The sequence below is a fragment of the Halichoerus grypus genome, chromosome 5, assembly GCF_964656455.1.
Source record: "Halichoerus grypus chromosome 5, mHalGry1.hap1.1, whole genome shotgun sequence".
Lineage (NCBI taxonomy): Eukaryota > Metazoa > Chordata > Mammalia > Carnivora > Phocidae > Halichoerus > Halichoerus grypus.
In genome coordinates, this window is record NC_135716.1 from 96,124,457 (window position 1) to 96,196,545 (window position 72,089).

General features: G+C 39.7%; 1 protein-coding gene and 1 pseudogene across 2 annotated transcripts; both read right to left on the minus strand.

The window, feature by feature from the left end:
* Window positions 1-12,294: 12,294 nt before the first annotated feature.
* Window positions 12,295-35,446, minus strand: CD53 (CD53 molecule). Of its 2 annotated transcripts, XM_036076400.2 has the most exons (9): window positions 35,319-35,446; window positions 30,295-30,399; window positions 20,026-20,105; window positions 17,890-18,066; window positions 16,363-16,437; window positions 15,760-15,855; window positions 15,171-15,251; window positions 14,001-14,084; window positions 12,295-13,158 (listed from the first exon to the last, which is right to left on the minus strand). In XM_036076400.2, exons 3-9 carry the CDS (start codon window positions 20,086-20,088, stop codon window positions 13,087-13,089), a joined length of 648 nt encoding a protein of 215 aa, XP_035932293.1. In that variant the 5' UTR covers window positions 20,089-20,105; window positions 30,295-30,399; window positions 35,319-35,446; the 3' UTR covers window positions 12,295-13,086. The 2 variants fall into 2 exon arrangements, with proteins under 2 accessions (XP_035932293.1, XP_035932292.1); XM_036076399.2 differs by lacking the exon at window positions 30,295-30,399 and having other exon boundaries at window positions 35,319-35,443.
* Window positions 35,447-65,601: 30,155 nt separating this feature from the next.
* LOC118525619 (olfactory receptor 11A1-like) lies at window positions 65,602-66,609 on the minus strand (annotated as a pseudogene).
* Between the last annotated feature and the right edge of the window lie 5,480 nt (window positions 66,610-72,089).

Here is a 72,089-nt window from a genome sequence, read left to right on the forward strand (position 1 = left end):
TATTATAACATATATTTTAATTTTTTTATACTTCTCAGTTTGCCATCTTCTTTTATAAGATTGTTATGTCTATTTTTATGAGTAAGATTGACCTAAAATTTTCTTCTGTAATCTTTTCTTTGTTCAGTTTTAGTATCAAAGTTACGCTAATCTCACAATTGAGTTAAGGCATGTTTTCTCTTCTACTATTCTTTTTTATAAAACTTTTTAAAAAAGATTTTATTTATTTATTTATTTATTTATTTATTTTATTTAATTTTATTTTATTATGTTATGTTAGTCACCATACAATACATCATTAGCTTTTGATGTAGTGATCCGTGATTCATTCTTTTCATATACAACCCAGTGCTCCATGCAGTACATGCCCACCTTAATACCCACTACCGGGCTAACCCATCCTCCCACCCCCCTCCCCTCTAAAACCCTCAGTTTGTTTCTCAGCATCCATAATCTCTCATGGTTCATCTCTTTCTCCGATTTCCCACCCTTCATTTTCCCCTTCCTTCTCCTAATGTCCTCCATGCTATTCCTTATGTTCCACAAATAAGTGAAACCATATGATAATTGACTTTCTCTGCTTGACTTATTTCACTTAGCATAATCTCCTCCAGTCCCATCCATGTTGATGTAAAAGTTGGGTGTTCATCCTTTCTGATGGCTGAGTAATATTCCATTGTATATATGGACCACATCTTATTTATCCATTCATCTGTTGAAGGGCATCCCGGCTCTTTCCACAGTTTGGCTATTGCAGACATTGCTGCTATGAACATTGGGGTGCATATGGCCCTTCTTTTCACTACATCTGTGTCTTTGGGGTAAATACCCAGGAGTGCAATTGCTGGGTCATAGGGTAGCTCTATTTTTAATTTTTTGAGGAACCTCCACACTGTTTTCCAAAGTGGCTGTACCAACTTGCATTCCCACCAACAGTGTAAGAGGGTTCCCCTTTCTCCACAATCTCTCCAACATTTGTTGTTTCTTGCCTTGTCAATTTTTGCCATTCTAACTGGTACAAAGCGGTATCTCAATGTGATTTTGATTTGAATTTCCCTGATGGCTAATGATGATGAACATTTTTTCATGTGTCTGTTAGCCATTTGTATGTCTTCTTCAGAGAAGTGTCTGTTCATGTCTTCTGCCCATTTTTTGACTTGATCATTTGTTTTTTGGGTGTTGAGTTTGAGAAGTTCTTTATAGATCTTGGAAATCATTGCTTTGTCTGAAGTGTCATTTGCAAATATCTTCTCCCATTCTGTGGGTTGCCTCTTAGTTCTGTTGACTTGTTTCCTTTGCTGTGCAGAAGCCTTTTATCTTAATGAAGTCCCAAAACTTCATTTTGCTTTTGTTTCACTAGCCTTTGGAGATGTGTTTTGAAAGAAGTTGCTGTGGCCGATGTCAAAGAGGGTACTGCCTATGTTCTCCTCTAGGATTTTGATGGATTCCTGTCTCACATTGAGGTCTTTTATCCATTTTGAGTTTATCTTTGTGTATGGTGTTAGAGAATGGTCTAGTTTCATTCTTCTGCATGTGGCTGTCCAATTTTCCCAGCACCATTTATTGAAGAGATTGTCTTTTCCATTGCATATTTTTTCCTGCTTTGTCGAAGATTATTTGACCACAGAGTTGAGGCTCATATATGGGCTCTCTATTCTGTTCCATTGGTCTATATGTCTGTTTTTGTGCCAATACCATGCTGTCTTGGTGATCACTGCTTTGTAATATAGCTTGAAACCTGGCAACGTGATGCCCCCAGCTTTGTTTTTCTTTTTCAACATTTCCTTGGTGATTCGGGGTCTTTTCTGATTGCATACAAATTTTAGGATTGTTTGTTCCAGCACTTTGAAAAATGTCATTGGAACTTTGATCGGGATGGCATTGAAGGTATAGATTGCTCTGGGTAGCATAGACATTTTAACAATGTTTATTCTTCTGATCCATGAGCATGGACTGTTTTTCCATCTTTTTGTGTCTTCTTCAATTTCTTTCATGAGTGTTCTGTAGTTCCTAGAGTATAGATCCTTTATCTCTTTGGTTAGGTTTATTCCGAGGTATCTTATGGTTTTTGGTGCTATTGTAAATGGAATCGTTTCTCTAATTTCTCTTCCTACAGTTGAATTGTTAGTGTATAAGAAAGCAGCTGATTTCTGTGCATTGATTTTGTATCCTGCCACATTACTGAATTGCTGTATGAATTCTCGTAATTTGGGGTGGAGTTTTTTGGATTTTCCACATAAAGTAAGAATATGTGACCACTAAGCCTGCCCTGCAAGAAGTATTAAGGGGGGTTCTATAAAAGGAGAAAGACCCCAAGAGTGATATACAACAGAAATTTACAGGGACAATTTATAAAAACAAGATCTTCATAGGCAACATGATGACAATTAATTCATATCTTTCAATAATCACTCTCAATGTGAAAGGCCTAAATGCTCCCGTAAAATGGCACAGGGTTGCAGATTGGATAAAAAGACAGGACCCATCCAGATGTTGTCTACAAGAGACTCATTTTGAACCTAAAGATACATCCAGACTGAAAGTGAAGGGATGGAGATCCATCTTCCATGTCAGCGGACCTCAAAAGAAAGCTGGGATAGCAATTCTTATATCAGACAAGTTAGATTTTGAACTAAAGACTGTAATTAGGGACACAGAAGGACACTATATCACTCTTAAAGGGTCTATCCAACAAGAAGTTCTAACAATTGTAAATATCTATGCCCTCAACATGGGAGCAGCCATCTACATAAGCCAACTGTTAACCAAAATAAAGAGTCATATTGATAACAATACGTTAATTGTCGGACACCTCAATACTCCACTCTCAGCAATGGACAGATCATCTAAGCAGAAAATCAACAAAGAAACAAGAGCTTTGAATGACACACTGGACCAGATGGACCTCATAGATATATACAGAACATTCCACCCTAAAACAACAGAATACTCATTCTTCTCAAGCGCACATGGAACTTTCTCCAGAATAGACCACATACTGGGTCACAAATCAGGTCTCAATCGATACCAAAAGATTGAGATTATTCCCTGCATATTCTCAGACCATAATGCTTTAAAACTGGAACTCAATCACAAGAAAAAATTTGGCAGAAATTCAAACACTTGGAAGCTAAAGACCACTCTGCTCAAGAATGTTTGGGTCAACCAGGAAATCAAAGAAGAGCTTAAACAATTCATGGAAACCCATGAGACTGCAAACTCATAGCTCCAAAACCTATGGGCTACTGCAAAGGCAGTCCTAAGGGGGAAATACATAGGCATCCAAGCCTCACTCAAAAAAATAGAAAAATCCCGAATTCACCAACTAACTCTACACCTTAAAGAACTAGAGAAAAAGCAACAAATGATGCCTAAGCCATGCATTAGAAGAGAAATAATTAAGATTAGAGGAGAGATCAGTGAATTAGAAACCAGAAACACAGGAGATCAGATCAACAAAACTAGAAGCTGGTTCTTTGAAAGAATTAATAAGATCGATAAACCACTGGCCAGACTTATCCAAAAGAAAAGAGAAAGGACCCAAATTAATAAAATTATGAATGAAAGGGGAGAGATCATGACTAACACCAAGGAAATAGAAACAATTATTAGAAATTATTATCAACAACTATATGCCAATAAATTAAGCAATCTGCAAGAAATGGATGTCTTCCTGGACACCTATAAGCTGCCAAAACTGAAACAGGAAGAAATTGACAACCTGAATAGGCCAATAACCAGTAACGAGATTGAAGCAGTGATCAAAAACGTCCCCAAAACAACAGTCCAGGGTCTGATGGATTCCCTGGGTAATTCTACCAAACATTCAAAGAAGGAATAATACCTATTCTCTTGAAGCTGTTTCAAAAAATTGAAACAGAAGGAAAGCTTCCAGACTCATTCTATGAGGCCCCCATTACCTTAATCCCCAAACCAGGCAAAGACTCCAACAAAAAGAAGTATTTCAGACTGATATCCCTGATGAATATGGATTCCAAAATCCTCAACAAAATCCTAGCTAAAAAGATTCAACAATACATTAAAAGGATCATCCACCACGGCCAAGTGGGATTTATCCCTGGGATGCAAGTGGTTCGACATTTGCAAATCAATCAATGTGATAGAACACATTAATAAGAGGAGACAGAAGAACCATATGGTCCTCTCAATTGATGCAGAAAAAGCATTTGACAAAATACAGCATCCTTTCCTGATGAAAACTCTTCAGAGTTTAGGGATAGAGAGAACATTCCTCAAGTTCATAAAATCCATCTATGAAAAACCCACAGCGAATATCATCCTCAGTGGGGAAAAGATGAAAGCCTTTCCCTTAAGATCAAGAACATGTCAAGGATGCCCACTCTCGCCACTATTGTTCAACATAGTACTAGAAGTCCTAGCAACAGCAATCAGAAAACAAAAAGAAATAAAATGTATTCAAATTGGCAAAGAAGAAGTCAAACTCTTTCTCTTCACAGATGACATGATACTTTATGTGGAAAATCTTCTACTCTCCTTTAGAAGAGTTTGTGTAAAATTGGAATAATTTATTCCTTGAATGTTTGGTGAAACTTAACAGTGAAGTCATTTTTGTCTGATATGTTCAAAAATAGGTTTTTGACCATTGACTCAATTATAAGTGAGTTTATAAATTATAAGTTTATATGATTATATGTTTGGGTTTTCAAATTTCTCTTGAGTACATTTTTTTAGAATTTATTAATCTTACCTAGATATTCAGACTGATTGGCATAATTTGTTTATAACATTTTTCTGTAGTGGTCATTAGAGCTGTTTGCCAAATATATCTTCTTTAATCTGCTTGACACATGGTAAAATTGTACTTCCTGACCCTTTTGTGGTTGGCTGGGGCCATGTGATTAGTTTGGTCCAATGAATTGTGAGCTAAAGTGATGTATATTGCTTCTGGGCTAGAGCATATAATTACTGCAAGACCCTTTATTGCTCCTCCTTTCCCTTGGTACAATAAGAGGCAACATTTTATATGGTATCTTTTCCATTAGCCAGGGTATCTGAGTGACTTCACTGAGAAGAGGCCCTCTGCCAACAATAGACATGTAGCAAAAGTAAAAATAAATCTTTGTTGTTTTCTGTTACTTCATCATTTTCTAGCTTATTCTGACAGATGATGCTCTTATTATCTGTTTAATGTCATTGTAGCATCTGCAATAATGTTTGCTTTTCAATTCCATCACTCTCCCTCCCTCCCACCTCCCAGTCTCACCACCAGAGGTTTGTCAATTTTATTAGTCTTTTGAGAGAACAAACTTTGGGCTTTGCTTATGTTTGTTTTCTATTTTTTAAATTCTTTTTTTAATTTAAATTTTGTTAACATACAATGCAATATTGGTTTCTGGAGTAGAATTTAGTGATTCATCACTAACATACGACACCCAATGTTCTTCACAGCAAGTGCCCTCTTTAATATCCATCAAGCATCTATCCCATCCCCCACCCACCTCCCTCCATCAACCCTGAATTTGTTCTCTATCATTAAGAGTCACTTATGGCTTGTTTCCCTCTCTCCTTTTTTTTTTTTTTTCCCCTTTCCCATGTGTTCATCTGTTTTCTTTCTTAAATTCCACATATGAGTGAGATCATATGGTATTTGTCTTTCTCTGACTGACTTATTTTCACTTAGTATAATACACTCTAGCTCCATCCACGTCATTGCAAATGGCAAGATTTCATTCATTTTTAAAGCTTTTATTTATTTTTTTATTTGACAGAGAGAGAGAGAGAGCGTAAGCAGGCAGGGCAGCAGGGAGAAGGAGAGGGAGAAGCAGGTTCCCTACTGAGCAGAGAGCCTGACATGTGGCTCCATCCCAGGACCCTGGGATCATGACCTGAGCCAAAGGCAGACACTTAACTGACTGAGCCACCCAGGTGACCTGAAGATTTCATTCTTTTTCATGGTTGAATAATATTCCAGTGTGTTTATATACATACCACATCTTCTTTATCCATTCATCAGTTGGTGGACATTTGGGCTCTCTCTATGGTTTTCCTCTTGTTAACAATGCTGCTATAAACATTGGGGTGCATGTACCCCCTTTGAATCTGTATTTTTTTATCCTTTGGGTAAACATCTAGTAGTGCAATTGCTGGGTCTTAGAGTAGGTCTATTTTTAACATTTTGAGGAACCTCCAAACTGTTCTCCAGAGTGGTTGCACCAGTTTGCATTCCCACCAACAGTGCAAGAGGGTTCCCCTTTCTCCACATCCTCATTAACACCTGTTGTTTCTTGTGTTGTTCATTTTAGCCATTCTGACAGGTGTGAGGTAGTATCTCATCATGGTTTTGATTTGTATTTCCCTCATGCTGAGTGATGTTGATCATATTTTCATGTGTCTGTTAGCCATCTGGATGTCTTCTTTGGAAAAGTGTCTGTTCATGTCTTCTGCCAATTTTTTAACTGGATGATTTGTTTTTTGGGTGTTGTGTGTTTCTTTATAGATTTTGGATACTAACCCTTTATCAGAGATGTCATTTGCAAATATCTTCTGATTTTTCTTTAATTTTTTCCTTCTGCTTTAAAAAATGTTTAGGTTTTTAATTTGCTGTTCTTTTTCTAACTTTTTGAAATGTTAGTTCATTAATTTTCATCTTTTCTTTTTTTCTTTTTTTTTTTTTTTTAATTTTATTTTATTTGAGAGAGAGAGAGAGTGAAAGAGCACAAGAAGGGGTAGAGTCAGAGGGAGAAGCAGACTCCCCACCGAGCAGGGAGCCTGATGCGGGACTCGATCCCGGGAGTCCAGGATCATGACCCGAGCCGAAGGCAGCCGCCCAACAAACTGAGCCACCCAGGCGCCCCCTTATCTTTTCTTTTTTTCTAATATATACATTTAAGATACTAAATTCTCTCCAAGATTTACTTTTCCCATGGATCTTGACATGAGGTGCTTGTGTGATTACTCAGTTCAAAATATGTGCTAATTTCCATTATGATTTCTTCTGTGATCCAAAAGATCTGTGATATGTATTTAGGAAATGTATTCCCTAATTTATAAATAGACATGTTTTGTTATACTTTTTTAGATTTCCAGTCTAAATGAATTATGAATAAAGAATATATATTATATATATTTTCAATCCTTTGAAATTTAAATATTTCTCTTGTAAATAATATATAGGGTTTTTTTTTAATCCACTGTGACAATTTTTGTCTTTTGACTTGTTAATATCATCCATTTACGTTTAATTTAATTACTGATACATTAAGATTTCTCCTACCCTCTTATTTTTTTCTTTACACTTATCATATATGTTCACAGTTTTCTTTCCTTTCTTGACTTTTCTTTTACTGACTAAATATTATTTTATCATTATTCTATTGAAAGTTTAAAAAGTTGTTTCTTTTCTTGTGGTGACTACCCTAGAAATTATAACATGTACACTTCATCTTTCAAAGTATGGATTTATAAAATATTTACCTCCCTCCTAGATAAACAATAAATACTGTAACTCCATTTATCCTCTTCTTGACTTGCTGTTATCTAATATTTTTAATCTACCTCTTGGTTTTACCCAAACAATGCATTATGATAACTGTTTTCTAGAATCAATGGTTGTTTACATTTGCCTATGTATTTAACCACTTTTTTCCTCCTTGATTTTTCTTGTACTTCTGATTTTTCATCTGAGATCACTTATTTATGCCTGAAATTTATCCTTTAGAATTTTTAGTGAGTGTCTGATGATTACAAATTCTCTTGGCTATTTATTCTTAGTTTTTCTCTAAGAACATTCTTATTTCAACTTTAGCATTTTGAGGTCCACACTCTTCTAAGAAGAATTACTACTGACAAGTCAATGGTTAATCTATCATTCTTCAAAGATAATCTTTCTTTTCCCTCTGACTGCTTTAAGGTTTTTGTCTGTCTCTGGTTTTCTTCAATTTCCTATGACTCAAGAGTGTGGATTTATTTTTATTTAACCTTCTTGAGATTAAGTGGACCTTTTGAATCTGTGTGTTGGGGTATTTCATCAATTCTCAATCATATTCCCTTCAAATATTTTTTTTTGGCCCATTTATTCTCTCCATTCATTCTAGGACTCTAATCAAATGGATTCAAACTGTATTTTCTACATCTCTCACCCTCTCTACATTTTCTATATTTTTACATATTTGTGCTGTGTTCTCAATTTTTTTTTCTATTCTATCTTCTAAGTCACAAATCCTGTCTTTTGTTTGTATTCAATCTTCTACCGAATTAAAGTTTTTAGCTTCAGTTATTGCTTTTTTTCATCTCTAGATGTTATTTGGTTCTTTTTAAAGTCTGTGATTTTTTTATTTTATGATTTCCTATTCCTGGTAGAAATTTTAAAGTTTATGATTTACTTCTATATCATGGTAATCATAGTCAGTCTAAAACATGTATCTGAAAAGCCTTATCTGGAACTGCTGTTAGGCCTGTTGTCAATTTCTGTTGCTTAGAGAGTTCCAGGACCTAGTTCAATATTACAGAGAGATTTTGGGTTTGCTTCTCTGAGTTCTCTGTGGTATGTTTAGTTGGGATGACTTCAAGTTTAAGTTCTGAGGGTCCATCTAGACCTTGCTTAGCTGATGTGCGAAGACATGGGAGATTTGGTCTTATCACAGCATGAGGAGGTTTCCTTTTGCTTTTCCTGTTCTTTTTCCTCTCCTAATTGGTTCAAAACCACAGCATCCCATTCTGTAGTTATCAGAGTTTAAAGTAACTATAGGGGGTCAAGCTCTGGTTTGTTCTAACTGAGGGTGGGGTTCAATATAAATGTCTCCCACATGACTCCTCCCACTCATAATGGTGTGTCCTGACAAAGAATCAAAAGACAAGTATTTGTGATAGTAGTTCACACCTTCTCAACATAGGTAACCTTGGTGCTCTAATATTCCATTCTGTTTGCCTATTACTAGAACTACAACTTCTATTGCTGTTCTTAAATCCCCCCCCCCCCACACACACACACATGCAGGTTCACCATGCTATGGCTAGGTGTGATTTTCTTTTTTTTTTTCCCCTCATGAAAGTAATTCATTTGACTTTTTATTTGTGGATTGTATCTTCCATCAGTTCTGGAATATTCTCAACTATTATGACTTCAAGTATTGTGTCTACTATGCTTTGTATCTCCTCTTTCCAGAACTCCAGTTACACTTATATTAGACTCTATAACTCTGTCCTCATCATTTCTTAATCTTGCATTCATATTTTTCACTCTTTCTATGTGCTACTGTATTAATCTCCCAGAGCTGCTGGAATAAAGCACCACAAATTGGTGGTTTCAAACAAAAGAGAATCATTCTCTCATAGTTTTGAATGCTAAAAGTCCAAAATCAAGGTGTCTCCAGGTGTTGATTCCTTCTGGATGCCCTGAGGAAGAATTTGTTCCATGTGACTCTCTTACCTTCTGGTAGTTGTTGGCAATCTTAAGTGTTCCCTGGCTTTAGATACATTGTTCCAGTCTCTGCCTCTGTCTTCATATGGCCTTGCCCTATGGGTCTTCTCTATATCTGAGTTAAAAATATCCCTCTCCTTTCTCTTATAAGGACAGAAGACATTGGATTTAGGGCTCACCCTAAATATAGGATGATCTCATCTCAAGATCATTAATTTAATCACATCCACAAGGACCCCATTTCTAAATAAAATCATATTTACTAGTACTAGGGGTTAGAATTTGGACATACCTTTTTGGGGACAAAGTTCAACCCACTATAGCTGCATTCTGATTAATTTATTCATATAAATCTTCTTGTTTATTAATTTGGCTTTCCTTGTATCAAATATGCTTTTAAACATGTTCATTTAAATTTTAAAAATTTCAACTATTATATTTTCCTCTTTCAAAAATGATTACTCTTTCTTTCAGTTTTTCTCTGCACATATTTTAAAGCTGATCTTTATTTTCTTAAATATTAAAAAAAACATGGTTATATATATTTGTTTAAAGTAAGTATAATATCTGAAGTTTTGTGGGTCCATTCCTATTGTTTGTTGTTTCCCTTGGCTCATAGTGCCTTGTTTTCTCATATTTTTAGTGAATTTTAATTGTGAGTAGTTCAACTTAATTAAAAATTTGCTTTTTGAGATTCATGGAGACCTGGTATTATTATTATTTATTATTTTTTTCCAAGATTTTATTTAAATTTTAGTTAGTTAACATACAGTATAATACTAGTTTCAGGAGTAGAATTCAGTGATTCGTCACTTGCATACAACACCCAGTGCTTATCACAACAGACCTGATATTATTGTGGGCTCATTCAGAAAGTGTGTACATTTTGCTTCTGCCAGAGCCTGGGATAACTTCTTATTTGGGACTACTTTAAACTAAATTTTAGTTTGAGAGTTTGCAGATGACTCACTTTAAGTTTTCACTTTAAGTCAACATAATGGCCAGATTATGGATTCAACTTTTTAGGGATGTTGCTTTCCTCTGCTAAATTGCCAAGTTGCAGACTTTCATGTAATCTTTTGTAAAAGTGAGTGGTATTTCTAGTTTACTCTTATACTAAGGTATAGCACTTTGGTGCCTCTGACTTAAAAGAGGAAAGATTTCTGCTTAGACTCTCAACCTTAGACCCTGAGATTTTCCATGTACCTCCATGTGCCATGAAAACTGAAATCCAAGTTCACCTAGTTTGGCAAATCTCCTCAAATTCCTCTTACCTCTCTGGTTCCCATCATCACAAAGTCTCAGGCTTAAGTATTCCTTACTTTCATTCCATAAAACATTAATAAAATGTTTTAAAGCTTTTATCTAGCACTTTACTTGTCTATAGTGGAAGTTTAGTCTAGTAATATCATCTATCTTACCAGAAACAGAAATCTCCTTTTTCTATTTGAGTCAATTTGGATGGTTCTTATTATTTTAGAAAAATGTTTATAGCAACATTTTCTTTTCAAAATGATTGGCCTAGATTTTTTTTATCATATAGTTTCATGTGTTTTAAAATTTCAACTGTATTGTGGTTATGGCACAATCTTTATTTATAGTTGATTTTTACCTTTTCTCGTTGTTTTTCTAACTTAGGCCAATAATTAATAGAGACAAATAAATAGCAATTAAAATAAAATGTAATAAGATCTGTGAAGTTTCTATGAGTGCATTACGGAGGTACTCACAAAAGACATTTTGTCAAGATTTAAATGGGGAGATGTGTGGAAAGGTCTTAGCACACTATCTCATACTTATAAAGACCTCAATAGATGTTAAACTTAGTAGTACTAGGGAAACCTTCCTTAGGGCAAAGGAATTATCCAAAGGGATCATTGGATGAATGGGAAAAATAAGTCCGTATAAATAAAGCTCAGAGCAACTAAATAAACTTCAATAGACCTAAGTTAGAATAAAAGGGTAAGAACAGCAAGAGGTGAGGCTGGAGGGCTAAGAGTGGGGCATATCATGTAGGTCCTGGTAGATATAATAAGAAATCTGAATTTTATCCCAAGAGAAACATAGTGTTGAAGGTTTCCCTATAACTACCACTAAAATGACCAATTTTCCTTTAAGGGAGGTGGGAGATACACAAAACTTCAAGAACAAAACCAAATTCTTCTGTCCTTTTCTCTGCCTTCTCTACATTTGGTTCTATATTAGATATGTTCTGATTTATGCCTTATTACATATGGTTATTAGATGATTTAATTTAGCTTATAGACAATCCAATTAAGCTTTTTCTGGCCCAAAAAACATGTGGTTGGCAACCTCTAAGATGGCCCCCAATGATTTCCGCTCCCTGGTATTCACACCCAGTGTAAACTCCTGCCCTTGAGTGTGGGCTGAACTTTTTGACTCACTTCTAAGGAATATAATATGGCAGGATTGATGTGATGGCACTTCTGAGTTAGATTATAAAAGGATTATGGCTTGTTTGGGGTGCTGTATTTCATGCTCTCTCTTGGATCTTTGTAATAGGGGAAACCAACTGTGATGTCATAAGGCAACCCTGTGGAAAGTTGCATGTGGCAAAGAACAGGCCTACCAAGAGGCATGTGAAAAATTTGAAAGTAGATCCTTTTCCATTTGAGCCTTCAGGTAAATGCAGCCCTGGCTGACATATTGATTGTAGTCATGTGAGAGACTATGAACCAGAATCACTCAGCTAAGCTGCTCCCAGATTCATCACTCACAAAAAATGTGAGATAATAAATTTATGTTCTCAGCCACTAAGTTTTGGAATAATTTGTTATGCAACAATGGATAACTAATATACCTGGCTTGCTGGCAGGACAATCAGTCTGAGTCACAGAAAACATATTTGAGATATAGGAATGAAAATGTAATGATTGAGATCATAAGCTATTTTATTTATTGAAGAGATAAAATAGTACATTAACAAAACCTTATTTGATAGAAAAATAACACCAAAACTCTTACAAATGTGATTATTAGCTAAACCACCAGAGATACTGGTTCTGCTGAGTTCTTCCATAGCTATGTAACTCAAAGGCTAAGAGATTGGCTGAAGTCAGGATATGAATCACTGGACAGTTTCTTCTGGAAAGACAGAATGAATCAATAAGGCCCTTTAATAAGGAAGTTGCAAGAAACCTTACCCTTTGGAGAAAGAGTACTCTGTCATTCCTGTAGTCAAGGACCAGGCCCAGCCAAAAGGAAGCAGAGGGTTGTGACAATGAGTCTGGCCCCAGAGCTCCCTTCAGCTTGTCTTTTGTTTGGCTTTGGAGAGTGGATTGGGCATGATTTAGAGGCTAGAGCCTTATTTGACAATAAGAAGATGCAAAAATTCAAGTCCCAGACCCATCCTTTGACCTTGAACCATTAGTGCTGCAGGTTCTCTTGGCTTCTCATGTCCAAAAAATGCTCAGATATTAGTGTCACCTCCTTGAGGGACATAGCTGTCCCATGAGTGGGTGAATCATTGTTCTGGTGCCTGAGGTGAGAAATGCTTGGCTAATACCCTCTTTTCTGGTTCTATGATACAGGGACAAAAACAGGGAAAAGATGAGAGAGGGACAAAGACACCAGGCCAAGAGGTGATCATTTAGGACTTCATGCTAATAACTGATTTTGGCTTTCCAGAGATGAAATAAGCCTCTCCAGCACAAGGAAGTATCATGTCACAGCCCTAGGGCCTGGCTGGTTTTATCAATCTGGCAGTTCAAGGTCAGCGCAAAGGACATCCCCAACACCTGAGAAAAGAGTTGAGAAAATGTGAGGTCTTCATAGGAGGAGCCATCTCTCCCACACCCTTGGGATTAGCCCCAGAGAAAAAGAAAGTGTCCATTACACTGGAACCACCCTTCTTGCCATTACTTCCAATTCCTTCCCTATTCTCTCCTTCAGCTTTAGAATGCTAGTGGGGGTGATGTTGTCAAAACAGTAGAGGATAGAGTGTTGGGACATCTTTGTCTCCTTAAGAAGTCACTTGTATAGGCAAGTACTGCACAAGTCAACACTTTGTGCAATGAGTCATCTCTACCCGTGCCCTGAGACTCCTTAGTTTCCAAGCAGAGAAAAATTATTTCCCTCTGAGCTTCTTGATTACATCTTAGCTATTCTGTGACATACCCAAAATACATGGGTATAAAAATAGTAGAAATGTCACATAATAAAAAAGAACACAAAACTATCCCCAATTCACCCCTGACTTATCATGCTAAGCAGAGAAACAAGGAGGAAATTGATTATGATTTTTATCATCAGCTCCTGCTTGGCATACAAGGCCAATTTTTCACAAAAAATGTTTATCCATCACAAGTTTTCCATACCGGTTGAGTGAATGACCAAAGTAGGGGTCTGCTTGATGACTTTTAATTTGACTATGAAGCACTCATATCTCTTAGGGATAAGTTGATCAGATAGATCTTGCAGCATATTTTCTGTATGCCTTAAATTGGTAATGACATCATTTGCTACATGACTGAGGAAACTCTTATTTATTGAGCATATACTATCTACCTGGAACTGTTCTAAAACTTTACCTGACTTACCTAATTTAATCTTCACAATAGTCCCATGATTAAGTTCTTACCTGGATCACACAAACACAGATGGTGATGATTCCAATGTGCAGGAAGTTGGAGTGAAACCACAGTTTTGCTTTTGCATAGCAACCCTAGAAAAAATTACAAGTACAAAGGATACCACTATATTATTCGACTTTATCAGGAAGCTAATTTCAGAAGATAGTTTATATTTTGCCTTATGCCAAGAGACTTAGGCCATTTTATTTTCTTAGGCCATTTATTTTATTTTCTTTTTGTGGATGAAGAAACAGTCATAAAGTAGAGAATATTAAACTACAGACTTTTCTGGTGTTGTTATCATCACAATGGCACCTAACGCAGAAGTCCTAGATGTCTACACACAGAGTTAAACTAGCTCCTGAGAGGCAATAGATGTCCTTAAGTTCTTTAAACATCCACTGCTGACTTGGGACAAATAAATGGGGAGGTAACCTCTGCAATTCTAGGATTGGTTGCATTTCAGCTTCTGCTGAAACCTAAATCTATCATGGCCCTACCAAGCTCCAGGGCAGGGCTAGTTGGTGAGTGTCTCAGTCTTTCTTCATAGACCTAAAAATTTCTGGAGATTTTCAAACAATCCCAAGGTGGATAACACCAGGTAACAGGAATTTAGGAACTTAATCTTGGAATATAATCTTGGCTTCTTCTCTGGACCTAGTCTGGAGGTCTGAATTAAGTCAGCAGGTTCTTTCAACAGTTCTACCAACTCTCTCTCCCCCCAACTCCAGACTCCTTTACTTATGATTCATTTCACCAAGGGGCTGGATGTTGACATTTCCAAGGAAGAAGAACAGAGAAACAGGAAGAGGGGGAGGTTTTCTACCTCAACTTTACAATTTTCACTTTCAACCATAAGACCTACTTCTTGCTCAAGAAAAATGTAGATATAATCCTCTGTCACTATCACATAAACTTTTCCCCTCTAATGTAATAGTTTAGGATAGCAAGATTTGTGATGGCATTGCTAGTCTAATGAGCTTGTTCCTTTTTTTTTCTTTTGTCTGGACAACTTTTGTCTAATTTGCCTAGTTACCTGGGTTTTCTCCCTGGCCTCTATTTTATCTAAGGTTTCTTGTTTCTGGTTGGGAGGACTAAGTCCTGTATGACTGGAGTTTCTAAGATAATTGAAAGTTTAACCAAAGAAGCTAATAACAGAAAAGTTGCCAAAAAATTACCTGAACTTGTGGATCCAAGGGGCAAGATGCTGGTGGGTGACCGGCCCAATCACTCGTGCCATTTACACCACAACATTGCAGCTAAAAGCCAAATCCCCCAAATACATGATGGTTAGAAAGTCAACAAAAGGAAAACTGGAATTTGGAGAAAAGGTAGACCCTTCAGATCTGACTCTAGTGGAAAATACAGAATTGGCTTAACTACTATGACTCCTTAGAACAAAATATTTTCAAATCCATTATACCATTTCATTCATATAAAACTCCTTGAAATAGAAAGGGCATGTTTAACTTATTCACATTTTACAGATGAAAAATTAAGCACACAGGGAATTTAGTCTGACATATTTGGGTCTTCCTTAGATCTTAGTAGGGCTTAGACAATGAGCGTAGCTGAGAATGTGAAGGATGAGAGAATGTAGAGAATCAGACGGATTCCTGTTTGTGACTGCTAAACATTATTTTGGACCTAGGGGCTATGGACCTTAGATTCTGGGCCTTTCAAGAAACGAAGTCCCTTTAGCCTCCAGGCACTGAGGTTGGAAAATTAAGTCTGGGCTGAGCTGAGGAGGATTCCATCTGTACTCACAAATGACTGGATGGAATCCCACGCTGCCTTGGTGCTGTTGTCCGTGTGGTATCGCTGAATGCTGTCAGTCAGGCTCTCAGACACATAATTATTCAACTGGTCGGGGCATATTCCGGCAGAGAAGACATTATAAAAAGCAGGTGAGTTCAAGGAACAAGCAATATCTAATAATGGCTGGTGGTTCCATTTGCTCCTCCCTTCCAAATGATCTCCTTAGAGCTAAGGAAGCCAGGAGAGGGAGTTTATATACAGGGAGAAGTGCTGAGACTGAGATAGCATTGCAGGAAGTACATAGTCTCTTGTTCTTCCAGAACTCTGGTTTTTCAGAGGAAGACAATCAAAGCATGGGCTCTCTTAGGCATGGAGACAGACATTTTCTACTGCCAAACACATGGAGAAAAGGAAGTAGGAGGAAGATAAACTTGTTTTTACTGCTCTTCCTATTCATCCTTCAAAGCATGATTCAATTGCTATCTTTCATGAAATTTTTTCCCCTCCCCATTTACAATTAATTTCTTTCTTCCATCCTTCCACTTTGCCTCTATTACAGGACTTCTTTTCCACGGTCAGAAATACAACAATGAGATGTTCTTTATAGCTTACCTTCTGTTCATACACGAAGAGCAGGATGGCCAAGGTCACCTCAGCAAGGAGGATAATCAGCAGCAGGATAAAGAACTGAGGCAAAGCAGAGACATGCTCATAGCACTGATCCTAGTTCTTCCCTCACTCCCACTCCACCCTGGGAGCATCCAGGCATGTCTCTGCACAGGTACAGAAGTTCCTATTCCTGCTTGCTCAGGCCTTCATAAGCCTTTTGTTTTGTGAGGGATATGTGTCATTTTTCTACAACTAGACTCCAAGTCTCTAGAGGGCAGATCAGCTGTCCTTTAACTTTGTTCTCCCTTTCCCATGTGCCTATACAGCTCCATGCATATAATGAGTATGCAATACTACTTGTTGAATCAGTGAAGCAATTTTGGCATCAGCTTTTTGAAAGAGTTGAGCAAAAAAGCAGTAAACTAAACTATGTGCCTTTAGAGTTTGGGGCCTGGTCCTTTCTGCAAGATCAGGGCTAGTTTGGGGTTGGGGACAGGTGATGGTGGAAGTTGAGAGGAGCCCTGTACAGATGGGGAGAAGAGGTATTCTAATCACAGTCCTAACCCTTATTTACTTCCAACTGTAGATGCTTACTCCCTTTATGCTAATCACACACAGCAGAAAATACATTTTCACTTATTCTCCTTCACCTTTTCATCCCAACATTAATTTTGACTGTTTAAACCTGTTTAGCCTTTTCCTTATGTCTATTATCTCCCATCTTTTGCCATTAATCTGGGAACTGAAAACAAGAACTTTTTTATTCTATGTCTGGGCTCCAGTTTAAGAACTGACCCATAAGGGAAAGAAGATTAACCAAATGACTTAAGGAAGAACCAAGGTGACTGAGAACACTTACTATGGATGGAGTGGCACTGTTATATCAAGCACTGTTCTGTGTACACTTAGAGGTACCAAAACTCTTCTCTCATAGAGCTTACAGACAAAACCTAAGCCTAAAGATGCTCTTCACGACACTTAACTGACAGGGAACAACTGAAAAGCTCTAGCATCTCTCACGTTAGATCAAAATGGCTGCCACCTAGGTCCTCACTTAAGTTGGGTCATCACACCATCATGTATCTTGTGCAGATTTGAGATAGAGAAGCATATTCTGCCATTTTAGGAGGGTCACAGTACTCAGAAGAATCTAGAGACTAGATTTTCCATCAGTTAGTGACTCTGACTCAGATCCTAAAAACACATACTAATGTGAAAAGCATTTAGGCAGATGGATGACACTTGATTTCAACGAGACATGAAGAAATAAAATGCCATAAAGGGAAATTATGACAAGGGTCATTATTAACACTGTACAATGAATCCCAAGGAGGATAGCAATGTCCTCTTCCACCTATCCCTGGGACCCCAGTCAGAAGCAAAATACTATTGGTCTAGACAGATTTGGCTGGCCTAAAGTGCCAATCCTATGTTCCTATAATTTCCCTGTGCCCATAGGTTAGCCACCAAGAAACATCTTTCCTGGGGCTTAAGGCATCATGGGTACCACATCTGCTGCAAGAGACTCACCGACATAAGCAGGCACTTGTTCTCCTTGATGGAGCCCATGCAGCCCAGAAAGGCAACCACCATGATAATGGAGCCCACGATGATAAGCACATTGCCCAGTGTGAGGGAGGGGAGCAGGTTGAAATTGTTGTGGATCAGGAGATAGATCCCAAAGCCCAAAATGCAGCAACCACAGAACTGAAAGAAAGAATTCCACAACACTCTTGAATATCTGTTCACATTCTCACTTGAGATTAGGATGGGGGATGGGGTAACCGGGTGATGGGTATTAAGGGAGGCACATGTTGTGATGAGCACTGGGTGTTATATGCAACTAATGAATCATTGAACACTATATCAAAAACTTATGATGTACTATATGCAGGCTAATGAACATAATAAAAAAATTAAAAAAAAATAAGTTTTGCCACCAATGAATCAAAAAAAAAAAAAAAATCACATCTTTCCATTGGCTCTATCAAGACTCTCATGAACAACCTCTTTACCCAGCTTTCCCCATGCACCTAGAAAAGAGGTGATCCTACTTTCCTCCTGTGATGTCCCACTCATGCTTCATCCTACCCATATCAGATACCAGGAGAAGCTCACTGTGAGTCATATAGTATCTTCATGCTTCAGATCCCCTACTCCTTGTTCCCACCACATCTTACACATGGTCTTCCCTTTGGAAACCACAACCATGTAGAGGGGATGCCCTGGCTGAGAAGTTTATCTTGCTAGGCAGAAAACTAGAGAAGCCAAACTTTTAAGAATCTTCTCATAGACATGAGTGCAAACTGATCCTATATTTGAAATTCAATTGCTAAATTTGGTATGGTGAAACCTTCCCAGAAAAGGTGACGTCCTTTTTTTTTTTTTTTTTTGTATATGGATGATTTTTATTTATTTTTTTATTTATTTTTTTCACATGCTCAATAAATATTTATTTATTTTTCTTTTTTTATTATTATGTTATATTAATCACCATACATTACAACATTAGTTTTTGATGTAGTGTTCCATGATTCATTATTTGCATATAACACCCAGTGCTCCATGCAGAACGTGCCCTCTTTAATACCCATCACCAAGCTAACCCATCCTCCCACCCCCCTCCCCTCTAGAACCCTGTTTGTTTTTCAGAGTCCATCGCCTTTCATGGTTAATCTCCCCCTCCGATTTCCCCCCCTTCATTCTTCCCCTCCTGCTATCATCTTCTCCTTCTTCTTCTCTCTTCTTCTTCTTCTTCTTCTTCTTCTTCTTCTTCTTCTTCTTCTTCTTCTTCTTCTTCTTTCTTTTTCTTCTTCTTTCTTCTTCTTTTAACATAAAACTTTCAATCAGCTATTCATCCAAGGGATTAAGGGGAGGAGGGGAGCAGGAAAGTGTTACTTATACACAGAATGTAGAGTCTCAGGTTTCTCACCCATAGATGTCAGCAGTGAGCAACAGTAGCTTAAAGTCCCCAGAGAGAGAAATAGCATGCCTACAGATAACTGCACTGGATAAAGAAGATGTGGTACATATATACAATAGAATATTACTCAGCTATCAGAAAGGATGAATACCCACCATTCACATCGACATGGATGGAACTGGAGGGGACTATGCTAAGTGAAATAAGTCAAACAGAGAAAGACAATTATCATATGGTTTCACTCCTATGTGGAACATAAAGATTAGCACAGAAGACCACAGGGGAAGGGAGGGAAAACTGAAAGGGTGGGGATCAGAGAGGGAGACAAACCATGAGAGACTGTGGACTCTGGGAAACAAACTGAGGGTTTCAGAAGGGATGGGTGTGGGGAGATGTGGTAGCTGGGTGATGGGTATTAAGGAGGGCATGGTTGTGATGAGCACTGGATGTTATATGCAACTAATGAATTGTTGAACAGTACATCAAAAACTATTGATGTAGTGTATGGTGGCTAACTGAACATAATAAAAAAAAAGATAACTGCATTGGTACTTCTCAATTTTACAGGCTTATACAATGGCAGGATGGGAAGAAGGGAAATTATTATTCCCTTGTTGTAAGTTGGGTATGCCATTCAGACATGCATGGGTTGCTCTCCATACCAGGCTCTTCAGTAGAGGAGAGAGAAATAGAGTGTAGCTAGGAGGAGATGAGCTCCTCATGCTCAGAAGAGTCACACTTACCCAAAAGAGCAAGTTGAAGAAAAACAGAACGTACTTCAGCAATTTCAAGCCACTCATGCCCATGCTGGGATATTCTTACTCTAAAAAGTGAAAGGAAAAAAAGAGGAAGTAAGTTACCTGGCTCTGTAACATGGCACCAGTGAAGAGACGGCATAAATGTTCAGGGTTCAAGATCTCCAGCATCACCTTGGGTTTGAGCTGTGACTCTCCTCTGAGAAGTTTCCCCAAAATCCCTGTTTTCTCAGTCTCTGAACTGAGGTACCAATTGGCTTAACTTGGACACTTACTTTTGCTCCAATTCAGCAAGCCAAGAATGCTTATCACTGAATTAAGCACTGTAAAGGAAAGCAATAGAGCTGCTCTTAGAGGAGAGTGAGTCACAGTAACACACAGTAGGCCAATGTTCAGAGACTAGTGCTTGGGCATTTACTCAAGAAGGCAGCCCAGGGGTCAGGAATTAATCAGGTGTGGAAGTCAGTGACTTGATCAGCCAGTTCCTTGTATGCCCTGAGATGCATGTATATACTACATTTGGTCTATAAATCTCTCCACATGAAAATGGGGGAACATACCTACGTATGATTCATTCTTTTACTGAAGAAACATTTATGATGTTTTTTGTTCTAGATACTGTGGGAGATATAACTGTGACTAAACAGTAGCTATCTTCCAGGAGATGTCAATCTTATAGGAGAGATAAAACTAGCTATCAAATATCCAGTGGAGAAATGAAAAGAGATAGCAATGGGAGCTTGATTTAAAAAATACATATAATTTCATTTTCTCGGCCAGAACATTAATGTGCAAACCCTCATCCTCAATTCTAGAGCTCTGGATACACAATTTTGAATTTTCTCTCAGACACAATTAGATTCTATAGAGTAACTCATATTTTAAAACTGCATATAAGACTGCTATAGAAAGCAGAATGTCATTTTATTGTTTTTTTTCCCATTAGAACTATGCCTTTTCTAGCGTATAGATTGTTTGTACAATCCATTGCCTGTACCCTCTTAACAATATCAGAAATCAGATGGTCTTGAGGAAGAGGTCATCTAAGCTCTTGATAAGCTTGATGAGCTATTTGTGTTCCACAGTAGAATAATCTCTGTTGAAAAGACCAAATATATATATTTATCTCATACTATTTTCCTTTTCCTTTACTTTGTCCTTCTTTTTCCCTTTCTCCTTCTTGTCTTGACCCTCAGGATTATTCTTAATTCTTCATCAATATTTTAGCCAAGTTAAAATAAAATTGATTATATTATAAGTGTGTTTGTATATACTTGAGAGGTTAATATGGTGATTTACTACATAGGCTTTGAGGTCAAACTTGAATTCAACTCTCACATATGCCACCAAATAGCTACATGACATTTGGAAATTTACTTAACATTTCTAGTCACAATTTATTCCTATGTAAAATGCGGGTAATACTTACACCTCTTAGGGTGGATGTGAAGATTAAATGATATTATAACAGAGACTGATATATGACCATACTCAGTAAATGGAACCCATGATTATTTAGTTTTAAAGGAACTCTCTGGGAAGGGAGAAATGGAAGAATACTATAAGGTTCTATTATGTGGTATGGTAATGCTACTTGAAGATAGACCGTGATAGTTTAAAGATGTACAATATAAACCATAAGGCAGCCTCTAAAATAACAAAACAAAGAATTATAATTAGTAAGTCAGCAAAGGATAAATAAATAAAACCTTAAAAAAGTAAACCAGCGGGCACCTGGGTGGCTCAGTTGGTTAAGCGACTGCCTTCGGCTCAGGTCATGATCCTGGAGTCTCCGGATCGAGTCCCGCATCGGGCTCCCTGCTCAGCAGGGAGTCTGCTTCTCCCTCTGACCCTCCCCCCCTCTCATGTGCTCTCTCTCGCTCTCTCAAATAAATGAATAAAATCTTTAAAAAAAAAAAAAAAAAAAAGTAAACCAGCAAAGGAGATAAAATTTTTTCTAAATATTGGATTAGTTGAAAGAAGCCTGACAAAAAGAGGAAAAAGGAAACCGCTATGGTCTGAATGTTTGTGTCCCCATAACATTTACATGTTGAAATCCTAATGCCCATGATGGTGTAGGGATGTAGGGTTTTGGGAGTCAATTAAGTCATGAGGGTGGAACCCTCCTAAATGAGATTAGAGCTCTTATAAAAGAGACCCCAGAAATCTTCCTAGCTCCTTCCATCTTGTGAGGACACAACAAAAAGTCTGCAACCCAAAAGAGAGGCCTCCCCTGACCACATTAGCATCCTGATCTTAGATTTCCAGCCTCCAGAACTGTGAGAAATATATTTCTGTTGTTTATAAATTACCCAGTATGTAGTATTGTGTTATAGCAACCTGCACAGACTAAGACAAAAACAAAGAACAGATGAGGAAAACCAAAAACAAATAGAAAGATGGGACAAATAGAAAACAAATATGCTCAACTCTAACCATATTAATAGCAAGTAAATGAAATGGTCTAAGTACTCCAGGTATGCCCCGAGATAGCTAATTGGGTTAAAGAACATTAAGTAATGAATTATCAGAAAAAGAAGAAAACAATCCCATTTAAAATAGCATGAAAAACAATAAAATGCTTAGGAATAAGTTTAAGCAAAATGGTAAAAGATCTAGACACTGAAAACAAGACATTGATGAAAGAAATGTAAGAAGACACAAATAAATGGAAAGATATTCCATGCTTCTGGATTGGAAGAATTAATATTGTTAAAACGTCTACACTACCCAAAATGATCCTCAGATTGAATGCAATACATATAAACATTTCAATGGCATTTTTCACAGATACAGAATAAACAATCCTAAAATTTATGTGGAACCACAGAAGACCCTGAATAGCCAAAGGAATCTTGAGGAAGAAAAACAAAACTAGAAGCATTACACTTCCTGATTTCAAATTATATTACAAGGCTATAGTAATCAAGATAATATGACATTGGCATAAGAACAAACACATAAATCAATGGAACAGAATAGAAAGCCCAGAAATAAATCCATGCATATATGGTTAATTTATTTATAACAAAGGAGCCAAGAATATACAATGGGGAAAATATGGTCCCTCCAATAAATGGTGTTGGGAAAACTGGTCAACTGCAAACAAATGAATGAAATAACCTATCTTACACCAATCACAAAGATAAAATAAAAATGGATTATAGACTTGATACAAAAATAGTGATTCAAAGGGGGCACATGTACCCCCAATGTTTATAGCAGCAATGTCAACAATAGTCAAAATATGGAAAGATCCCAAATATCCATCAATAGATGAATGAATATAGAAGATATGGGATATATATACAATGGAATATTACTCAGCCATCAAAAAGAATGAAATCTTACCATTTGCAACAATATGGATGGAACTAGAGGATATTATGCTAAGTGATATAAATCAGTTGGAGAAAGACAAATACTATATGATTTCACTTATATATGGAATTTAAGAAACAAAATAGATAAACATAGGTGAAGGGAAAGGAAAATAAAATAAGATAAAAACAGAGAGGGAGGCAAACCATAAGAAATGCTGAACTCTAGGAAACAAACCGAGGGTTGCTGGAGGGGAGGTGAGTGGAGGGATGGATAATTTAGGGATGGGGATTAACGAGGGCACTTGATGCAATGAGCACTGGGTGTTATATGCAACTGAAGAATGACTAAATTCTACACCTGAAACTAATGCACTATATGTTACCTAATTGACTTTAAATAAAAAATTAAAAAGTGAATTATAGACTTGAATGTAAGGCTTGAAACCACAAAACTCCTAGGGGAAAACATAAAGGGTAATCACCTTGACATTGGCCTTGGCAAGGATTTCTTGGCTACGACACCAAAACAAAGGCAACAAATGCAAAGATAAACAAGTGGGTCTGTACAGCAAAGGAAACCATCAACAAAATGAACAGGCAACCTACTTAGTGGGAGAAAATATTTGCATAATATATCCGATAAGAGATTAATATCCACAATATATAAAGAACTCATGTAATTCAATAGCAAGAAACAAAAACAAAAACAAAAATCTGATTTACAGATGGGCAGAGGAAGTGAATAGACATTTTTTCAAAAAAGACATAAAGTGGCCAGCAGGTATAAAAGAAAAAGATGCTCAACATTACTGATCATCAAGATGGAAAATGCAAATCAAAACTGTGATGAGTATCACCTCATACCTGTTAGGAAGGTTATCATTAAAAAGACAAGATATAACAAGTGGTGAGAGGATATGCAGAAAGACAGCCCTCATGTACTATTGGTGGGACTATAAATTGGTTACAGCCACTATGGAAAACAGTATGGAGATTTCTCAAAAAATTAAAAATAGAACTGCTATACAATCCAGCAATTCCACTTCTGGGTATATATCCAAAGGAAAGGAAATCATGGTCTCAAAGAGGTATCTGCACCTCCATGTTCATTGTAGCATTACTTACAATAGCCAAGACATGAAAACAACCTATGTCCATTGACACTTCAACTAAAAAAAAAATGTGGTATAGGGATGCCTGGGTGGCTCAGTTAGTTGGGCGTCTGCTTTTGGCTCTGGTCATGTTCCCAGGATCCTGGGATTGAGTCTCGCATCGGGCTCCTTGCTCAGCGGGGAACCCGCTTCTCCCTCTGCCTGCTGCTCCCCCTGCTTGTGCTCTCTCTCTCTCTGACAAATAATAAATAAAATCTTTAAAAAATATGGGATAGTGACGCCTGGGTGGCTCAGTCAATTAAGCGGCTGTCTTCGGCTCAGGTCATGATCACAGGGTCCTGGGATCGGCCCCACATGGGCTCCCTGCTCAGCGGGAAGCCTACTTCCCCCTCTCCCTCTTCCGCTCCCCCTGCTTGTGTGCTTGCATGCTCTCTCTCTCTCTGTTAAATAAATAAATAAAATCTTTATAAATAAATAAATAAATAAATAAATAAAGTGGCATAAATATACAAAAGAGTATTATTCAGCCATGAGAAAGAAGGAAATCCTACCATTTGTGACAACATAAATGGACCTTGAGGGCATTCTTTCAAAACTCAGAAAACAAACAATCCCAATTGAAAATGGAAAAGAAAAAAAATGGACAAAAATCTGAACAGATAGTTCACCAAAGAAGATACATGGATGGAAAAAATGTACATGAAAAAGTACTCTATTTCATTAATCATTAGGGAAATGTAAATTAAAACCAAAATGAGATACTGCTATCTACCTCCTAGAGTGTCTAAAATTAAAAAAACAAAGACAAAAAAACTGACCATACCAGGGGTTGATGAGAATGTGGTTGGTGAGAACGTAAAGGGGTATATCCACTTTGAAAAATATTTTGCCAGTTTTGTGAAAAGTTAAACATATATTATCATATGATTCAGCCATTCCACTCCAAGGTATTTATCAAGAGAATGAAAAGCATATGATCATACAAAGACTTGTACAGGAATGTTCATTGCAGTTTTATTTGTAATAGCCAAAAACTGGAAACAGCCCAAAGGTCCATCAACAGATAAATGGAAAAACAAACAGTGATATGGCTATCAAATGGTATACTACTCAGGAATAAAAAGAAGTGAACTGTTGATACACAACACAGCATAGATGAATCTCAAAATAATTATGGTGGATGAACGAAGCTAGACAAAGGGAAGAGTACGTACTGTGTGATTCCAGTTATATAAAATTTTAGAAATGAAAACTAATATATAGCAACAGAAAGCAGATCAATGATTGGGGATAGAGGCAGAAGAAAGTGGTGGTGGTGGCAGGGGTTAGGTAAATAAAAGGAGAGTAGGAACAGGCAGGAGAAAGGGATTACAAAAGACCATGAATAATCTTTTGGAAGTGATGAATGTTTGTTATCTTGATGTAGTGATGGTTTTATGTATGTATGTGAATGTCAAGAAGTCCTTCCTAATTTGCCCCTGTCCATCTCTCCAAACTCATGGCAACCTCACTGGCTTATATTTTATTTTTTATTTATTTATTTAATTTATAAAAGCACTTTAGATAAGAATGACATGTAAAAATGCTGTACATACTAATATATACAACTCAATGAGTTTGGGATAAGTGTACACTTGTGAAACCATCACCACTATCAAGAACATAGATGTATCCATCATTTCCTGAAGTTTCCTCCCATCCCCACTCTTATTATTTTTATTTTTTGTGATAGTAATACTTAATATAAGCTCTACCCTCTTAGCAAATTTTGAATGTACAATACTGTATTGTTAGCTGTAGTCACTATGCTGTATAGTAGATTTCCAGGACTTATTTATTTTGGGCAACTGAAACTTTGTATCCTTTGACCATCACGTCCCTATTTACCTCTCTCCCAAGCTGGTAGCAACCACCATTTGACCCTATGCTTCCACGAGTTTGACTATCTTATATTCCACATATAAGTGACACCATACAGTATTTGTCTTTCTCTGTTGTGCTTATTTCACTCAGCATAGTGTCCTCCAGGTCCATCCATGATGTCACAAATGTCAAGAATTCCTTCTTTTTTTAAGGTTAAGTAATATTCCATGGGGAGTATGTACCACATTTTCTTTATGCATGCATGCGTTAATGAATATTTAGATTGGTTTCATATCTTGGCTCTTATGAATAATGCTGCAAAATGGGAATGCAGGTATCTCTTTGAGATCCTGATTTCAATTCACTTGAGTATATACCCAGAAGTGGGATTGCTGGATCGTATGGTAGTTCTATTTTGAACTTTTTGACGTACCTCTATAGTGTTTTCCATAAGGGCTGTACCAACTTACATTTCTACCAAAGTACATCAGGCTTCATTTTCTCCACATCCTTGCCAGCACTTTTTTTTTTCAGTTATTCATTTGTTTATTTATGGTGGGAGAAGAACAATTGTTATTTTTGTTTGTTTCAAGTTTGTATTTAAATTCTACTTAAGTTAACATATAGTGTAATATTGGTTATAGGAGTAGAATTTAGTGATTCATCACTTACATACAACACCCAGTGCTCATCACAAGTGCTTCCTTAATACCCATCACCCATCTAGCCCATGCCCCACCCACCTTCCCTCCAACCTTCCCTCCCTTCAACCTTCAGTTTGTTCTCTATAGTTAAGACTCTCTTATGGTTTACCTCCCTCTCTTTTTTTTCTCTTCCTTCCTATATTTTCATCTATTTTGTTTCTTAAATTCCACATGAGTGAAATCATACACTCTTAACTCCATCCAAGTCGTTGCAAATGGCGAGATTTCATTCTTTTTCTTTAAATATATTTTTTATTTAAATTCAATTAGCCAACATATAGTACATTAGTTTCAGATGTAGAGTTCAGTTATTCATCAGTTGCATATAAAACCCAGTGCTCATCACATCACATACCCTCCTTAGTGCCCATCACCCCAAAGATTTCATTCTTTTTGATGGCTGAGTAATATTCCATTGTACCTATATACCACATCTTCTTTATCCATTCATAAGTTGATGGACACGGGTTCTTTCCATAATTTGGTTATTGTTGATAGTGCTGCTAATCTTAAAACCCAGCAATTAACTTTGACTACTTATCTCAGTGCCTCCTTTTTCACCTGTGCTCATGGGGTTCTTTGCTGAAATTTGCTGCTTTCTCTCCCTCTGACCCCTTAATTTGGCTAGCCACTATTCATCCTGACACTCAGCTCCAGTGTCACTCTTCCAAGAAGCCCTCTCTGATTGTATCTATTTCTCCACACCCAACCCCACTCCCCACGAGGAGTGCCCATGATACCTGCAATCTCTGTTGTTGCACTAGCCTCTTTGTTTTATAATTATCTCTTCCCTCTCTAGAATGTGAACTCCTTGAGGGTAGGAAGCTAGTTTATTCATCTTTGAATCCTCGAGATCTAACACAGTCCCCTGATTACACTAAAAATGTAAGATTGTTCAATAAGCCTTTGTCAACGAACTCTAAATAATCTGGTGTGGTGGAATGAACTACATACACACCACAGCATCAGAAGCCTTGGGCTTGAGATTTATTCTGCCAATAGACTAATCTTTTGGATGTGGGCAGATAACTTACACAGAAGATTGGGCCAGATGCCTCCTAGAGTCCCTGCAGCCCCAGCATCCTGGGATCCCATGATCGCTGCTTCAGGCCCCTATAATCAAATGGTCCACAGAGCACCAACTAATGAAGTGTCCACAGACCTGTGGATATCCCTACTGATTTTTCCCCTCACAGACGGGAAGAAAAACCTCTTCTTTCTCCTTCTCTGATTTTCCATTTGCTCAGACTCCCCCTGGTTGAAGGAGAAAAGCTGCCCATTTGGTGAAGATTGTCACTACTTTTACCATGTCCGTGGCCCTAGTTTTCATATTAACTCAGACAGAATGACACTCCATTTCCCCTTCCTTTCTTCATTGTGACTTCATCAGCTATTGGGCTCCTGCCCCTTCCAACCCAACTGTCTGGAAGAACTGACACCTCTTTGCAGTCAAAATCTGCTTCATGACTCATGGCTCTGTGAAGAAAGTCCCTGACGTCAGCTTCCAGGAAACCCTATGACCAAACTCCAGTTAACTGTGGCCAGGGATGAAGTTCACTTTTCAGTTCCCTCCAAGCAAAGATCTTGGGCTAGTAAACTGTCTTATGGATTTCTAGTTCAATCCCTTCTTTTTTTTTTTTTTTTTTTGGCCTATTCTTGCAGGGCCATCATATCTAGTCCTGAATTCAATCAAACTTAGAAGTAGCTAAGGTTGGGACAGAAGCTTCAAGAAGCTATCAATTCAATCCAGCCTTATGTGATCCAATCTTGGAGCCACAGCAAGACAGCTTTGATGTTATGAAGACTATTATATTTATGAGATGTTAATATGTGTTCCCCAAATGAAAACAAGCAAATAAATAAAACCATAAGAAATCACTATATTGTACACCTGAAACTAATATTACTCTGTATGGTAACTAACTGGAATTTAAATAAAAACTTTAAAAAAAAGGAAAGGAAGCCATGGTAAAATAATTTTGAAAGTAAATAGGATTAAATGAAAATAAAAGAAAAAACAATAAACTTCTTTTAATGAATGACTTCCGAGAAACTCATTATATGCTAAGGTACATTGTTACTACAAACCTATTCTTATTTTGAAGATTACTTATAACAGCTCAGAGAGCATAGTGTTCCACAGAACACAGTTTGTTAGACACTAGTGACGGAATCAGACAAATCTAATTTTGAATTCTGGCAGTGCAACCTGCCATAAATGTGGCCTCGGGCAACTTGTGTAACCTCTCTAACTTTCACAATTTCCTCATCTTTAAAATGGTGATATCCACATGCAGTTCACATGTGGTTCAAGGGGTTAAATGAGATAATATTTCCTGGATGGCTCAGCATCAGAGTGCCTGGTTCAGTGAACTCCAACTAAAAGATCAAGTTTAGAGCTTCCCTACCAGTCCTTTCATAAGGGCAACCCTGGGCTTTCTGCTAGGTTTTTCAGGAATAAAATACATCAGGGGCCAGAAGGCGTTTAACAATTTTTTGCTTGTTTCATTTTTTGGTAAATACCTAAAAAAAAAGTTTTGTGCACCCTCTGTAAAAAAATTCCAACAATAAAGAAAGTACAATTCTTTGTATACAGATCTATTTGCCAACTTACACAGAAAAACAAGGTATTCAGTAAGGTGACGTTTGGCTTCCTATCCCCTTCTACACAGTGCCTGTGAAGGTTTTTGGTTCATCAGTGAAGAACAGTGGGACCTTGATTAACAAAAGATTTTTCTAAATAGGAAAGAAAATTGGTTCGCTATGAGGGTCCCCCAAATAAGGGCAAAATAAATTTAAATAAATGATAGAGTTCACTGAATCCTGCAAAATGCTGAATGCTTCATGAATGTATCTTATTTATAATCTTATCAACCCTGTAACTTAGGTGTCAACAGCCCCATTTTTGCAAACTAGAAATCCAAGGCTCAGACAGCCCATATAACGGGCACAAGTTCACCCAGCTAATGAACAGCAAACACAGGGCACAAGGCAAGGTCTCTCAGCCTCCCAGCCCACCTTCCTTCCACCGCCTCAGGCTCCATTTTGTGCCTCTCACTTACCAACCTGACTCACCCCTTGCAATGTGATGAGCCTCAGGAAGACTCCTTCAATCTTTCAGAGTGAAGCCCTGTGAACAGTGGCTGAGGAGGAATGGGGGTTATGCAGGTATGTCTCTCTGAGGGAGTAATAAGCAATCGTGGGGCGGGGAAGGGCCGTATGAAAATAAAACCAAACCAAACCATCAACATTTACCCATTAGTTTCTTCTCATCTCTCCATCACTTTGTCAAAGGAACGTGTTTGTCATCTCAGTCCTCCCCAAAATTGTGGTCTGGTGAAAACTTTTTCCTTTTCAAAGCTGTTATCAGGGAGAGAAATTGGTGATTTGTAGAAGAAGAGAGAAAGAAGAAAGAAGCAAAGAGGAGGAAAAAAGTGAGGAAAGATAAATCCAGATGATCTCGGAGGCTCATTTCCTAAAGGTTCTCTTTCCTTACCCTAAAAATATGTAGAATTTTGCTGTAGAGGGGCCCTGTTCTGGAGACCCATCTATGGTGGGTTCAGGTAAGCTATGTCCAGCATTAGCGAGGCTCTCTGTGGGCTAATAAAAGCCACTTTTGGGGTATTCCCATCAAAAGTGTGAATAACCTGAATCTAGTCATGAAGAAACATGAGAAAGCCAAATAAAGAGATATTCTAGAAAATAGCTTGCCTGTACGTTTCAAGAATATCAATGTCATGAAACACAAGGAAAGACTCAGGAACTGTTCCAGGTAGAAGGAGACTAAAGAAACAGGACAGTTAAAAGCAAGGTATAATCTGAGATTTCGAGTCGCTATAAGGATACCAATGGGAAACTGATGGAATCTTAATAAAATCTATGGATTGGTAACAGTATTGTATCAGTGTCAATTTCCTGATTTTGATTATTATACAGTGGTAAGTAAAAGAATGTTTTTGCTCATAGAAAATACACAGTAGGGGCACCTGGGTGGCTCAGTCAGTTAAGTATCTGCCTTCAGCTAAGGTCATGCTCTCAGGGTCCTGGGATTGAACCCCTCAGCTGGCTCCCTGCTCAACAGGGAATCTGCTTCTCCATCTCCCTCTGCCCCTCCCCCCTCATACTCTCTCTCTCTCTCTCTCTCTGTCTCTCTCACTCTCTCTCTTGCTTTGCTCTCTCTCTATCAAATAAATAAATAAAATCTTAAAAAAGAAAGAAAATACACAGTAAAGCACTCTGTGGGTAAGGATATCATGCCAACAATTACTCCCAAATGGAAAAGCCTAAGAAGGATAAAGAAAACGTGATAAAATGTTAATATTTGGGAAATCTAGGTGAAAGGGGGGTGTTCAGAAATTCTTGGTACTAGTTTTGCAAGTTTTCTGTAAGTCTGAATTGAGAGAGAGATAGAGTTGAATATGAGTAAATGATTTAAGGAATTCTGATCTTTAAGTCATTACATCGTAAATCCCTGATGGCATAAATACTGAGATTCCACAAGAGCTGTTTTTAGAAGAACAAACCATGGGATAATTCTTTAAGGCCTCTATTTGCTTCTGACAGAGAGTGAGTATTAAGCCATGAGTTTAAATTGAAAAGATGTGAGGTATCAAAATAATTTCTCACTCCCATTCCTCAATCTAGTTCTCCTGAAATATAAAATGTCAAACAAAAGTGTGACAAGTTGAATATATTTCAAATATTTAATTTGCTAGTATATTGACTTCAGATCAGTTGGATTTATGATTAAGTTGGATTTTTTATGTTTGCTTATGTTAAAATGCACTGGAAATTTATGTAAAAAAAGAACACTATCTAATGATGTTTATTTAATAGGAAGTCTATAAGAAAAGAGAGTATAGTGTGTAATGGGGAGGAAAGAGCATTCCACGGAGAATCAGGAATTACTATTTAACTAGTTTTATGACTTTGGACAAGCTTCACCTTGCCTGGAAAATAAGCAGTTTCGAATGTTTTAAGAATAGCTAATGTTTACTGGGCTCTCACTACAAGTTGAACACTTTATTTGAACCTAAATAATCCTGAATTGCATTTAAGTAACAACATTCTAACACTTGTAAAATAGATAGGGCTCTTATTTTAAATGATTATAGAAATGTATCCTTGTGGCACCTTTTCCTTTACAACAGTTCTTGGCCATAGCTGTGATGTACTGATGTTCCTGCTTAGGAAGGAACGGTCCTGTGTGCTCGTGACCTGGGGAATGAAGAGAGGACTTGCCTCTGTGTCCCAACACAGAGATCCATGGCCTCCACTCTGGGAGTGCTCACCCAATGGCTTTGGAAATGGATTCCTTCTTCTCAAAGCCTGTGTCCAGACAGCCTCCCACTCCTTCCACTGCCTCAGGCTCCATTTTGTGCCTCTCACTTACCAACCTGACTCACCCTCCAGCTGCAATCCCAGCCTCCCATCCCCAGAGGCCCGCTCTGTGTAGCAGTCTCGTTTCTCTGCTCCTTTACTTTGGTGCTCTGTACCTGCAGTGGTAGCTGGGCCCCGGAGCTTCCTGAGGGCAGGTACCCAGTCTGCAGGCCCAGGGTGACCTGCACACACTGGGTGCTCACTTGGTTCGGGAAGTACTGGGGGAGGACTAATTTAGGAACACAAACCAAACCACTGTAACTAAATCAACACAGCGTTTCCTGGAACAGAAGTTGAGAGACAGTGGCCATAACCTCGCAAAGAGCTCCAAACTTCACCCTAACCTGGGGGAAATCGAGATTAAGGAGTAAGAAACCTTCCCCTTCACCCTCATTTCAAGCCACATCCCATCAATTCTGATGTCTCAGGCATAGTCACGGCCAGACCTAGACCTTGGACCTGCCCAGTTGTTTGATCTTGCCTCTCACTTTCAGTTGCTGGGTTCGAGAACTAAGTAGGAGAGAGAGATTTCCACTTCCTCTGCTCCTGCTCACCTGCTTACTCTCATCTCAAATGCATTTGGGGGGCGGGGTTATACTCTTTGAGTGTACATGTATTGTGCCCCATCTGGAATGCATGGTTACCCCCAGTCTCCATAGCAAACTTGCACTTCTTTGAAAATGAACCCAAGCAGTCACTTCCTCTCCAAGGCACACTCCTACACTCTTCCCACATTGTGTGCACACTCTTCCTCCATGATAGAAAAGATTGCATTGTGCTATAATGGTGTGTTGTGTCTGTATTCCACACCAGAATCCACAAACGCTTTGAGATTGATAAGCACGTCAGTCATCCCCGTGTCTCCGGGACTTAGCACCATGCCTAGCTGTTCGTAAGCCATGGGGTGGGACTGAAAAAGGGGAACAGGCTTCAGGTCTGGAGTCTGAAGCCCTCTGGTTGGTCAGAGGTCAACCTGAGGACACTAGAAACAAAAGACCAATGGAGTTTGACCTTGCCTGTTTGTGCGGGTCAGTTACTAAAGGTGAAGTGGCCTCAGCAGCAGTAGCTGTGAAGGAATGGGCTTTGAATCATTCCCTGTGGGTATAAAGGCACCCAATCCTTTCATTTAAAAGCTAAGTATACTTAATTGGCCCACACAGAAAACAACACAGGAAATCAAGCTTCAGTTCAGTCTCGATTCCAAACCAACCGCAATTTCAAAACAGTGCAGATTCTGGTGGAGATTGAGAAAGCAAAACTTCTTTGTTTAGCCAGCAGCTAAGACTGCTTTTGCTCAATTCTCTTCCAAAGCACTGATATCTTTTATCTTCCATAGGAGTTCCTTAAGGGCAGGACTATTTTGGGGACAAATCTCTACCTTGCTATTTTTGTCTCCCCACCAGAATCTTCCAAAGCACAGTGCCTGGCCCCAGGAGGCACTTAATATATGATTATTAAATGAATTCATTAAAAATTCTGGTCTTGGGGCTCCTGGCTGGCTCAGTTGGTAGAGCATGTGACGCTTGATCTCGAGGTTGTAAGTTAGAACTCCACATTGAGTGTAGAGATTACTTAAAAATAAAATCTTAAGGGGTGCCTGAGTGGCTCAGTTGGTTAAACGTCTGATTCTTGGTTTCAGCTCAGGTCATGATCTCGGGACTGTGGGATAGAGCCCTGCATCTGGCTCCGTGCTCAGTGCCTGCTTAAGATTCTCTCCCTTTGCTCCTCCACCCCGCCCCCACTTGCACTCTCTCTCTCTCTCTCTCTCAAATGAATAAATACAATCTTTTTTAAAATCTTAAAAAAATAAAATAAAAAATCTGGTCTTTATTTTTAAATTCATGGCTCAATGGCCCCTGAGGTGCTTTGGGAATCTAGAGCCCTTGGTGACATTGCCATCCCTCATTGTTAGGTTGGTAAGTAATGGTCCTTGAGGGCCGTCCTCTCCCCCTAGGGTATAATCAGTTGAGATTCCTGCAGGTATTAGAAGGAGAAAGCTCTGGTTTAGTGTTTCCTTTGGTCTCCTGACCTCTAGTAATGACTATGGTGGTCACAGAAAGCCAGGACCAAAGCTTGACTTTGACTTTCTGAGTCCATGAGACCTCAGTCGCTAGTTACAGGGCATGAATTAGAAATCATTACAATATCAAATTTTGTTGGTTGGTGCATGTCACGTTATATTTATCAATATTTATGTTTTGTATACCAAGGACAAGTTTATTCGGCAGAATAAACCACAATGTTCTTCCTGCTGTTTGAAAACAATCAATCTAAGCATCTCTTAGGGGTGTTCAGCTTTTACCTCTTGATATACAGGCAGTGGGCATGCCCTGTGTTCCTGACTCTGAACTGGGTGCTGTCATTTGTAACTGTCCTTCTATTTAGTGGCTCTGAGGAATCACAGTGAGAGTCATGAAAACTGATTGAATTAAGAACTGCCATCTCCCAACTGCCTCTCTAAATGGCTCTGGCCGTTGGTTCTCTCCTCACTCTAAAATCACAAGATCAGTCTTCTAAGAGACCTAAGTATGTATGAAATCTCCCCAACGTCATGTCCCACAGAAGGCTCCAGGCATCAGAAATGACTACACACAGAAATTCAAGTTCTGAAACAATTTAAGCTCATGAATGCCCTGACCCAAAGAGGTATCAGATAACAGGAACCTGGTTAGTGAAAAGTCTTTACAGCCTGCTTGTCTTTTGAGGGGTGCCAGGATCTTGATCTTTTTACTTTCCTGCACTAAATATTTGTGAAATAGCAGTTGCAGGAGATTTTATTATTTCCCCATTTACTTATTTCCCCATTTACTGAAGAGGTGTACGGACAATCCTAAGACACCCTATCCCACATAATATGGTTCAGGTCTTGTCAAGCCAGATTAAAATGTCACCAAGCTTACCTTTCGCAGGCACTCGTCCTCAGTCCTTTAGGCAAGATCAGTGATTATCCTTGAGGTGGTCACAACAAGACTGGTAACACGGATGTCCGGGGCTATTTGTGTAAAAGGAGAAGTGAAGGGAAAATAAATGTGCTCACACTGTGACAACAGGAAGCCCAGTTGACGAGAGGGAGGAAGTGAGGCTTGGCCTGCTCTCTTTAACCTTAGAGATGCAATCCTTCCCCTGTGGCTTTTTAGACACCTACTCCCATGACCCACCCAAATACATAAACTTGTTTCTATGAAACACAAGAAAAGTCAAAGACCTCTTCCAGGCACTCATTCATGAGCCCTGGTGCATTCTGAGGTGATTTTGGTATTGATTTCTGTCCAGAAAAAGTCAGTGCTTCTCAGTCAAGATGGCACCTCAAAATTATGTGTGGATCTGTTCAAGAATAAGTATGCCTGGCCCCCCGTTTGGTAGACAGAAACTGGAGTGGAACCCAAGAATAATTATTTTTAAAAGTTTTCTAGGACTGAGACAGGAATGTCTCTCAAGCCACTCGGCCTTCTCCCCACCCTCCTTCCAGCTGCCTTCCAGAAGATCTCTAGTTTCCTGTTGGATTGGGATGTCATTTTCAGACTTCTGTGTCTCAGAAGCTGGACTTTCCTTGTGTAAGGATATGGCCAAGGGTAAACCCCAAGGCACGCTCCAAGGGACACTGGTAGAAATGATTTGGTTAGTAAAGGGAGCCCCAGATTTAGAATCCAAAGTTCTGAGTTTCAGCTTTATCTCTGTTAGCTCTGTGGTACTGAGCAAATCTCAACCTCTCAGCTTGTTTATTAATAGTAACATCTAATAATAATCCTGCTAGTTACCCTTATTTCCCCATTTATAGATGAGAAAACAGAGGCTCAAAGAGGTTAGATATTTAGCCCAAGATTATACAGTTAAGAAATAGCAGTTGAGGGGGGGTGCCTGGTGGCTCAGTTGGTTGTGTGACCCACTCTTGATTTCAGCTCAGGTCATGATCTCAGCATTGTGGGATCAAGTCCCACATCAGGCTCCGTGCTCAGTACAGAGTCTGCTTATCCCTCTCCCTCTGCACCTCTCCCCACCCTGCTGTGCTTTCTCTTTCTCTCCCTCTGTCTCTCTCTAAAAATAAATAAATAAAATCTTTAATAAAAAGTTTTTTAAAAAGTTTAAAAATAAAAAAGAAATAATAAGAAGAAATAGCAGTTGGGACTCAAATTCAAAGTCACAGAGAATGCTGTGACCAGTAGATTTTGAAAATTATATATAATTATTATATATATATATATATATTTCCAGTTTTCTCTCTGCTGTGTCTACTGGGATTTTCTTAGATTGAAATGGTTAGGGGCTAAGTGATAACCCCAACATATCCCTAGCCAGCCATGAAATGCAGAACCTACCACTGAGCCACAATTTTTTTATCTGATAAAGAAAGAAATGGACATTCTCCCCAGTGCTCGACTTGAAAACATGCATCTGGGAAAGCTAGCTTTCTCTGTCTTCCTTTACCCTGACACATTCAGATTCTGGAATCACCTCTGACCAGGGCTGGCTTATGGAGAATGCTGAAGGAAATGGATATTGACTGAGGAACGTGTCAGTCCTTAATATTTTCTAAGTGCAGATTTTTCCAAACTTATGTGATCATGGAACAGCATGTGTGTGTGTGTGGGGGGGTGTATGGTTTTTCTCAGGGAACAGTTTTTCAGCATCATGGCACTGTAGGAAATGCTGTTGTCAATTCTCCTCTCGTCTGGCATCAGTCTGAGGAGTCAGTGCCCCTCACTCGGGGCTGCTGCAGTAGAGGGGTCCCTGCAGTAGAGGGGCTGAGAAAAGACTTCTTGCTTGGCTCCCATTCTCTGTAGTTTCCGTTACTATCTCTTTTTGCCAAAGATTCACAGATCTATATGTGTGATCCGAGTTCTCATTGAGCTCCACACAGGTACCTGCAATCCAGTACACAACATTCAGCTTAAGAAGCTGGGCATTCTCTTGCTGAAACCTGCTCCTCCCCCATATTCATCATCTCAGGGAAAGGCCCCACTAACCGCCCTGTTGCCCAAGTTAGGTATCCTCTTGGGCCACCCACTGTCCCACATCATGGCATATTATCAACCACCAAGTCCTAGAAATTGTACCTTTGCCTCAATATTTCTCAAATAGGGTAACTTCTCTCCAACTCCAGAGCCACACACTGATCCTTATCTCTCACCTGTTTCACTGCATCCCAGCCTTCTTCAAGATCAGCTTGGATATTTTCTCACTCAGCCCCGACAATGAAAGCCTTCTAAAAATGATGATTTAATCATGCCATTCCCTGGCTTATGACTCTTCCATGGTTTCCCCTTAGGTGTTTGGTTTTGTTAAGTAAGTTCTACACCCAGTGCGTAAGAAGTGGTCCCCTTGTGCCGAAGACTCGTAATTTCCACATGAAAGTTATGACTCTCTTATCAGGGTTCTATCTTCTTTTGAGTTCAAGTGGGGATGGATACATGAGAACCCACCAAGATTGTATGACACTGTAGCACGGACGAAATGGGCTTTCTTGACCTCCTCCCTTAGCTCAGAGAGAGCAGGGTGACAGGTTTCTCTGCAAACACAGTTACTCTCTGTGTTGTCTGAAGCGGCTATGAATTCCTCTCCCGACCCCACATCCAGCCTTGACTGTGCATCTACTTTCCCTCCCATCCATCAGCAAAGGAATGCACTGTCCAAGGACAAGAATCAGGAACCTCTAGCTCATTGTGTAGCATCCCCTTCACTTCTCCTCAGAAGGAATCTAAATCAGAGTGACAAGAGGCTCCTCTTGCAGGCCAATTCACTCCTAAGCCTCAAAGAACAAATACGTCAGGGTATGGCCATGCTAACATGGGGTATCCAGTGCCCCACAAGGACAGGCATCCTTCATAAGTCTGGGGATAATGTCATTGACAAGTGTTGATTTGAGACCCAACTTATAGATGACAAGTCAGTTATAGAGATTTTTTTAAATGATTTTATTATTTATTTGACTGAGAGGAGAGAGAGAGTGTGAGCACACAAACAGGGGGAGTGGGAGAGGGAGAAGCAGGCTCCCGTGCTGAGCAGAGAGCCTGATGTGGGGCTCGATCCCAGGACTCTGGGATCATGACCTGAGCCGAAGACAGACTCCTAACTGACTGAGCCACCCAGGTGCCCCGAGATTTAGAGGCCTAAAAAATACAGTGCAGGTAACTGTGACACAAAATCATCTATAGAAGCTGGTCACCCCAGAAGCTGTGGCTTTCTCTAAATACTCCCTCCTTATTCTGCTCTCTGTCAGGGCACACTAACTGTCCTTGGCTTTACAGGGCATAAATTAATCCAACTGTGAGCTCCCTGTTTTTGTGTATCTTTCCAGCAGGGAAAGTAAGGGAAGCAAAATTGAAAAGGTCTAGGGGCGCCTGGGTGGCTCAGTTGGTTAAGCGACTGCCTTCAGCTCAGGTCATGATCCTGGAGTCCCTGGATCGAGTCCCGCATCGGGCTCCCTGCTCGGCAGGGAGCCTGCTTCTCCCTCTGACCCTCCCCCTTCTCATGTGCTCTCTCTCTCTCTCATTCTCTCTGTCTCAAATAAATAAATAAAATCTTTAAAAAAAAAATTGAAAAGGTCTAGTTAAAAAAAAAGTTGTGCGTGTGTGTGTGTATGTGTGAGTGTACATATATAGCAGCAAAATTCTTCATTCAAATAAAGCTTAAAACGGAACAACCATAACTCATATAGAAGAAAGCAGAACTGCTCAGAGAACACAGGGGTGGGGCTCATCCTTCCCCCACTTTAGTGGCTTCTTGACTTCTTTGCCCAACCCTAAGGATCAAAAAGCATTGGTCCAGAGGGCCTGGCTCCTGGTTCCCTTGCCAGTGTTGGGGTTTGTTTTCAGTTGTGGGCCCAGGGCTGTGACCCCCCCAGTCCTGCAGCCCTCACTATCTTGGAGAAAATGTCATTGCCATGGCTCAATGGAAATAGGAAGCCGGTTCCATACCCCACAGCTCCTCTTCCCCATTTGGGAGGCTGGGAGTTGTGGCTTCCTGCAGAAAGGATAATGGGGAAATGTTTTTGTTCAGCTGACAGCAATTGTACTGGCCACAAACACCCTGAGGCTACCTTACCAGATTTGAGGCTGTGAACTCACAGCAGGTACCATGTGGGACTCGGGGCTGGTGCGGGATGTCACCAGCCCTGTGCACCGTGATACATCACACTCTCTCTTAGCCAAGTCTAGCAAAATGGTAATCCCACAGGCAATTCTAGCGTACCCCAGGGGAGCTCCTTCTGGTCCCTGGGCAAGGAGAACAACCAGAGATGGTAGGTGGTGTGGTATAGGTGACTGAGGCCTGGACTCCAAAACAGAAGTGATGGATTCTAGTCTTTGTTCTATAATTACCCAGGGAAAGTCCACTTAATCCCCTAAGGGCTCACTTCCCTGTCTGTGAAAGAAAATAGATGAGGCAATCCACACATTCTCTCTGGGCCTTAAACATTCTGAACATTTATTACTTTAGAATATCGAAAATGAATTCCTAAAATGTAGTTTTTGGTTAGCATCTGGGGCTGAAAGTGGAGCCTTCTAGTTCTTATCTAGCCTTCATGTTCTTATTTAGCAGCAGAAGGGAATAAGCATGGCATTTCCCCCTTTACCAGAGAAAGGCTAGGTTCACTGAGTTCAGGTAACTTGCCCAAAGCACACTGCTAGAAAGTGGCAGAGCCTGAATGAAAAACTTGCCCATGACACCAAAGCTTGTTCACCTTTCCAGCTATCCAGCTTCCCCCAGAGCTAACATGACGTTCTAATACTTGCTGCACCTGTGGATGATTGAAAGCTTACAATGTTTACTTTCACCAGTAATACCATAAGGTGATCTCTCAATACTTTTCAGGTTTATATAAGAGGAGCAAGAAGAGGGCAATTCTCCCTTCATAAAGCAAAGCCTGAGAATGTTTTCAGACACCCAGCATAGACTCCTATATGCCGTTTCCCAGCCAGGGTTTTGAGTAACCTCCATGAATGGCGAACATAATCTCTTTGCTTAAGTTAGAAAAAAAAAAAAATGCTTCAAGAGAAAGGTTTAGGCGAAACCTATTTGTATCCTCAGGATTGGGGGCGCATAATCCGAGGGGCCAGAGGCAGGCAGCATCTGAATGTATGTTGCTGACCTCAGGTTCTCTACTCTGAAGTCAACTCAGCTCTTTAGAGTTGCGTAGAGCAAAGAATAAACCCATGCCCGCCACACCCTATGTTCTAAGTACTGAGAGCACAAGCTAGCAGGAAGGGGAGTGAGTGTGGGCAAGAGCCTGGCAGAGGGCCTGGCAGGAGGAGGTGGCACTGGAAGACAAAGCCCCAGCTCCCAGCTGAGCCTGCCGCAGGGCAGCATGGGAGATGGAGCCCTGCGGATATTGCTGTGGGTCCTTTGCCTAGCTGCATCTCCCCAAACCTTCACTTCCCACTGAGAAGTTCTAGAGTGCAAGGGATTAGAAAATGCTCTGCCTCTGTAATGTCATTTGCAAATATCTTCTCCCATTCCGTGGGTTGCCTCTTAGTTTTGTTGACTGTTTCCTTTGCCATGCAGAAGCTTTTTATCTTGATGAAGTCTCAAAAGTTCACTTTTGCTTTTGTTTCCCTTGTCTTTGGAGACATGTTTTAGAAGAGGTTGCTGTGGCCAAGGTCAAAGAGGTTGCTGCCTATGTTCTCCTCTCGGATATTGATGGATTCCTGTCTCACATTGAGGTCTTTCACCCATTTTGAGTTTATCTTTGTGTATGGTGTAAGGGAATGGTCCAGTTTCATTCTTCTATATGTAGCTGTCCAATTTTCCCACACCATTTATTGAAGAGACTGTCCTTTTTCCATTGGATATTTTTTCCTGATTTGTCAAAGATTAGTTGACCCTAGAATTGAGGGTCAATTTCTGGGCTCTCTATTCTGTTCCATTGATCTATGTGTCTGTTTTTGTGCCAATACCATGCTGAACTGGTGATCGCAGCTTTGTAACATAGTTTGAAGTCAGGCAACGTGATGCCACCAGATTTGTTTTACTTTTTCATCACTCCCTTGGCGATTCGGTGTCTTTTCTGGTTCCAGACCCAAGATCTATAAAGAACTTCTCAAATTCAACACTCAAAAAACAATAGTCCAGTCAAAAAATGGGCAGAAGGCATGAACAGACACTTCTCCAAAGAAGACATACAAATGGCTAACAGACACATGAAAAAATGTTCAACATCACTAGCCATCAGGGAAATACAAATCAAAACCACACTGAGATACCACCTTACACCAGTTAGAATGGCAAAAATTAACAAAACAGGAAACAACAAATGTTGGTGAGGATGTGAAGAAAGGAAACCTCTTACACTGCTGGTGGGAATGCAAGCTGGTATAGCCACTCTGGAAAACAGTATGGAGGTTCCTCAAGATGTTAAAAATAGAGCTACCTTATGACTCAGCAATTGCATTACTAGGTATTTACCCCAAAGATACAGATGTAGTGAAAAGAAGGGGCACATGTACCCCAATGTTCATAGCAGCAATGTCCACAATAGCCAAACTGTGGAAGGAGCTGAGATGCCCTTCAACAGATGAATGGATAAAGAAGCTGTGGTACATATATACAATAGAATATCATTCAGCCATCAGAAAGGATGAATACCCACCATTTGCATCAACATGGATGGAACTGGAGGGGATTATGCCAAGTGAAGTAAGTCAAGCAGAGAAAGACAATTATCATATGGTCTCACATATGTGGAACATAAGCCATAGCACGGAGGACCATAGGGGAAGGGAGGGAAATCTGAAGGGGGAGAAATCAGGGAGGGAGATGAACCATGAGAGACTCTGGATTCCGAGAAACAAACTGAGGGTTTTAGGGGGGAGGGGGGTGGGGAGGGGGTAACAGGGTGATGTGTATTAAGGAGAGCACCTGCTGTGATGAGCACTGGGTGTTACAGTGACTTACTGAACATAATAAAAAAATTAATTAAAAAAAAAGAAAATGCTCTGCCTCAACCAACTCTACTTCAGAGAAGGAAACCGAAGCTCCAAATTCTTGATGGATAACATATCTTAGAATTAGAGCTATTATTATTTTAAAATAAGTTTATTTTTGGAGTAGTTTAAGGTTCTTGGCAAAATTGAGCGGAAAACAGAGAGCTCATATACCCCCTGGCCTCTGTGAGAATTTAAGGAAACCTTGTTTAGAATGGAGTCAGGAGCAATGTCCACAATAGCCAAACTGTGGAAAGAGCCGAGATGCCCTTCAACAGATGAAAGGATAGAGAAGATGTGGTCCGTATATACAATGGAATATTACTCAGGCATCAGAAAGGATGGATACCCAACTTTTACATCAACATGGATGGGACTGGAGGAGATTATGCTAAGTGAAGTAAGTCAAGCAGAGAAAGTCAATTATTGTATGTTTTCACTTATTTGTGGAACATAAGGAATAGCATGGAGGACATTAGGAGAAGGAAGGGAAAATGAAGGGAGGGAAATCGGAGGGGCAGATGAGCCATGAGGGACTATGGACCCTGAGAAACAGGGTTTTAGAGGAGAGGGGTGTGGGGGGATGGGTTAGTCCTGTGATGGGTATTAAGGAGGGCAGGTACTGCATGGAGCACTGGGTGTTATAAGAAAACAATGGATCGTGGGTCACCACATCAAAAACTAATGATGTATTGTATGGTGACTAACATAACATAATAATAATAATAAAAGAATAGTAAAAAAACAAATAAATAAAATAAATCGTCTATCTCTGGCAAAAAAAAAAAAAAAAAAAAAAAATGGAGTCAGGAGGCCAGCAGGGGGAGCTCTCACCCTCTACCACTACTTGTCAATTGCGGCCCCAACAGGAAGAGATGGATACTGCGTTTGGATACTTTTTCACTATCCCCGCGGAGGAAAGAAAAAAAGGCTCTCCCCTCGCCTGGCAACAGCCCGCCGGATGAGAGACTGTTACAACTCAGCCAAGGATAAGTCACTACACTTCCAACTCCCAGTTTACCCCAATGGATTTTTTGTTTAGAAAAGCCTTCCCGACTTCCCACGTTCCTCTATAAAAGAGCCTTCCCCTCCTTTGTCCTCTGGACTTGCCTATGATTTCGCTGTTTGTGGGGGCTTGCAATTCTTGGCTAGTCTCAAACCCATTTTTGTTGGCAAGATAACTGGCAGTTTTATATTTAAGGTTAACATTACTTGGTGATCTGAAGCGGGATCCAGAGGAGACCCCCAACTCTGAGGCTGGTGAGCAAACAGGTGCCTGTACCCACAGATCCAGCTGAGTTCCCTGATTTCTTGCCCACCCGTGAGTTCGAGGGTAAGTTTTCTCCTAGATTTCAACTTCCTTCTCTTTTGTGTTTGAGCTCTCCAGGACTGTCACGAGCATGCACACACGAGTTGTGTCTTTCCACAACGTCATCTTTGTTCAATCGTAAGACAAGGTTAACATGACTGTAAAGCAGGTTCAGGAGTCCAAACTCAATAACATCACATTAGGCATTTAACTGGGCTTCTTGATACATGGCACACAAAGCAAAGCCCGATACGAAGTCACACAACAAACGATCCAATAAGGGGTAAGAGTTAACAAACCAAATGTGGAGTCAGTCCCAGAGCGGGCAGTTGAGATGGGTCCGGGGCAACTCTTGGCACTTACAGCTTCTTATGTTCAGGCAGTGGAGGATCAGCTATGATCAGACACCAATCGGGCAGAGCCCTTTGGCGGCAGTTGCCTTTCTGATGTGGGCACATGTGGAAGAGTCAGCATCTGGAGAGTCTGATAGTTTGCTGCAGAAGTCCTCCCTTTTTAAAGGGGTCTAATCAGTCTTGGGGCTTTGCAAATTTCTTCCAGTTCTAGTGATTATCCACTCTCAGTTCTTCCAGGCTCTCTTGGCTCTGCTGGTTATCAGGTCTGGATGCCGTCAGCCAGTGCTGGTTTCGGTGATACCTGGTCTTAGCAGCAACACCCCTGGCTGCTTATGTCACTGCTTGTCATGAGTCACTGCTTGACAGGAGTGACTCCATCTTGCTTTCTACATTGCACTGGTGATTCCCCATGACTAATCTGTCAGGGTCATTCAGGAATCAAATATATCTTTACCCAGGCCAGCATGTGGTTTTATTGGTCTAACTTGAATGAAGGCAAATCTAAGTCATCCAGTCATGGTTCCAATCAAACAAAATCAAATCACTCTCAAATCATATGAAATGTCAACTGACATCATAAAATGAAAATCACACCAAATAAAACAAGTTAGATTGAATTAAATGAAGGTAAATCACTTTAGAGTAAAGCAAAATTAATTATTAAATCAAATATCAATCAAATCAGGTTATAAAGTCAAATCAGAATCAAAACTCAAATCCAAAGTCACATTTAATAAGAAGTCAAGTAAAAAAAAAAAGCCAATCTAAATCTGAATTTAATTACCATAAGTTAAGTAATCAACAAAGCAATCAAATCAAATGAAAATCATTTTATTAAGTACAGGTAGTTAGAAGTCCAAAAATCCATATGGAATCTTCAACATAGGCTCACGTGCATACAGAAAAGAATGGCAAGGATGTGATTAATCATAGTAATTTCTCTAACTTTCCCTTCTTAAGCCTGAGGGTGCATAACATTCTAATAGCATGTTTAATAAGATATGGAGCATAGGGGCGCCTGGGTGGCTCAGTCGTTAAGCATCTGCCTTCGGCTCAGGTCATGGACCCAGGGTCCTGGGATTGAGCCCTGCATCGGGCTCCCTGCTCAGTAGGAAGTCTGCTTCTTCTTCTCCCTCTCCCTCTGCTTGTGTTCCCTCTCTCGCTGTCTCTCTCTGTCAAATAAATAAATAAATAAATAAATAAATAAAAGATATGGAGCATAAATAATAGCTAAAAACAATAGGAGGATTTCATTAATGGATTCCCAAATGTGAGTAGAGAAATAATTCCATCCCATCTTTAAGTATTTTAAAGGGTTGTAGTCAGACCATTAGCCAGAGCAAATCACATGTTTAAAAGGTTTTGTTAGCAGTTCTAGAAAGGAACATATCTTATGTAAATTTTGTATATCTGTTTACTGCAGCTAGGTTGGTGTTGATGAGTGCCAAGGCCCCATGCAGCCCGTTCAAAGTGTGGGTTAGCTTGAGGGTTAACGGTCCATGGGCTGCTTTGAGATCTTCTAAGCTTTCATCTAAAAGTTTTTCAGTTCTGTCAGTTTTTACCCAAGGTAGTTCTGTTATTTAAGTATGATAGGATGTTGGAAAATCTTTATATGAATATTCTGAGATAAAAGTACCCATCTTGATAACATTATTGAATATCACATTAATAGCATACAATATATTGATGTACTCACTGTCCGTGGTGATGAACATCCTTCATCCTAGTGTGATTAAAACACATGACCTCTGAGAAGTTCTTAGCATAAATTATCCAGTTAAAATGTCCTATGTCTAAGAATAAGTTTTCCATGGATGTTCTTGTTAAAGGATAAAGATTAGCATTGATTTCTAATTCATGGCAGGCATAATAAATGTCATTAGACAATTGAAATACCATCTCTTTGGGTAGCAAATAGCCATCAATCCACAAGGGAGTGTGGGTTGCCAAAAGAGCTGTGTATGTGTCATATGCTAATAGACTTTGACCCCTCCTAAGTCTTAACAATGAAAGTTTACATTGTCCTGTATTGTCAATACCCGATGGTCTGGAGGGGTCTCACTGTAAGAGAGACTCTGTCCAGTCCAAAGAATACATTTTGTTATAATGTTTCTGATATCATTCCATGCTCTCTCCAGTAGGTTATTGATTCTGTAGCAACAATTTTCAAAGTGTTCCCTTATGAAGAAATTTCTAAGATTGAGTATATTCTGTTGGAAGGCCTGGACCTTATGGTCAATGTCACAGTTAAAGTCCATTTGGTAGGCATAGTAACCATGCATAGTTGAGACAATAGGATGTTCTCTGAACGCTGGGAAGATTTTGGAACCTAAATTTCCTACTGCATTAAGTAAGGGGTTTGCATGTTTTTTTCTAAACACAAATAGCTCCTGTTTAATGGCCTGGATTTCTGTTTCTTGAATTCTGGAAATAATTTAGAGGTGATACCTAGTCCTATCAGGATTGTAGGGGTATTCTAAATCCAATTCTGTCGATGGATGGTAAGTAGGGCATTTCCTGGATGGCTGTTCCCAGCTCTGCTGCATAAATCTTACATTCAGATTGTATATGGAGCAAATTGAATTGTTCCTTTTAGAAGGTTATTTGAATGCTCTGTGTCATAGGTTTGTATGCAATTCTCATAGGGTTAAATAATATAGGTTCAAACATATTTGGTTTGAGAATTTTGGGTGTTCGGTTGGTAGTGCCATGTGTCTATTATGGTTTCCAATGGAAATTTCTCATACAGTGTGTAGTATTCCAACATCCTCTTTCAGTAATACATGGGCCTGCACTATTGGGTGATACATCCCATTGGTCAAAGGTAACTCCTTTAGCTGTGTAAATTGGTACTGATGAATCAATTCTGGTTATATTCCCATAGATAGGGTGCTGTGCTGACCATGTGTGTTCTACCTTTTGGGCATCTGATGGTTGGATCAATGAAAAGACATATTTTTGCATACCTGGATCAATCTTTGTCACTAGGTCTGCATTAAAATCAATTCCTAATGTTTCCCACCATGCTCATGATCTTCCTTGTATAATTAAGGTTTTATTAACCAAAAGATAGTAAAAATATTTTGAATCTAATCACTCTAATGGACATACCAGTATGATCACTTCCTTTGTTATGTTACATAGGTTGACTTTAGATTTTGATATTAAGATAGCATTATAGTGTTGGCAATTGAGTTGCGTCTTATACTAGGTAGGTGTGAAAAGCCCTAAGGTGGCTGGACTCATAGGTGCAAGGCTATTAAAATTATCTAGAGTATGATCACAGGTAAAGACTGTATTACCCCATTTACCTCTCATGTGCTGAAACTCATTTAGGTATGATTGTATGGGTGTCATAGACTGTTTTGGGAACCGTTTTGCCTTAACTACAGGGTGACCATATTTCCAACAATTAGTTATATCAGTTGGTAGTTTGTAAGTTGTGATGTTAGCTTGCAGTAGGGGACTCATAACAGGTAATCCCTAAAGCCATAAACATTATCTCTAGAAATATTCCACTATGTAATATTGCATTAAATTTTTGATAAGCCTGGATCATATCCAAAAGTGTTATCACTGGAAGAGATGTCAACTCCATGAGGGTGTGAAACAATAATGATATAATCCATGAGGATGTCTTCAAAGATTGAGGTGTTGTGTGGCATCTATGTGTAACCTTTGTTTGTGTCATCATTCCATATTTACTATATCCTGTGTTATTGAAGTTTAACTTAAATTCAGCTATCCCGTTAAGCGGGAGTTGCCCAATCATGGCGTTGTTCAAGATTTTTTATTCTGTTCCATTATGATTTGGTATGCAGAAAGTTTCAAAGACTGACTTTGAGGTTATATTTCCGGCTCTAGGGCAGTTTATCCTTCCGGGTAATGTCCATGCCCTGTAAACCAACGTGTTAAAGTGTGAATTGTTCCAAATGGTTAGTTTAGGTGCTGGTTTTCTGAATATTCTGCATAAGAGTGTCCCATCGTCTGTGCTGCTGTAAGGTTCAATTGAAAGCATTCATGAATTGGTTTTAAAAGCATTGGTCTTGTAGCATTGTCCCTGTGTAAGTGTGTGGTAAAATTACCTTAAAAGCCCCTTGGGCATGCCAATGTCCAATTATGGCATAATGGTTTCATCTAATAATGTGTGTTTTTTGGTACATGTAAATCAGGTCTAGCTTGATGTGTGAAGTTGTCGTCTGGCTTGATGTGTGAAGTTTTCATCTGGCTGTGTAAGCAAGGCTGGTCCTATTTTTAATTTCCAATCTAATTCTGTAGGTGCAAATGTTCCATTTCCTCTTTTCTAAAATTCTTCAGATGTTAAGTAGGTTGATGAAGCCTTGGTGTACCAAGTGGCATGTGTGTTGTTGTTGCATTGTGTATCTTTATGTCTCACACAAAAATTGCCAAAAAATGGAAAGTTTGGAAAATCTGTTAAATAATAGTCATAATATGTAATGTTTTCATTTGTGGATATGATTTTGTGATCCTTTGGGTATCTGGTTGGCATTGGAACCATGTCTAGGGGTGAGTTAAAGTATGGAAAGTGATATAATGAGGGTTTAGTAGTAATAGTACTTTCAGGATATTCATATTTGTCATATTCATTAATACTAGTAGTATTTTCAGGATATTTATATTCATCATATATATCCTATCGTTCCATACCCAGTTGGTCCCCAAATTCATACCATGTGTTGACAAAGGATTTGTGCAAGTGTATCATCAGGTTAATGCATGTGACATCCTACAGTGTGTATGGCTCTATATTGGGTACATATGCTTGTGTGGTGAGATTATGTAGGATGGTACTATGTTTTATTTTTTAATTTTTTTCTGATTTCTGAAAATTTTATTTTCTTTCAAGGATAGGTTACATATTCTCAAAATTATTTTTTAGCAGAGGGTATATCCATCCCTTTTGGTTTCCAGTAAGAATTGTCTTTTTTAAGCTTTATTTAAATTCCACTTAGTTAACATAGTATAATATTAGTTTCAGGTGTACAATTTAGTAATTCAACACTTATATACAATACCCAATGCTCATCACAAGTGTACCCCTTAATCCCTATCACCTATTTAACCCAGCCCCCCACCCACCTCCCCTCTGGTAGCTATTAGTTTGTTAAGAGTCTGTTTCTTGGTTTGCCCCTCTCCCTTTTTTTTCCTTTGCTCATTTGTTTTGTTTCTTAAATTCCACATATGAATGAAATCATATGGTATTTGTCTTTCTCTAACTGGCTTATTTCGCTTAGGATTATAATCTGTAGCTCCATCCATGTCCTTGCAAAAGTCAAGGTTTCATTCTTTTTATGACTGAATAATATTCCATTGTGTGTGTATGTGTGTGTAATAGTGGTGTTTGTATATAATATATAAATATAATGTATAAATTAGATATAATAAATATATAAATAAATATAATATATAATTTATATATTATATACACACACTACATCTTCTTTATCCATTCATCAGTTGACAGACACTTGGGCTATTTCCGTAATTTGGCTATTGTAGATAATGCTGCTTATAAACATCAGAGTGCATGTATCCCTTCAAATTAATATTTTTGTATTCTTTGGGTAAATACCTAGTAGAGCAATTGCTGGATGATAGGGTAGCTCTACTTTTAACTTTTTGAGGAACCTCCATCCTGCACCAGTTTATATCCCCATCAGCAGTGCAAGAGGGTTCCACATTCCCCACCTCCTCACCAACTCCTGTTGTTTCTTGTGTTGTTGATTTCAGCCATTCTGACAGGTGTTAGGTGATGTCTCATTGGAGTTTTGATTTGTATTTCCCTGAAGATGAGTGATGTCGAGCATTTTTCATGTGTCTGTTGGCCATATGTCTTTTCTTTTAAGATTTTATTTATTTGATAGAGAGCACAAGGAGGGGGACCCACAGGCAGAGGGAGAGGGAAAAGCAGGCTCCCTGCTAAGCAGGGAGCCTGATGTGGGGCTTGATCCCAGGACCCTGGGATCATGACCTGAGCTGAAGGCAAATGCTTAACTGACTGAGCCACCCAGGTGCCCCGGCCATATGTCTTCTTTGGAAAAATGTCTATTCAAGTCTTCTGCCCATTTTTTAATTGGAATATTCAGTCAGGAACAAGACAGGGATGTCCACTCTCACCACTGTTATTTAACATAGTATTGGAATTCCTAGCCACAGCAATCAGACAACAAAAAGAAATAAAAGACATCCAAATCAACAAGGAAGAAGTAAAACTTTCACTATTTGCAGATGACATGATACTCTATAGAGAAAACCCAAAACACTCCACAAAAAATTTTCTAGAACTGATACGTGAATTCAGTAAAGTCACAGGATACAAAATCAATGTACAGAAATCTGTTGCATTTCTATATACCAATAATGAAGTGGGAGGAAGAGAAATTAAGGAATCAATCTTATTTACAACTGCACTAAAAACCATAAGATACCTAGGAATAAACCTAACCAAAGAGGTGAAAGACCTGTACTCTGGAAACTATAAAACTCGGATGAAAGACATTGAAGACAATGAAAAGAAATAGAAAGACATTCCATATTCATGGATTGGAAAAAAAAATATTGTTAAAATGTCTATACTACCCAAAGCCATCTACACATTTAGTGCAATCCCTATCAAAATACTATCAGCATTTTTCACAGAGCTAGCACAAATAATCCTAAAATTTGTATGGAACGAGAAAAGACCCCAAATAGCCAGAGGAATGTTGAAAAAGAAAACCAAAGCTGGGGGCATCACAATTCCAGACTTCAAGCTCTATTACAAAGCTGTAATCATCAAGACAGCATGGTCCTGGCACAAAAACAGACACATGGATCCATGGAACAGAATGGAGAACCCAGAAATGGACCCTCAACTCTATGGTCAACTAATCTTTGACAAAGCAGGAAGGAATATCCATTGGGAAAAAGACAGTCTCTTCAACAAATGGTGTTGGGAAAATTGGACAGCCACATGCAGAAGAATGAAACTGGAACACTTCCTTACACCATACACAAAAATAAATTCAAAATGGATGACAGACCTAAATGTGAGACAGGAAACCATTAAAATCCTAGAGGAGAACACAAGCAGTAACCTCTTTGACATTGGCCATAGTAACCTCTTACTAAATATGTCTCCTGAAGCAAGGGAAACAAAAGCAAAAATGAACTGTTGGGACTTCATCAAGATTAAAAGCTTCTGCACAGTGAAGGAAACAATAAACAAAACTAAAAGGCAGCCTATGGAATGGGAGACGATATTCGCAAATGACTTCTCTGATAAAGGATTAGTATCCAAAATATATAAAGAACTAACAAAACTCACCATCCCTCCAAAAATGGTACTAATGTTTTTTTAATTTAATGGATGTGGTTAATTCCATGTTTTTACTTAAAATCTTCTTATTTATAATGTGAGTAGTATATTGGTTTGAGACATTAAAGGCTACATTGAATTAGCATAATTTTTTCTGCAGTTATCTAGCATGTGATTTATTTTTTATATGGCTTGATAAAGGTGTGCAGTTTGTAAACTGGAGTAAAAATTTTGTTGATAAATCTTAATATCATTGTTATAAGTGCAAAAGTATCTTGGGTGCCTGGGTGGCTCATTCGTTTAAGTGTCTGCCTTCAGCTCAGGTCGTAATTCCAAGGTCCTGGGATCGAGTCCCGCATTGGGCTCCCTGCTCTGCAGGGAGCCTGCTCTCTCTCTCTCTCTCTCTCTCTCTCTGTGTCTCATGATTAAATAAATAAAATCTTTTTAAAAAGTGTCTTAAAGCTGCCTTTTAAGCTCTAGTAGAATTAAGCATGTCAGTGATCAATTTTTTTAAAGAATTTATTTGAGAGAGAGAACAAGCAGGAGGAGAGGAAGAGGGAGAGGGACAAGCAGACTCCCCACTGAGTTGGATCCTGATGTGGGGCTTGATCCCAGGACCCCAAGATCATGACCTGAGCCAAAGGCAGATGCTTAACTGACTGAGCCACCCAGGTGCCCTGTAAGTGATCAATTTTGAGAAAGGGGTAATATTATTGGATAAGATATAGCCTAGTATTTGTTCAGGCAATCCTGGTATGGTTGGGGCATGATTTGAAAAATTGAATTTAAGTATAGGCTGGTTTTGTGGTGTAGGGATGTTTACCTGGTATTCAGCGGCTAAAGTGTTAGTGGTATCTCTCATACTCATTGAGATATTAACCATACCTATGATTATAATGCATAAGACTGGCCACCAAATCTTGACAGTCATGTGGTAAGATGGGTATGTTTGCAAACAGAACAATGTCCTCCATTATCTCTTTGATCAGTCAGTCTTTGTATACATTGACAATAATAGTATGTTAAAAGCCAACAAATATCAATTAAGTCATCTGTATATGTGACCTCCACTAGTCCTTATAAAGTTCCTAGTGCTGCTGCTAGTTCAGTTAAGAAACAATTATTAAAATAAGGATGCCTCATAGGAGTCAGCACATCTTGGTGCTCAAACCAATCCCATATACCTGCAGTAGCCAGCCATCATCATCTGACATGTCTTCCAAGAAGTCTGAGAGATCTTCCCAGGCTGCTTCCAACAGCGAGGTAATTTCTGGATCATCTCCCCATGTTATTTGTGCCAAGTCTAGATCGTTGTCAGGAGATTCTGGGAAGTGTGGTATGGTAGAGTCCGGTATTTGGCGCTTCTCTCTCATGCCCCTAATGTGAAAAATCTTCTTATTTTAATGCTTTGTTAATTAGGCAGATATAGTAGTTAGCTAAGTTTCTGCACAATGATTGGGTCCTGTTACCACTATAGCAATTTCTGTGGTAGCAATAAGTGAATTATCTGGTTAATTTAGTAAGACAAAAGATCAGGAGAATGTTGTTAATTATAAGGAGTATTTTTCCTAAGAACGTTTTTGGTAGGAAACTAGATGGACAGTGCATATTTGTATGCTAATTGATGGTGTGATTGAATGTGCATATATATCACTTGTGGGGTTTTTTTAGATTTTATTTATTTATTTGAGAGAGAGAGAGAGCGTGCATAAGCTGGGGGAGGGGCAGAAGGAGAGGGAGAAGCTGACCAGGGAACCCAACGTGGGGCTGGATCCCATGACCCCAGGATCATGACCTGAGCCGAAGGCAGATGCTTAACCAACTGAGCCACCCATGTGCCCCTATCATTTGTCTTATGATGACAAGCAGACAGGTGGCCACTGTACGAGTGAGCAGGGGCATAAGGATTGGATACAGTATATAACAATTTTCTAACCTATAATGTGAAGAATATTGTATTTTACATGTGCCTGCTGTGCTTGTATAATATAATGCACATATGAGCGTGCTGGCTATTAGCCAAAGTATAACACCTTAGGTGTAGGATGACCCTAGCTGGTATATAATTCTCTTCCAATTATTCTTGAAGTATACCCATGGGGGAAAATCCTGGATTTTTTAAAGTTTTAGCTGGCCCCTGGCCCCTGTGGTCTAATAAGTGTTTCCGTGTTCATGGGCAACAATATCCTGTCATGAGACAGAATTGTTTCTTAAATTCCACCTTATATGGAAGTTCGGGTATGCCTACTGGTGCCTCCCTTTTCCCTATATCTGGGGCAGAAGTGTTTAACATATGAGGACTATCTTTTTGTAATCTGTCTCTTTGATGTAGCATAAAGCAAGCCACAACCAGGGCCTGTTGGAAACTCCCTTGTCTTTCTGTCAATTGTAATTCTCTTTTTACTAATCCATTAAATCTATCTATAGATCCAGCAGCTGTAGGTTATAAGCTAGACGGCAATTCCACTGTAAGTCTCAGAGATCAGAACTGAGGCAGCTCTGAGATGAATTCCTTGGTCACTTTCTACTATTATTGGTGCTCCCAGGTAAGCAGCTCTTACTGTATGGGCTGAGGGGCTAGATGCAGCCAGCGCTATCCTCAATCTTTATGTCTATCATAATGGTGACATACTTCTGTTGTTAACTGTGATTTAACAGTCCTATGAAATCAATTTGTATTATAAAATTAAATGTAGTGGTTTTGTATGTGGCTGTTGGTGTAGTTTGCCTGTATTTGTCTGTCATCTGTTTACATCCCTGTAATGCCGTTTTAAGGTAACTGTGAGATTTCTTTCTGTGAACCACTTGTAGAAGGCATATGCTCCTGGGTGATCTTTCTGTGGATGTATTACCATAATTGTGTGTGGAGTTAGTTGGACTTGTTTCCTCATTTATGTGATATTGGTCTCGTCTCTCTCTAGTTTTAATGGTGGTACTCTAGGTACCTCCCATTTTTCATCATTATCCCCTTTTATAAAGTTTTTACTTAAATTCCGGTTAGTTAACTTACAGTATATTAGTTTCAGGGGTACAATATTGTGATTCAACTCCTCCATACAACACCCAGTGCTTATCACAACAAGCGCACTCCTTAATCCCCATCACCTATTTCATCCATCCCCTTCTGGTAACCACCAGTTTGTTCTCTCTAGTTAAGAGTCTGTTTCGTAGTTTGCCTCTCTCTTTTTTTCCCCTTTGCTCATTTGTTTTGTTTCTTAAATTCCACATATGAGTGAAATCATATGGTATTTGTCTTTCTCTGAATGACTTACCTTGCTTAGCATAATACTCTCTAGTTCCATCCATGTCATTGCAAATGGCAAGATTTTGTTCTTTTTGATGGCTGAGTAATATTCCATTGTATATATAGACACCACCTCTTCTTTATCCATTCATCTGTTGCTGGGCTATTTCCATATTTTGGTTATTGTGGACATTGCTGCTATAAACATTGGGGTGCATGTGCCCCTTTGAGTCACTGTTTTTGTATCCTTTGGATAACTACCTAGTAGTACAATTGCTGGGTCATAAGGTAATTCTATTTTTAACTTTTTGAGGACCCTCTATACTGTTTTCCAGAGTGGCTGCACCAGTTTGCATTCCCACCAACAGTGTAAGATGGTCCCCCTTTCTCTGCATCCTCACCAACATCTGTTGTTTCCTGAGTTGTTCATTTTAACCATTCTAGTTGGTGTGAGGTGATATCTCATTGTGTTTTTTATTTGTATTTCCCTAATGATGAATGATGTTGAGCATTTTTTCATGTATCTGTTGGCCATTTGTATGTCTTTTTTGGAGAAATGTCTGTTCATGTCTTCTGCCCATTTCTTGACTGTATTTCTTGTTTTTTGGGTGTTGGGTTTGATAAGTTCTTTATAGATTTTAGATACTAGCCCTTTATTGGATATGTCATTTGTGAATATCTTCTTCCATTCCATAGGTTGCCTTTTAGTTTTGCTGATTGTTTCTTTTGCTGTGCAAAAGCTTTTTTTCCTGATAAAGTCCCAATAGTTCATTTTTGCTTTTTTTCCCTTGTCTAGCAAGGAGTTGCTGTGGCCAAGGTCAAAGAGATTGGTGCCTGTGTTCTCCTCTAGGATTTTGATGGATTCCTGTCTCACATTTAGGTCTTTCATCCATTTTGAGTTTATTTTTGTGTATGGTGTAAGAAAGTGGTCCAGTTTCATTCTTCAGCATGTGGCTGTCAATTTCCCAACACCATTTGTTGAAGAGGCTGTCTTTTCCCCATTGGATGTTGTTTCCTGCTTTGTCGAAGATTAGCTGACCATAGAGTTGAGGGTTCATTTCTAGGGTTCTCCATTCTGTTCCATTGATCTATGTGTCTGTTTTTGTGCAGTACCATAGTGTCTGGATGGTTACAGCTTTGTAATTTAGCTTGAAGTCTGGAATTGTGATGCCACCAGCTTTGGTTTTAATTTTCAACATTCCTCTGGCTATTTGGGGTCTTTTCTGGTTCCATACAAATTTAGGATTGTTTGTTCTAGCTCTGTGAAAAATGCTCTTGGTATTTTGATAGGGATTGCATTGAATGTGTAGATTGCTTTGAATAGCATATGTCCATTAGGTTTTAATACTAGCCATATGGGACTATTAAAACTAGATGACATCCCTGGAATGATTATGTCATCTTTTAATAATTCCATTATCTTTTCTGTTATTTCCTTATGTTCCCTTTTAATGGGTATTGTTTAGAAAATGACCCCCTCTTGGGGTCTTGAGAGTTCTATGGGATCTATTTTCACTTGTGCTAAGCATGCCTTCTTATTTTTCATTTCTTTTTAATGGCATCCCTTCTTCATATGACTTTGGAATCAGATTCATTCCTATAACGTTTTCCAGTGGCAGTGCATTCACAAAGGTGTGTTTTATGCCTTCTCCATCATACATTAGCTCTTCTGTTTCTATGGGTAGTCCTTATTTTTCCTCCCAATCCTCCAATGTTTATGCTTTTTCCTTTATTGGGTCTTTTTCTCTTTAATAATGATATTTGAGATCCTGTATCTACTAAAAATGGATCTGTTACTTCTTTTCCTATTCTCAGTGCTAATTGTAGATATGGCCCTATTCCTGCTGTTCCACCCTGGGGTTCTCTAGTTTTTTTGTAAAAAAAAAAAAACTTTTGGTAAAGTCCCCCTTGTTCCTTTTGTCAGTAATTTTGCTCCTCTCTTGGTGTTTTATTTTTATTTTTTTAAGATTTTATTTATTTATTTGAGAGAGAGAGAGAGAGATCATGAGCAGGGAGGAGGGGTAGAGGGAGAAGCAGACTCCCGGATGCAGGACTCCATCCCAGGACTCTGGGATCATGACCTGAGCCAAAGGCAGATGCTTAACCCACTGAGCCACCCAAGCGCCCTCTCTTGGTGGTTTAAATGAGACATTTCTTTTCTCTCCTCTTCTGTCTTGATTTCTGTATGCATTTCTGTTAATTCTCTCATTTCTTTGTTTCCTGTTCCTATGTTGATTTCTATTCCCTGTGCTTCCTTGTTGATATTTGCCTTGATTTCTTCCTGGATATCCTTGGTTATACTCTCTATTCCCTCTTCTTTGATTATTTTGGTAATTCTGTGTTCCATATCTATCAAATGGTCTGTTTGTTTTGTTCCCAGACACCTGCACAGTAGTGTTAAATGTAAACCTCTGGTGTGGTCTGTCTCTCTCAGTGGATGATTGCATGTATGTTCATTTGTATGAGCAATGCCTGGAGGTGTCATTGAGGGTTTGTGTATGTTCTCACCCAATCTTCATCTGGTCGATTTGGGGGTTTCTAGGCCGTAAGTGTTATCTTATGGTGCCTGATAGCTCAGCCGACAATCTAAATGTATCTATAGCATCTGGCATATTGTGGCATCCTGCTAATGCATTCATAAATGAATTTTTTTAATTCCCTGGGGCTCCTAACAGCAGAGCTCTTTTGATCTCATTGGTGACAGGCACCTCACATGGTGTTGTGAATCTTCCCTTAGAGTTGTTCTATCATTGCCAGAATAGCCAATTTCAGCAATGTAACCAAGCCTGTTCTAGATCAGTCCAATTTAATTTATCTCCAGATTTGGTGGAACCTAGATAGGAGTTCACCCCTTTCCATGCCAAGGCAATCCAGTCCCAAAGGGATAGAATCTTTGTGACGTATTTCACTGTTACTTCCATAATTGCGTGGTTTAATGAGGGGTTTTCCACGAAAGAAGATACCTGAAAGTGCTATAATCACCACCACCCCAGGATTATCAGTCTCCTGGGTCCTCAGGATGGGGATCCTGTGGTCCCAAGGGTGGTGCATCCTTTAAACTGAAATTTCATTGATTTGGCTTTCCTTATCACTCTATTAGCTAGCTCTTTGCCCCTTTGTTGATCTGGCCTTGCTGCAAGATGGTTTTCATCAGTAAGATGGGAGCCTCTTCAGTGGGCACTCGGGACCCTAAGAGTTTTACATTTTTAGGATCCTTCAGATTTATGATTACATTTCCTGGAGTCCTATTTGTGAGCTTCTTTCTGACTTCCAACTCCATGGGGTACCCTGGGTCTTCTATACAAAGTAATGATGTCTGGCCTCGTGGCCCTCTCCACCATCTTTTTAAATCATTTACCTAGGGTCAGACATGAAAGAGTCAGCATCTGGAGAGACTGACAATTTGCTGCAAAAGTCTTTCCTCTTTAAAGGGGTTTAATCAGTCTTGAGGCTTTGCAGGCCTTGACACAGGTGACTCCATCTTGCTCTCTGTAAGACCTTATTTGGGATCTGTTCTAAGGCCCTTTTTTTTCTTTTTTCCCCTCTGAGAATACTCATTTGGCCTTTGGGCTAACTTCTTTTAGGAATCAGACTGTTCGTAATGGAACTGTGCTGGTGGTTGGTCTGATTGCTTCTAGGACCGGGCTGTTCCTGTTGAAACTGTGCTGTTTATGAATTTGTCTCTTTACTCTAGAGAAAAACTCTGACAAATGGCACCCAGTGTATGCCTTGAGGGCATTCGCCCCCTTGGGACACTGGCTGGTTTTATGTTAAAAACCCATGGTCCCTCCTCCTGCACATTCATAACTAAGTGGACTGCCTTAACCAAAATAATTGAGAACTTCAATGGCCATTATGGAAAATTGCAATCACCCAAACTTGTTTTACTCAAAATTAATTTAGAGAGCAGTGGCCCCAAAACAAACAAGCAAACCCAAAATGGAATGCAATGCCTATTTTAAATGGTACTTTGAGGCTTCCAGATGCTTTCAGAACTCCAAGTCTCCCTCTTTGCAAAATACTATTTCTAAATTAACTGAGGCAAACAATTGAAAGACCTCAAAATGACTTCTGAGGCCTCCCCCGCTACCCCTCTCCCGCCACCATCTTCTTTGTCTGCAGCAGGTGGCAACCACCTTGTGCTCAGGCCCCACCTTTGGCACCATCTCTGCCAAACTTCTGTTTTCCACTGAATCTTTCTCCGCTCCCTTCTCTTCTGAGCCCATTAAAACCTTCCTCTTTAAACTTAAGTCTTCTGTTCTCTGGAGTAAGACCAAATTGTGAGCCATAGTTAGAGCTTCATAAAGTGACTGTGGATCCCGTAAGTTTGCTGAAGAATTTGGCATAGTTATTCCAACTTACCAACATGTGTTCTCAGATTTATATCAATTAAGCCACATGCTTGTTGGTGAGAACCAGGCCAAACATTGGATGAAACTGGCTGGAAGGGAACATCCTGAAGGGGGTGTTTAGAGAAACAAACCCCTAACTTTTGGCAAGATGTTAGAACACTCGCTGGAAATCGCCGAGCAATTGCAGTAGCTAAGCCCGCTGATGGAAACAAAATTCAGGTTTGCACACAAAAGCCTGATGAATCTGTGCATGACTATTACAATCAACTCCAAATTGTCTTTTAAGAGAATTCTGGTTTTCTTTAAATGTTGAATCCACCTGGATAGCATTTAACTTTATGTTTATTAGAAGGCTGAACCAGGACTGTTCTCTTTTAGTTAGAAGAACCAGGATGGAATGGGAAATTACCCACTCCAGATTTAGTTCATATGACAAACCGGTTCTCTTATATCCTTGATGAGTCACCAAAAAGAAAGCTGCTAAAATTCTCAGTTTTCAACTCAGGCAAAGCCAACCCACCTTCACCCCTAGTTTTTGCTGTTATTGCAAAGAGCCAGGGCGTTGGAAAAAAGATTGTTATGAATTAAGTACCCAAGGCACTTTACACCTTCTAGTTAGCCTTTCCAGTGGCCTCACCATTCTCAGTGATGGGGATACAGGAGCTCTTCCCAATCCTCCTTCTCAATCAGCTTGGAGAAATCACTCTCCAGATCGGGAATTAGTCTCTGTCCCTATTGATATGGAAGCTACACTCTTAGTGTTGAAGCCCGCTGCTATACAGTAGCCCCTGCCTCAGAGTATTAAAACTGTTCAAATTGTGGGGCTCTCTAATACAACTCAACAAGTTCCTGTCTCTGAACCTATTCCCTTTTGTGTAGGCTCTTTGAGAGACACAGCCCCTTTTCTCCTTAGTTACTCTACCTCCTTCATGTATTGGGCTGAGATTTCTTAGAAAAATATCATGCCAGAATTTCTTTCTCCGAGAAGGGGGAAATAATTCTAGAATTGGACAATAGTCATCAAAATAACCAACCAGGGGAATTAAATAATCCTTCGACAGCTTTTATTTGTTCTGTCTCTGATGGCAATATAGCTGAGTCGAGGGACACTGATTATTTATTCCTGTTGAATCAGATACCATTTTCTTTATGGGCAAAATCCTTAACTGATATTGGCAGAATTCACAGTGCACCTGCCATCAAGATTCAAATAGATGCCTCAAAACCTCTTCCCATAATTAATCAGTACCTTATAAGTAAAGACGCTCTTCAAGGCATCAAGCCCATAATAGAAGATTACAAGTCTCAGGCCCTCATTATCCCCTGCACTAGTCCCCATAATACCCCTATTTTACCTGTGAAATAACCCAGTGGCAGAAGATGGAAGTTTTTCCAGCACCCCTGAGCAATAAATACTGTTGTTATCCCTTGGCACCCTGTTTTTCCTAACCACTCTATGCTACTAATATTCTCTCACTAAAAGAAAAATTTTCCTGTAATTGATCTATGTGGTGCATTTTTAGTATTCCAGTTGATAAGGATAGCCAATATCTTCTTGCTTTCACTTGTGAAGGATGGAAATACACCTGGACAGTAGTGCCTCAGGGTTTCACAGAGAATCCTTCTTACTTTTCACAGGAGCTGATTTGGATGATAGAAAGTTTTCTGCAGGCTCTACTTTGTTATAATACATCATGATTTGCTTCTCTGCTCCCCTTCTCAAACCTCTGCATAGGAAGATAACTTCTATCTGCTAAAACTTTTGGCCTTAAAGGGATATAAAGTTTCCAAAGAAAAATTGCCGTTTGCTCAACCTCAGGTTTGATACTTAAGGCACCTGATCTCAGAATAAGGACAGTTGGATATAGATGCTTAATGTTGACAGATTACCTTTTGAATCTCTGTGATAATTTATAGGAAACTCCTCTAACCAATGCAGATTTTTCATGGTTTATGGATAGTTCTTATTTAAAGGATAAAAATGGTAAACATTAGGCTGGGTATCTATTTTAGCTCCTTTTGAAGTCATTGAAACAGCACCTTTACATTTGGCTACTTGCTTTCAGCCTGGCACGCTGAGTTATATGCCCTTACTCAAACTTCTATGTTAGCCAAGGGTAAACTGCATTTATATAAATAGTTGGTATGCCTATGGGGTAGCTCATGACTTTGGAGTATTATGAAAACAATAAGGTGTCCTTAACTTCAATGGGAATACAATTTAAAATGGCTCCTATCCCGTACCTCTGAAACAAATAATATATTATATGTTAAAAAAAAAAAAAAGAAGAAGAAGAAGATAGTAGGAAGGGAAAAATGAAGGGGGGGAATCGGAGGGGGACACGAACCATGAGAGACTATGGACTCTGAGAAACAAACTGAGGGTTCTAGAGGGGAGGGGGGTGGGGGGATGGGTTAGCCTGGTGATGGGTATTAAAGAGGGCATGTACTGCATGGAGCACTGGGTGTTATACACAAACAATGAATCATGGAACACTACATCAAAAACTAATGATGTAATGTATGGTGATTAACATAACGTAATAAAATAAAAGAAAAAGAAAATGGCACCTATGTTCAAAATTTATTATATGCCATACTTTTGTCAGCTGCTTTGGCTATTAAGTTTCCTGGACATACCAGACTCAACTCCCTGGAGGCCAAAGTAATCTAGCTCACTGATTCTTCCACCAAAATTACTACTCTCAAGGAAGTTAGTAGCCAAATCTCTGTTATGGCCCAAAGGGATATTCTCCCGAATGATAAATTTTGGAAAAATTGACAAGAGACACCCAACAGTTGGCCCCATAGAGGGAAAAACAATATTGGAAACCTAGTAATTGTTAGCTTGATTAAAAAAAAGGGGGGTGGGCTTTCTCTTGTAGACATGCCAATGCTTCTTCTGTTAGAAAAGATTATCCTTACCTGAGGAACATTTCTCAAACCTCATAGTGATCAGGGAACCCATTTGACTAGTCAGGTGCTTTGACAATTCTGTGCTGTTTGGCCGGTTTTATACTTTCCTTGTGCATATCATCCTCAACCCTCAGAGTTAGTCATACATGCACTAAGTTAGGTACTGGGACTCAACTGGCAAAATTTGTAGAGACCCTCCAAATACCTTGGCTGAAAACATTGCCATTGGACCTTTTAAATCTCAGGTCCATCCCCTTGGGAACTCATAGTCTCCTCCTTTGAGATAGTCACAGAATGTCCAATGAACTTGGCCCCTGCCTCCTTTGACCCATCCACAGTTGATAAAAGGAGATAGAGGTGTACTTCAACAGTGTAAATGTCTAATTATTTCAATTAAAAATAGCCATGTTTGGTGAGTGCCTGAGTGGCTCAGTCAGTTGAGCATCCAACTCTTGAGCTCAGCTTAGGTCTTGATCTTAGGGTTCTGAGTTCAAGCCCCACATTGGGCTCCATGCTGTGTATGGAGCCTACTTAAAAAAAAAAAATAACCATGCTTGGTGGAGCAATCTTTTCATAGTGCAGTCCTAGAAGACAATGACCTTAAGCATCTTGCAACCTAGAGATTTCATCTGTTGGAAAAGACACCTCCAGAAAGACTCTTCAACCTCACTGGACAGGCCATTATCAGGAACTTCTAACCAACCCTTGTGCCACCAAACTCTAAGGAAGAAATTCTTGGATCCATGTGATGCATGTAAAGAAAGCACCAACGCCTGACTGGAAGTGCACACCATCTGGTGATCTGAAAGTAGAGATTTCCAGGAATTGAAGCAGTCATCTGATGAGAGCTTTTCCAAGGTGTCCAGACCAGGCTTGTATACCTTTTTCTCACTGTGCTTCTTCCCTCTTCTGTTTGGGAAGACAGTGCCCTGTCTGCATTTCCCAAGCCCTTGTAAAAGGGGGAAACCTTTTCTTTCGATTATGGCCTTTTGGAAACAGCCTCATGATCCTGGGACAAATTAATTTTTCACTTGCTTTTTCTGAAGGGTTAGAAAGTTCAGAATTCACAAAAGTTTTCTTTCATCTGAACTATACACTGACTTAAGATTCTTTTCCAAATTCATGGTCTCTGAATTTTCAACCTTGCTGACTGTGTTGTTGATAATACATTTGGTCCTAAATAGTTCTTTTGAAATAACAGCATTCTTTTAAAATGTCTTTGAAGTTTTCAAAAAGTTAATCAGCTACTGCTTTATGTTTATTCCTATGCTGTATCTTCCCAAATGTCCTTGGTTAACTCTTTCAGTGTGCTCTCACAATATTTACTACTCTGTGTTTGTGACTTCCGGGAGGCATACTATGGGAGTTTGCCTTCATAAGGAGGACCTTTCTCCCATAAGTCAGAATCAGTGCCAATAGAATATTTCTTTTTTTATTAAAGACTTTATTTATTTATTTAACAGAGAGAGATGCAGCGAAAGAGGGAACACAAGCAGGGGAAGTGGGAGAGGGAGAAGCAGGCTTCCCACTGAGCAGGGAGCCCGATATGGGGCTCGATCCCAGGACCCCGGGATCATGACCTGAGCCAAAGGCAGATGCTTAATGACTGAGCCACCCAGGTGCCTGCCAATGAATATTTCAGTTGGCTACTTTTCAGACCTAGAGTCCTGGTTTAGAACCATCACACAATTTGGAATTGTTATGTTACTTCTCCTATTTTTCATAATTATTTTACATTTTATATTTTGTTGCCTCTCAAAACTTTTTTAAAAATAATGTACCCAATAAGGTGATGCTACCTCATGCTCTGAGATGATTTCTAAAATGACCTTGACAAGATATGGGCTTTAAGTTGGAGTACCTGAGAGTTTTTCCCTCCTAACCTTCCTTGTTACTCAAATGTGGTCTTAAGTGGTTTCCAGCTGCTATGCACTTTCCCTCCAATGTAGGATGTGACAATCAGGAAAGGTCCTTCCTGGCACTGAGAAGCAAAACCACTAAATATGGAAAACCTGACTCTTGATCAGCGATCCTTTCAAAGAGAGATCTTGATCAAAAGGGAGACAAGGTGAATATTAATAAGAGGAAATCTCATTTTTTTTAAATTTTATTTTATTTTATTATGTTATGTTAGTTGAAATCTCATTTAGAATGGTGTTGGGAGACCAGCAGAGGGAGCATTCATGCCCTACCCCTCATCAATTGGTGACCCAATAAGGAGAGATGGATCTTGCACATGGATACTACTTTACTACCCTAGCAGGAGGAAGAAAGGCTCTCTTCCTCTCCTGCAACAGTCCAACTAATGAGAAGCCACTATACTTTGAACTCCCTGTTTACTGCGATGGACATTTTGTTTGTAACAGCCTTCCCAACTTCTCCCCTTTCTTCTATAAAAGAGCTTTCCTCTCCTGTTCTGCAGACTTGCCTATGGCTCTGCCATAGCTTGCTTGGTCTGGATTGCAATTCTCTGTTATTCCCAAATAAACCCATTTTTGCTGGTAAGATAACTGGCAGTTTTTTTTAAGGTTAATACCCCATACTTGCAGTCTCCCCCATTATCAACATTTCCCCCAGAGTGGCACATTTGTTACAGTCAGTGAACCTACAGAATTTACATTTGAGTACACTCTTGGTGGTGTACATTCTGTGGGTTCTGCCAAATGTATAATGACATGTATCCACTTTGTAGTATCATACAGAATAGTTTCATTGCCCTAAAATCCTGTGTTCTCTATTCATCCCTCCCCTGACCCTAACCTCTGGCAACTACTGATTTTTTTACTGTCTCCATAGTTTTGCTTTTTTGTGGAATGTCATATAGTTGGGATCATATGATGTTATGATTAACTTCTTTCACTTAATAACATCTATTTCAGGTTTCCTTCACATCTTTCAGATCTTGATAGCTCATTACTTTTTTAGCTTTGAATAATATCCCACTGTCTGAATGTACCAGTTTATTTTTCCATTTATCCATTGAAGGGCATCTTGGTTGCTTCCAAGTTTGGGCAATTATGAATAAAGCTGCTATAAACATCCATGTGAAGTTTTTCGTGTAAACATAAGTTTTAAACTCATTTGGGTAAATACCAAGGAATGTGATAACTGGATTGTACAGTAAAAGCTTATGAAGTTTTGTAAGAAACTTCCAAACTGTCTTAAAGTGGCTGTACCATTTTGCATTTCTGCTGGCAATGAATGAGAGTTCCTGTGGCTCCACATCTTCACCAACATTTGGTGTTGTCAGTGTTCCGGATTTTGGCCATTCTAATAGGTAAGTACTAGTCATCTTTTTTTTTAAATTTTGAATCACAAGTGTAGTTTTATATTTATATGTAGTTTTATGTTAGTTATCTGATTAATGTTTGTCATCCCCTTATAGACTGTGGGTTCCGTGAAAGCAGGGACTGTCTCTGTTTTTGTTCATTTTATCACGTATATGCAGTACAGTGCCTCAGATATAGTAGACCTTGATGAATATTTGAATAAATGAGCAACCAACCTTTGCAGCTTATTTGTCAGGTGAGCTTTTACACAAGGATCCAGATCTACTGAAGATAATGGAGCAGAACTTGACCTACTGAGGCCATTCCTGGGACCCTAGTTCACCTGAGGCTATCAGAACTCCGCAGCATCCACAGCCATGCTCAGAAGCATCCGGTCATCTGGCTTTAATAACTCCCGGTGCAGGTGGTGCCTTTTACGTAGAATCTAAATTACTCAATCCAATTCATTGTCCCTTGGACAAATATCCAACTTTTCCTTTTTGCATCAGCTGAGGAGGAAAGCTGGCTTCTTACTCAAGCACATCTTCAAGGCTTCATGGATGTCTCTGTTTCTCAGGCTGTAGATGATAGGGTTGAACATGGGTGTCAGGATGGCGTAGAGCAGAGAGAATCCTTTGCACAAAAGTTGTGAAGAATTGGCCAAAGGTACAAGGTATGTGGCGATGAGTGTCCCCTAAAACACTGTGACCACGGTGAGGTGGGAGGAGCAGGTGGAGAAGGCCTTTCTCTGGCCTGTGCCAGATGGAATTCTTAGGATAGCAACAAGAATGCAGGAGTAGGAGGCAGTGATGAGGAGAAATGGAACCAGAGTTACTGCAGAGGAGGTGGCGAAGGCGATGGTCTCAGTCAGTGAGGTGTCCATGCAGGAGAGATGGACCAGAGGGGTCAAGTCACAGAAGAAGTGATCGATCTCATTGGGTCCACAGAAGGTTAGTCTAGACAGTAGGACCACAGTGATTGCTGTAAGGAGGAAGCAGCAGAGCCAAGAGCTGGCAGCCAGCCTAATGCAAAAGGGGCCAGTCATGAGGATGGGATAGCGGAGAGGTTGGCAGATGGCCAGGTATCGGTTATAGGACATCACAGCGAGACACTCTGTTGCAGCCAGGGATCCAAAGAAGTAGAACTGTGCCAGGCACCCTGCCACAGAGATAGTCTTCTGTATGGCTATGATAATCAGTAACATCTTAGGGACAATATTGGAGGTATAGCAGATCTCTAGAAAGGACAAATTCACCAGGAAGAAGTACATGGGGATGTGGAGGTGCTGGCTGAACAAAACTAGCAGAACAATGAGGATGTTTCCAGAAATGATTAAGATGTAGAAAGCAAAAAACATTATGAAGAAGAAAATATTTAGCTGTCAGTTGGAGGAGAATCCTCAAAGCACAAATTCCACAATGGTTGTTTGGTTTTCCCAGGGCAGGATGCCTTGGCTTCCCCAGGACACCCAGTGATAAGACATGCAAAGTGTAGAAAGTTCTAGCTTACACATAGACCATGGGCTGATGTGGGTGATTTTTATTCCCCGTTCAGGTTTTTGGAAGGTTTTTTATTTGGGTGGAGGAGTATATCTTTTTTTCCAAGCCTGAAATGGGAAAGAAAAGAATTTGCAGTAAGAACTTGTGACCACTCCAATCCCCCCTTCTCCTGCCTGTGGCTTCATTTCATCCGGAGCAATGTCAGGCTTTGGGGAAAGCAGGACATTGAAGGAAGGGGAAGAATACAAAGGGGAGAAAGGACAGAGGAAAAATAAAGGGAAGAAGAATCATCTGCTATATGCTTGTCCTGAATGCGCTATGGTGGCTTGGGGAATTATGGAAAGAATAGAAGATCTAAAAGGAAGGTAGGCACATTCCAAAGAATTTTTGAACTCTAAGGCAGGACCTAGAGAATCAAGGGCCCAGGACAAAGAACTCTCCTCTCCCTCCTCAAGCATTCGTTATGCAGTGGTCCTATCTTACCTATGGTCCCTATCATATCTACTATGAATTTTTCTCCTTTCAGCTTTTCAGTGAGTTGAGAGGTTTCTTATTTCTGTTACAGTTTCCAGAACATTAGCAAGAGAAAATCACGTGAGTGCTCATGCTGGTGTAATTCAGAGGCAGGGGTGCTTTCTCTCACAGTTTTAAAAATCAGGTCATTAAAAAGACTTTATGAGGAGTGCCTGGGTGGCTCAGTCGGTTGAACCTCTACCTTCTGCTCAGGTCATGATCCCAGGGTCCTGGGAGCAGGGCGTCTGCTTCTCCCTCTCCCTCTGCCTGCTTCCCCTGCTTGTGCTTGTGCTTGTGCTAATGCTCCCACTCTTTCTCTCTCTCTCATGCACATGCGCTCTCCCCCTCTCTCTCAAATAAATAATAAAATCTTAAAAAAAAAAAGATTTTATGTTGGGCAGCAGTAAATGGGAGAAGATTCAGAACCAGGTGGCCTAAGGCACTGTGTACAACCAGCCAATTGAGTATAAGGTAGCCGCACCTTCTTTTGAATGAGATAAGAAGGCCCAGGTCTCCTCCTCAATTCCATCTTAGTCCAAGCCAAAGGCCCTACCCTGAAATTCAGGACAGAGAGAGGACCTACCCAAGAAATACTGTTATCTTCAGACAGGGCCAGAGGCTGAAACCATTTGACTCTTCTCAACCTCCTTGTGCTAGATCCGTTACTTTCTTCTTCTTCTTTTTTTTTTTTTTAAGATTTTATTTATTTATTTGAGAGGGAGAGAGAGTGAGCGAGAGCGCAAGAGCAGGGGGAGGGAGAAGCAGACTCCCCACTGAGCAGGGAGCCCAACTATGGGCTCAATCCCAGGATGCTGGGATCACGAACTGAGCTGAAGGCAGACGCTTAACCGACTGAGCCACCCAGGCGCCCCCTGGATCCGTTACCTCTTGAGATAGTTGTGGAGGGAGCATATTGCTGCAGGTGGGGATGGGGAGCCCCATTTGCAGGTATGGGAAGCACCAGGGTAATAACAAGGTAGTTATCAGGGAATAGCCAGAGCGCCCTGTACAAAGCCAAGGGTGTGGCTTTATAAGGCTCAGACTTTGAAACAAGGTATTTAACTTCTCTGAGACACAGTCTCTCATTCATAAAATGGGATACTAGGAGGGAGAAGAACGTAACATGTGCCTAGAATGTGCAAAAACATAAATACAAAGAGCGAAATTGCTGGCTGCTTCGGGCTGCCAACGTTATGTAAGTTCACCAAGAAATTGCCTTTACTTTGAAGGAGGCATTGGCGAGTCCCCGTTTGTTTTGCCACATCCTGCAGTGTTTGTGCATGTAATTGTCTGAGTCATGAAAGCCCTACCAGCCATCTCTCATCATACTAAGAGCTTCTGGCAGTACCTGAATCCCATTTTAAAATTGACCCAGTGTCCTGGGTATCATTCGGTGGGGTCCCAGTTCTAGCTTTCCACGTGGCTCACAGAACTAACCTGGCATTTGTGCTGACTGAGAATCTTGGTGCCTATGGGACGCTTGGCAACTGGTGACTCAGATTCTGAGCCCATTGAGTGGAGCGTGGAAGGCACAAAGAGACGCCTTCTTTCCATCCCTGAAAAGCACAAATAAGGATCTGAGATCTGGGAGGGAGGGCTTTGGTTCTGACTGCGCACAGCCAGACTCCTGGTTGCTGCTGTGATTCCTGCCAATGAGGAGGATATCACTGGGTCCCAGGCATGTCCCAAGCTGAAAAAATAGAACTCTGTCATCGCAGCAACCCTCTGGTGGGTTATTACCCTGACTTATTATCCTTCCTTTGCAGATGAAGTCACAGAGAAGTTAAAACACTTACCCATGGTCATCAGCTAGAAAGTGGCAGAGATGAGATTCTGACTCGCCCTCAGTCCCTCACTCCTAACCATGGACAATGCTGCTCCTGGGGCCTGGGTACATGAGCTAGTTTGCATTGTCTCACAGAGGCAGAAAGAGGAAAGTTTCCACGAAGCAGCCTATCATGCTTTTAACTTCAGGTAAAGGGAGGTCTGCATTGTTGGCTGATGAAGGAGCCATCCCATAAAGGGTCACAAACTCTAACAACTTTCTCTACCTGTCGCCTGGAGTTGCTTTCACACGGCTACTTCTATGTCCTTTCTTTATAATCTTAAAAAAAAATTGGGTCAGCCTCTTAGCTTAAAAAAATCCAAGAAAACTTGAGAATGTGCACAGGGGATTACCACTTCCCTTCTACCAACCAGTTAATTACATTTCTGCTGCGGGGCTGCAGCACCAGCTGGATGCAGTGCAGAGACATGACGAAGAATAGACAGCCAGTGAAAGGTAGGACAGAACTAATTAGCAACGCCTTGTTGAGAACACAGGCTCTAACACTAAACAGGCCTGGATTCCAATCCCTGTTTGACCACGAAGAGATGTAAGCAAAGGCATTTTATAACCTTTAAGGGAAGAAGAACTCTGCTGTCTACAGGGGATGCCAATGAGGATTCGTAGGGCAGCAGAGAGGTCGGTGATCCTGGCCAACCTACCCTAGCATGCAGCCACTATCTCTTGCTCTTGTTTCCTTAGCAGAAGTGAGGGAATCATGCCCCTGTGTTAACTCTGCCCCTGTATGCTTCTTGACTCTAGAGCCACAAGCCCAAACAACATAATATGTTTGTAATTCCTGTGGGCACAGGGCTGGGGTCGGAGTAAATGCTCAGTTAGTGGTAGAGCTTTCTCCCTCCCTCCTCCTCTCCTCTTCACCTCTTTCTCTGCCCTTCCCTCTTTTCTCCCCAGTTATATCAGCAGTTTTTGCTATCTAAACATAGGTGAGCTCTTTTAGGAATGTAACTGCTTCACTGGAGATGTTCAACAAAAATAAATATGAAAACAATCAAAGAAGACTTAAGCACTGAAGAATTATTGGGGTTTGATGATTTTTCACGTCCCTTCCAAACTTCAGGTTTTTTGCTAATTGGCAAACATTCCATTCCCCCAAGACACACACAAAGCAAATTTGTAGGAAAGAGAAGACGGTTCTCACAAAGCAAAGTAAAAACAAATACTCAGGAAGGAATCATAGGTTTTGTGGCTTCCATTAACCAAAAAGCAAGAGGGAACAGGAAGTGACTCGGGTGCTGTATGAATGGGATCCTTTCTCTTAGCTGAATTAAGTGTCAGTCACCAACCAATCCATGCAGCCAACACTTGGCCTATTGATAAGGGCTATAGACTCTTGCCAGTGGCTGGTGAATTCAGGTGAACAGTTGGTTAGCCAGATAGACAGTTTGATTTTGTTACTACACTGATAGTTGATCTAGTGTGCTAGGGAATTGTACCCCTGGCCTCATATGGCAAAGAACAGACTCAAAACAGGAAACACTGAAGTGTATACCAGCAGAATAGAAGAGCTTTACCTGTGCCTCAGAGGGGTCCATTCCTACTTTGGGGAGCCAGGCCACAGAGACAATGGCATGTCCACCTCCCCTGGATTCAGAGAATTGGGCTACACATCTGGAATCCTGCTTTTATCCAGAGAGCTACCTCCCTTGATGGAAGCTAAATTAGGGCTGTCTTTCCACATGAATCTAGGAAGCCACTTGAATTTTGCTCCTGTCTCAACCTTCCTCTGTGTAAACTGGAGTTCCTCAGTGGGCAAAGACATCACCTCCCCTGATGCTGGTGCTCATGGGCATTTCCCAAATGACTCTGGTGGGGAATTGTTGTTTGTTTTGCAAATTATGTGAAACCAGGTTACCTTCACCTTAAAGGAGATCTTTTTTCCTTTGCTGTGTGTTAAGCTTCTATTTTAATAATGACTATTTGCATTTATATTACCTGTATCAAGAGGTCTAATTTAGTGATTAAAAATGCATAATTATGTTATGCTTCAGGGAATGGATTAAAACAATATTTTGAAAGAAGTATTCAGTTTTTTCTATCCTCTGGAAAAGAATGGCTGGGCATTTCCTTATTGTGTAGGTTTGGTAGGAAACTGAAATATCTATGATAGCAAACATTTGCTGTCAAAGCCAATAACTAGGATTCCAAAGAATTGTGTCCTCCTGGATACTTCTCATTTATTAAAAATTGTAACTGAGGCTAGCCCTCTTCTAGGAAATGTAAGTTTGTGATTGGTGACCTTATGGAATTAAAATTATCATCTACTGACAGGCATTACAAACTGAAGAGATATTTGTTCCAGCTAACAAATTAATACAGCTGCCTGATAAGTATAACAAATGAAACGATAAAATAATCAATGAATTGAAATGACCTCATTTGTTCATTAGAACTGAAGTGTTTTCTCTATGAACTAGCACCCAGACTTCCTGAAACCTTGGTATTTGCCACTATTTGAACTCGTGAATGAACACATATCTGAATACATAAGGCTTTTGACTAGGATGTCCTCATTGAAATCTACTGAGTAATGACTGTATGCCAGGCTTGGGGTTAAGCCTATACTCTCTGTAATCTTTACAATCTTTGTCCATATTGCCCATCATACAAGTGAGGAAATCCAGGCTTTGAGAGATGAAGTGACTTGTTCAAAATTACCCAAGCAGAAGAATGTAAGGGGACTGGGATTGGACGGAAAGCTCCATGAAGGCAGAGCATGTCTATTTCCATCACTATCGTATCTACCTCAGAGCCTGGCACATAGTAAGATTTATAATAAATATATTAATATTTATAAATATTATAAATGTTATATTAATAAAAATTAGTATTTATAAATCTTAATATAAAATATAAATAAAACTTATTCATCAGATGAATAAATATGTGAGCAAATGTCTGCCTTCAAATGCAATGTTCTTTCTATTTTAGCAAGCCCCTTCCTCCAGACTGCACATGGTACTGTTACCCTGTCAGGTTAAAAAGGGGCTGTAGGGCAGACAGTCCCTCCCTTGCTGTCCTGCCCTCTGCCCCCTTGTGGTGTTGTCAGTAAACATCTGTCCCCTTTAAAAAAGGGGGGGGGCCTCTGGTACCAGAATTGAGGCTGTGAATACGCAATGGAAGTGGTTCTTGAAACTA

Bases quoted from the DNA above. Each gene is read 5' to 3' on its own strand.
- CD53 (XM_036076400.2), bottom strand. From the start codon at position 20,088: ATGGGCATGAGTGGCTTGAAATTGCTGAAGTACGTTCTGTTTTTCTTC. The intron at 18,067-20,025 runs GTAAGTGTGACT...TCTTTCTTTCAG, and splicing joins TCTTCAACTTGCTCTTTTGG to TTCTGTGGTTGCTGCATTTT. The intron at 13,159-14,000 runs GTAAGAACTTAA...CTCTTTTCTCAG, and splicing joins TCTGTGTTTGTGTGATCCAG to GTGTTGGGGATGTCCTTTGC.